The following is a 60733-nucleotide window of genomic DNA, read 5'->3' as shown; positions in this document are numbered from 1 at the left end:
CTTCAATGACAGGCAAAAGAGTCGGTTATCATATGACCATAAATCTCCGAAGTGACAGTCGTTCTATCTTCGTTTTCGAAGTAGTAAGGTTTGAAGAGGGCACCAGTGTCAGTGACTTTTTCTAGATGTAGTAGCTTCTATTCAATAAACCCCAGACGTTCCATCGTCGTTTTCGAAGTTGTAAGGTCCAAAGAGGGCACCATTGACTTTTTCTGGTTGAAATGGTCTCTTTTTAATTAGTTGAGGATTCTCAGAACCCCAACAATTGTTATACCCTCCATCATAGTATGGAGGGTGCCCCTGACTGTTGTTCAAGCACTTGAGCTAAATTTTATGCAGGTAAATTCCATAATATGTCTTAAGAAATGTCTAACTCCTGAGAACGAACGAATCGACCCATTGATCTTGGGCAACACTTTCACTTACGATGATGCACAGTCCTTACAATATTTGTAACCACTCCATACTCTTCAAATTGTTTGCGTAGTTAGACGATTATATAAATCATCATATCCTCCTAAAGTGGCGGTGGTAGAATCACAATTTTTATACCCTTTGCCTTTTGGCTAATGAGGGAATATACGCTTTGATACGAAATATTGGTTTTAGACCCCATATTTTTTGGACCAAATCCCTTTCAGACAATTTGGAGTCAATTTACAAATGCCCGTCCTGTCTGTCTGATAACTCTCGAAGGATAATTCAACATTTTGATGAAAATAAATTATTATTAAATTAATAATTTTATAATATCATACGAACGGACTATCCGATTTGATCGAAACTTTGTACAACCTATTATCTTTACCAAGCCTATATCAAGTCCAAAGATCGGACCAACCTGTCTTCTCCTTTATAAATCCAATATCAGGTAAATGGATGTCCGACTTGAACCCTACAAAAGGTCACAATTTTCAATATTTATAAATCCAATATCTGATGAATGGGTGTCCGATTTGAACCAAAATTTGTTACAACCTATTATCTTTCCCGAAAATAGAATCTTTTGGCCTACCTCTTCTTAACCTCCCCCACAAAGGGTCCCAATTTTTTATATCCTCCACCATAGTATGGAGGGTATATTAATTTTGTTTTTCCGTTTGTAACTCATCGAAATAATCATTTCCGACCCTATAAAGTATATATATTCTTGATCGTATTTTTGATCGTATTTTTCCGCCGAATTAGCTGTAATTTAGTATTTTGAGTTCTTAATGAGTACCAAATCTCTCCACAAAAAAATTATTAATATAGGTCCATTTTTTTCCAATTTTCGGTATTTTGGGGTTCTTGAGCGCGTTTTTCTACCGAATTTTCTGCAATTTGGTATTTTGTAGTCGTATATGGTAACAAATCTACCTACCAAAAATTATTAATAACCCACGTTTTGAGTTTGGTTCTAAGACTCTGTTGTAATCATTTCATCTGCGGAGTATAGCGAGATAAAATATTAGAAGGTAAGGTTCGATAATGAACTATAACTCGCATTTAGGCTTAGTCCCTGTTTGAACTTGAATAATATGATGGGCAAAATTTGGATGAAATTACAATTTTCTGAAACAGAGTTGGTCGAAAGAAATATGGGGTCTAGAACCAATATTTCGATGATGCACATTTTCATCGTGTCAAAGTGTATACACCCTCATTAGCCATAAGGCTAAGGGTATCATTATCCATTAAAATTTTCTAAAATTTGTATTATGGTTACCAAATGGGTTTGTAGAAATGTCGATATAGGTCCACTTTTTGGTATTTTCCCTTTATTTTCATTTCAAGTACCTGTCAGTATATCTATGGGGGAGGGTATCCAAAGTTAGGCCCGACCGAACTAAGGCTTTTTCAGTTGTTATATTTGTAAATTCAATATAAGGCGATAGACATGTTCGATTTAAAACAAAACTTACACAACCTATTATCTTTACCAAGCCTAGATCAAGTCCAAAGTTGACATCCATTGGTTCACTCCTTCTGGTACCTCCCTTACAAAGGGTTAATATTTTGTAAACTTGAAAATTTGAAGAGAATTGAATGAACGATTTGTTCAATACTAAATCCATAGCCTCTTTCATAAAAATATATGACTCATATAAAGCGAATAGTAAAATCTGTGTGGAATTCTGAAATCATCTGCAGGTTCTGATTTTTTATACTTGTTGTGAAGTAGTTAAAATATCCTTTTTCGTCAATGTCAGACTATCAACTGAACAGAAAAAAAATTCTTTAACAACGTAGTTTCAAAGAAGTCGAATTATAGTCCCATATTTTTGAAAAAAAAAAAAAAAACGAAATGGATAACACTGTTAATTTTAGATAAGAATAAAATTCTATGTCAATTCACCCATGTCCATCTGCCTGTTCATATTACGATAGAGCTTGCAATATTTAAGATAGGCCATTCAAATTTTGTACATATATTGATTCTAATCCTCGCATGTTTGGCATTGAAATTTGATTGTCCACGCTTAGGTATAACCCCCAAATAACGATACCCCAACGAAATCGCTGCAATTTAATATTTTGAATTCTTATTGGATATCAAATCCTAAGGTAGCCCTCATATAATGAACTTTCCAGGACCTTCAGATTTTTGGGGGTCAAACATCAATGTTTCCAATGGAAATTTCAAATGTCGCCAAGTACGACTCAGGATTACTTATGCCACTCATATCAGCTATGACAAATTTTTGGTATGTGTTTGCATGCATGTTTGTCTCAGCAATATATGATAACGGAAAATCTCCCAAAGTGAGCTAATTATATTTGCATAAATGTATTAACCATAACTAAAGGTGCATACATATTAGCTTATTTTCTAAACGAGTTAATGCGAATGATGGCTTTAATAATTTATACGTTTAAGAGCATTTCACATTAACCCGCAATTAGTTAAAAGGGAGAAATCGTTTTATCTACGCTGGCCGGGGTAGCAGCAGAAGTGCTATTCTCTAGCAGCAGAAGTGCTATTCTCTGACATTTACATTAGCTCTCGGATGGCAGTTGTTCGCTCATGTGTTCATGGAGCAACAAAACTTTCCCTCCGACATTTCAGGAAAAATACTAAATGCTTGTAACTTCACTCAACCAAAGTTTTCATCAGGACCAGACTAGTTAAGGTGTGTGTATAGTTGATTGTTTACGACCAGTTGGTTGGTTGGGTGACTGGAGGACTGACTGATACTGAGTTAAGTTATGGTTGTGACTTCTATGTTAGAAGAATTAAGAGTTTTAAAGAAGCCGTGGCAATGGGAAAAACAGTGAATACGACAGTTTGTCGTTGCCTCTTAGCTAATTACATACATATTACTTTCTGTTTTTTGCAATACTCTAATTATGATACTAATATAATTATAACACATTCTTCACCGTAAATTAATTATTTATTTATTTGTGATTCTAATATAATTAATAGTTACAAAGAACTATTTTGCAGAACTTTAAAGATGTATGTTTTGGCTGTACGTATGTGTATGTATTTTGATTTTGAGTGCCAGACAAAGTATTATTGTCATACCCTCCGCCATAACCTTGAGGTTATATTGATTTTCTCTTATAGCCTTTGCCATCTTTCTGATTCCAACAGAAGAGCTCGTAGTACTTAAGATAGTGCCTTGAACATTTATACAAATATCGCTATTACATCTAGAATTTTTGGTATTGAAAAGTGAATACACCTACCTTCGTTTAACCCTACGGTCGATAACCCGGTACATTTGTACCTTTTTTTGAATAAAAATGCTGTAAAATTTTTAATAATGGAGATATTTGGATGAGGAATCATTCTTGAGGTATTTTCAAACATAATCGAAGAAAAAAATTATAAATATTTTCCATATATATAATTTTTACAATTGTTTAAAGTTATTACCTACGTAGATCAATAACCGTGGTACATTTGTACCCATGCAAAGATAGCTCTGTAACTCATTAAAAAATTGGACCATCGTGAGGTTTTTTTGTTTGAAATTAGTCTATACGGATCTGATCTAGATGTAGGAACTCAACATTATATACACATTAAAATAATATATACTTTAATCCATGCTTAAATGATAATATATCTAAAACAATCATAGTAAATTCGTTACAGCTTTCGAATGGGTTAAGCTTTTATAGTTATTTTTTTATTGGGATCTTATTTAGGTGTTCCTCAACCCCTCTGCAATTTTTTGTGGCCCAAGACAAACTGGAGCCATCAGGGCGACTCGTGGAAATCAGAAACTACCCCTGGTTTTCCCTTGGTATACAGGGACACTAACAATGATTATTGCCGTAATTTTCCAATTATTCTTCATATCGGGCCTGAAACTTTTTCTATAATCGAATTAGTCTGAATTATTACAATCCTATATTGGCGTACATATATTAACTATCATTAAATAACGTTTTAAAGTATTAAATAATGTTAAAACTGCGCCAATCACAATCTCTAAACTCATAAAATGTGAATAATTGGCAATAATAATTGTTTTAGTCCATGTATACCAAAGGAAAACTAGGGTAGTTTCTAACTTCCACGAGTCGCCCTGATGGCCCCATGTTGTCTAGGGCCACAAAAATTTGCAGAGCGGTTGAGGGACACCTAAATAAGATCCCAATAAAAAAAATAACTAAAAAAGCTTAATTTTTTAGACAGATTATCGTTTAAGCATGGATTTAAATATATATTATTTTAATGTATATATAATTTCGAGTTCCTACATCTAGATCAGATCCTTATAGACTAATTTCAAACAAAAAATGGGTACAAATGTACCACGGTTATTGATCTACGTATACTTTTTTGGTTATTGACCGTACGGTTAAGAATAGTTTCAGTACAACAGACCCGACCCAAAACTTTGTGTATTTTAAGGAGTTTCCATGACATTTCAGCCCTGGTGAATGACAATTCTTCCTGTACCTTCTCCACCAAAGGGTCAAGATTGGCAAGTACGGAAGACGTTAAGTTCGGAAAGGCTGAACTTCTCTTCTATCCTCCACCATTTATAACCTCCAACAGGGGGCTCCTAGCAGAAAACTCTTGTTATGATAGGAACATACAGAAAAATACGTGAGAAAAAGATGTCTAAAATTCTCAAAATATTGAAATAATATTGATATTTTTTGGTAGAGAGATCTGACAGCCAATGAGTATACGAAATACCAAATTACAGCCAGCTCGGTTGAAAATCGTTTCCAAAATTCTCAAAATACCGACTGGGGTCACTATTAATAATTTTTAGTGCGGAGTTGTTGAGATACTGTTACAAGAACCCAAATTACAGCCAATTTTATTGAAAAATGTGTCAAAATTCCCATATTGGTGGAAACCATATTATGGGGTTACCCTTAAACGTGAGTCAAAAGTTTTATACAATGAGAACCCAAAATACCAAATTACAACCAATTTAGCTGAACAATGTGTCCAAAATATCGAATACTGGTATATGGGGGCTACCCTGATACTTGGGTCAATATTAACAAATTTTGGTACGAATATTGGTAAAATACCAAATTACAGCCAATTTGTCCCCTGCAACTTGGGTCAATATGAATAATTTTTGACATGAACATGTGTTATACAATTAGAACCCAAAATACGAAATGATCGCCAATCCTGTAGGAAAACACCTTTATATGGGGATTAATCAGAAACTGGGATCAATATTAATAATTTTTGGTACGAACATATGCCAAACAACCAGGGTCTCCGGTGAATATTCCGAGGTGTTGCAAACGGAATGACAAATTTAATATACACTCCACCTTATGGTGGAGGATAAAACAAGTAAAACCAGTAAGGAAGGTAGTAAAGTCGGATTGGGCCGACTATATGATACCATTCACCACTTTGGGTATATTCTACATAAGTATCCTAAAAGACGTCGCCTTTTCGAAGGAACATTGACATGAAATTGAACGAACTTAAATATGTGATATTTATCTATATCTAAACCGAATAACACCAATCCCTACACATGTTATTCTGCAACCTCTGCTAAATTTTGTAAATCGATTTAAAGCAAACTTGACACACGCTATTCGGTATGCTACACTGTTTATAATTTAATCTCAATCAAACACCCATTGATTATTTTGTTTACAATAAATATGAATAATCGAAATTATATATGGAAGCTATGCTATATCTATATCTGAACCGATTTCAAGGAAACTTACCAGAGATTAATTTATATTAAATTTAGTACGTGGTGTTAATCGCCCTACCTAGGGGTCTTTAATGCACCATTTACTTAAAATCGGACGAAAATATATATAGAAGGTTTTTGTAAATCTGATCCGATTTTCTCGAAACTTTGCACACATCATTCAAGTACGCTATACAAAAATAGAAGGATATAGGGGGCTTTGGTGCAGCATTTACGTAAAATGGGACGAAAATATATATGGGAGCTATATCTAAATCTGAACTGATTTTAACGAAACTTAGAACACGTCATTCTAGACTTAATTGTGTACGCTAGGCCGAAATTCGTGCAAATCAAAAAACTTGCAGGGACTTTAATGGAACATTTACTTAAAATAGGGCGAAACTATATATGGGAACTATATCTAAATCTGAACCGATTTGTCATTATACTCTTAATTCAGTACGCTATGCCAAAATCCGTGCCAATCTAATGATTTTCAGGGACTGCTGCACCATTTACTTCAAATTGGACGAAACTATATATGGGAGCTATATCTAAATCTGAACCGATTTTCTCGAAATTTAGCACACATCATTGTCGACTTAATCCAGTACGCTATGCCAAAAATTGTGCACATCTATTGATTTTCAGGGACTTTGGTGCACCATTTACCTAAAATCGGGCGAAACTATATATGGGAGCTATATTTAAATCTGAACCGATTTTCCCGAAATTTCGCACACATCATTGTCGACTTAATCTAGTACGCTATGCCAAAATTCGTGCAAATCTAATGACTTTCAGGGACTTTGGTGCACCATTTACATTAAATCGGACGAAAATATATATGGGAGCTATATCTAAATCTGAACCGATATTCTCCAATTTCAATAGGGTTCGTTTTTGGGCCAAACCAATGGGCTGCGACAAATTTCATCCAATTCGGATCATAAATGCGACCTGTACTTTGCTCACAAAAATACATGGACGGACGGACAGACGGACATGCGTAAATCTACTCAGAAAGTGATTCTATGCATATTCTCAAAAGGAACCATGTGTCTATCTCGTTTCCTTTTGCCTGTTACAAACATATGCACAAAGACATAATACGCTGTACCACAGTGTGATGAAGGGAATAAAAAGTGGTCGGCCGTACCGAGCTTAATATGCCCACCCCCATGAGGTGGATAATCAAAATACCTAAGTTGGTACTTCCAAGAGAAAACGAAATAGCAAATTACAAACACCCACGTTACGAAAATTACGCACGACGTTTACAAAAGGTCAGAAATCCTAAAATTCAAAAGAGGTGGCCGATATTGACAGTTTTTAGTATGATGATTTTCCTTCTTTTGGCTATTTCAATGTAAACCGATATTTGCCTGAACTAAATTTTTTTCTCAGAATTCTTCACATTTTGGAGAAAAATTCATCAAAGAGAAACGCTAACAAACATTTCATTTCAGCGATGTGTTTGAAATAATTTGTATTATTATTGAAAATACCAACATACACATACACAAATAGTTCACTGACTTGGCATACTTTTAAAATTATAATTAAAAATCTCTCTCTGATTGAGTAGGTGTGTTCATGAATGTAAAAGTATTCGTGGCTTATTTACCATTACATCTCTTTATACATTACGATATGAATATCTGAAAATAACAAAAACAACAACAACATAATGTTCAATATTGAAATGGAATGTTTTTTTCTCTTCTATTTTACTTTGTGAAAAGTAAAACAAAACTCGTACTTTTTAAGAAATGTTGATTGGAAAATGGCACCCCTTTGGCAAATATTTTCCCATCCCATTCGATTTTGCCCATTCATTAAAGAAAAGTATAACAAAACTTCATGTCAACAAACAGCCAATGTTAAATATTAATTGAAAAACGAAAAATGACACTTTCGCTGAGAAATTGTTTCGCAAGAAAAACCCCAGTAAGAAAAGTATAGGCATGCTAAATTCTCGTTAACACGACAATATTTTAAATAAGTAATTAAATATCATATTTGATTAAAATGTTCATTATATGTCTATGTTTATACCCTTCACCACACTGTGGTACAGGGTATTATGTTTGTAACAGGCAAAAGGAAACGAGACAAACACATGGTTCCTTTCGATTATGCATGTCCGTCCGTCAGTTTGTAGATGTTAAATTGTAAAAAAAGTACAGGTCGCATTTATTATCCGATATAGCTCCCATATATATTTTCGTCCGATTTTAGGTAAATAGTGTACCAAAGTCCCTATATATCCTTCGATTTGCACGAAATTTGGCATAGCATTCTGAATTAATATCGGTTCAGAGTTAAATATAGCTCCCATATATATTTTCGTCTCTATATCTTTCCATTGCATGCAAATTGGCATAGAGTACTGAATTAGGTGCAGAACGATGTGTGCCAAGTTTCGAGAAAATCGGTTCAGATTTAGATATAGCTCCCATATATAGGTTAGTCCGATTTAAGGTAAATGGGGCACCAAACTCCCTCTCTATTCTTCGATTTGCATAAAATTGGGCATAGAGTACTGCATTAGGTGCAGAAATATGTGTGCCAAGTTTCGAGAAAATCGGTTCAGACTTAGATAGAGCTCCCATATATAGTTTCGTCCAATTTAAGGTAAATGGTGCACCAAAGTCCCTATATACTATTCGATTTGCACGAAATTTGACATAGAATATTGAATTATGTCCAGAATGATGTATGCCAAGTTTCGAGAAAATCGGTTCAGATTTAGATATAGCACCAATATATAGTTTCGTCCGATTTAAGGTAAATGGCGCACCAAAGTCCCTATATAACATTCGATTTGCATGAAATTTGGCATAGAGTACTGAATTAGGTCCAGAATTATGTGTGCCGAGTTTCGAGAAAATCGGTTCAGATTAAGATATAGCTCCCATATATAGTTTCGTCCGATTTAAGATAAATGGTGTACCAAAGTCCCTATATATCATTCGATTTGCACGAAATTTGGCATAGAGTACTGAATTAGGTTTAGAATGAAGTGTGCTAAGTTTCGTGAAAATCGGTTCAGATTTAGATATAGCTCCCATATATATTTTCGTCCGATGTTATGTAAATGGTGCACCGAAGTCCCTAAATATCTTTCGATTAGTAAGAAATTTGACATAGCGTACTGACTTGGGCCTAGAATGACGTACGCGAAGTTTCATAAAAATCGGTTCAGTTTTAGATATAGCTCCCAAATATATTATCGTCCGATTTAAGGTAAGTGTTGCGCCGAAGTCCCTAAATATGTTTCGTTCAATTTCATTTCAATGTTCTTTCGAAAAGACGACGTCTGTTAGGAGACTATGTAGAATATACCCAAAGTGGTGAAGGGTGTCATATAGTCGGCCCAGTCCGACTTTACTACTTTACTTACTGGTTTGTTTCTATGTTTCTTCAACCAATCAACTTCCTTTTAAATAGCCCTGTGGATTCTCCCATTACAAGGGGTTGGGATTTCAAAGACTCCCAATACTCCACAGAACTTCAGGCTCCATAGCTATCAGTACCAAACAAAAAGCCAACGGATAAACACACACAAAACGTGTTTCAGAATACCAACTTGGGTCAATATAATAAGTTTTTGGAGAGAACCCAAAGTACAAAATTACAGTCAATTTGATACTCCCCATATTGGGGAGTATCAAGTTATGAGGGTAGTCCTTGGGTCAATATTAAAAATGTTTAGTACAGAAATGAAGTATACAATGCGAACCTAAAATATCAAATTACAGCCAATTTTGTTGAAACACGTGTCCAAAATCCCTAAAATCCAGAATATTAGGGTTAACGTTATGTGATGACTACCCTGAAACTTGGACCATTATCCTAGGTATACTAAAAAAATTTTGTGCAAAATTTCTATCTTAAATATTGCGATCTCTATCGTGATTTCTAGAGACGAACATGCGTAAATCTGCATAGAATTTTATTCTTATCAAGAATATGCATGCTTTGTGAGGTCTTTGGTGAATATTTCGAGGTGTTGCAAATGGAATGACAAATTTAATACAGACTACATCCTATGATGGAGGTCATAAAAAGTGGGCATATATTACGCCCACAGTTTTATTTATACAAATGCAAGTTATATGAATTCGCATGACATCAAAGCATTTTGCCGATCAAAGAAAAACTGAGTGACATGAATACACCAACAAGACGTTCTTTCTTTCATTAACAGACAATTCCGGCTAAAAATCTCGTCAGTGAACGTCGGAATGTGAACTGCAGCAGCAACAGCATAAAATATCTAATATTTTAAACTAAAGAATTTAGAAATGGCATAAACACATGAAAACGGAAGTTAGTAAAAGCTGAGGATAGAAGAAAAATCCAAATCCCTTGCCAGCCGTTATACAGAAACGAAAAAAAAAAAAACAAAAAGACCCGGGAGACAACTTGACTTTAGTTTTCATTCTCACTCCAACTTTGATACGACGTCTCTATCTCTCCCTCGATATTTCTTTTTTAACAGGGTATATTTGTTTCTGCATACCCACATCGAAATTGTCAAACATTGAACGGAAGAGGAAGTCACTTGATGAACATATGACTCTGTGTCGGTAGTATTTCATTTCGTTCGTTTGCCTTTAAAAGTGTTTACCAAGAACAAACACATAGTCATTGATTTAAATACATACGAATGTTGTGTGTTTAAAAACAAATATGTGTGTGTATATGTGATAAGAAAAGCAATTCAAATATCATTGTAAGGATACTATTTTTGTGAGAAAAATATACAATTTCATTTCAAATAAATCCGCAAAATAGATTGGAAAACTGTGAAAGAAACTTCAAACGTACAGAAAATTATATGGGGTATTTACATGGCCTAAACTATATTGCATAATTTCTAGAAAAAATGTTTTTATTCGCCAAATTATACAAAAATCGGTTAAAATCGGATGGTTTATATACATTACTAGCTGACCCGGCAAACGTTGTTTTGCCTTATCAATATTGCATAAATATATGGTTGGTAAAAAACATTTGCCACTAAGTTTATGTCAATAAAAAGTATTAACTGGTATCCCAATGCAGGCCCAAGCACATAACAGTTTATAATTTGGTAGAACTTATTTCACCAAATGTTTTTTTAATAAAAGATCATGTTTTGTTATTGTTTTTTCATTATCTTATTTGTCCATTCTTGAAGGATTCTTAATTACAATATCATTTTGTTCATGTCCAACTCTCATTTTGATTTTTATGTTTGGCATAGACATTTAGTGGTTTCCGCTCAGTTATAGGTGTTGGCGTGATACCGATGAGGGGAGAAAAACCAATAAAGAGAGAAAAACAAAATAAAACAATTTGGTATTAGAATATATTTTCAAACTTTATTTGGTAAGTTAAGGAGTTTCGAATGAAACAAACTTTACCTTAATGCGTGCGTGCGAGATCGAAAGCTAGATTGCAAGTGTTAGCAACGAAAGTTAGAAAGCAAGTGAGTCGCGGTGAGCAAATGTAGCGTAAACAAGGTCGAGATCACATCGACGACCGTAGCACTGGAAAGTCCTCTCTGCATCCGAACTGAGCGAATGTGACTTCTAGGAGAGAGCGTAGGAAAGAGCGGATACTCTCTCCTACAATCCGAACCAGGCGAATGTGACTCCTAGAAGAGAGCGCAGAGAAGATTCCCCCATTGACTCAAATGAGTGGCCAATTAATGTGAATAATAATTGGTATGCTACGGAAGGGGTGAACAACATATCGAACATATACATTGTCGTAAACAATGTATCGAACCTAAACATTGCCGCCCACCTTGCAGCGCTACAATGCAATGCAACATGAATTAGACTAAATCGCGACTTATTCTAGGTTAGTATTTGCATTGTGAATAAAATGCATCGACAGGTATAGTAGTTCAGTTTTATTGAGCAGGTGCGGATATAAGTCAATTTAAATTATTTATTTTTCGACTATTTTGACAAAAAGAATACACGATGAAGTTATTCTTTACTATTTACAACTAATTTTGTATCTGGTCGACGAACAATTCCTTGTTGGACCTAGTATGATTGCTCATGATGGAGCACAACGAATTAATAAAACTGAATAGGAGCTAAGTATGATTCCATTTTTTTTCTTTTGATTGATTCCTCGAGTGAGTTTGTAATTGGAGTAACTATTAGAAATGTTAACCAGTGAAGTCTATTGATAAGACTTAGAGGGGAATCGACTATTATTTGTTAATGTGGCGAACGAGGAAGAGCGACTAGATTGATGGCCCGATGCAAGTTGAACAGTATCGAAAGGGATATAGAATTAAGCAAGCCTCTGTGCGAACTAAGAACAAATTCTGTCATATGACAAACGCGACAACGCAAAAACGAGAATGAGATGCCAAAAGGAAGCAGAACACAAAGGAGGAGTGACTTCTAAGAAACTACTTTAATTTAAAAGCAGACGAAGACATATACAAAACCTTTGACGATATGACACGCTGAATTCGTAAACAACTTCATATCGAATGGCTCGAGTAACTTTTTTCAAAAAAGAGCAACTATGAAGTCTCAAGAAGATTAAACGATTGATAACAATACGCATAATTTTAGAGAACCAAATGTGGATAAGAAGGCTACGAGGCTGATTTCCACCATGAATGGAAATCACGTGAACGAATTCTGCAAGAATACAAACAATTGGCAAGAATACGATAATGTAATTGGTTGACGTTCAATCGATGACAGCGATAGAGAATGAGAGCTTTGGGGAGGAGTGAACTGTTCGAAAGCAAAGAAAGTTTGGTCAGCAACGAAAATCTAAGTAAGCGAGATTGGCATTAGGAGAAAAAGCTAAATTTTCACCGGACACAACGACGATAATTCCTCTCACAGAACATGTCCGACGGCGAAGGATGCTTCAATTTGGGAACATATGGAAGTCCCCAAAGTCGGAGTAGTGTTCTGTGGCGAGATTCATCCTCAGCAAAATCCAACGCAGTCCTAAAGACCTGGACTGAGGACGAAGGCATAGGACCAGTCAGAATCCAGCCGAATATCGTGTTTTGGGCTAAGAGGGAACCCAAAACATTTCGTTGCGTCCCTTCCTTCAAGATTTGTGGATACAAATCTGCCCCTATTAACAAATCGACAGGTCTAGAATTGAAGAGGTGAGCATCGGCTAAAGGAAGATTGGGCAAGCAAGAAGTGAGATTAGAACTAAGGGGCACTGAAGGAAGATTTCCAGATATTTTTGGTAGAACGAAAGCATTTGCATCGACAAATAAAGAAGAATCTAAGCGAGAAGCGATGCGAATTGAACAATTTTTATTGGAAGAGGCATAAGTTGAACTATTTACACCGGAAATGCTGGCAGAAATTGACTGAGTAGGTAGTTGAAGACGAGTTTGCAAGTGTTCAGATATGAAAGAAGCCTCTGAACCAGGGTCGATCAGAGCGCGAACAGGGTACGAAACTCCTAAATGAACTATGTTGACCATAGCAGTACCCAACAAGACATTGCGATTTTGGGATGCGTGGAACACTTGACTATTTAATACTCTAGGACTAGCGACAGTCGATGTTGATGCCACATTGCCATCTACTTGTGGAGTATTGACAAGATTTGTCGCGATAGGATTCGAAGGCCTAGATGATAGAGGAGAACCAATCCTAGACGAGGGGGTAGAACCATTCCGAGACGATTGAGGAGAAGCAGTAGGCCTATGCAACAGAGTATGATGGCGAATTTTGCAAATATTACAGTTATGGATACTGGCACAATTTTTGACGGAATGTCCTACAGAGAGACAATTTAAACAACAACCCTGTTTTTTAGCAACATCAAATCTTTTTTCAAACGAAAGTGTTTTGAATTTTGGACATGAACGTAAAGAATGTGATTCATTTCGACAAAGAATGCAGGTGAACTTTGATTTAGTATTAACAACAGAAGTAGCTACATGGGTTTTGACTTTACTTTTCGAAATCGGACTAGAAGGAGAACCTCTCATGTCTCGTAAACAAGCTAAAGTTTGAATCCTTTCAGTAAGGAATTTGTTTAAGTCTTCCCACGACGATAGCGAAGATTTGTCTTTTATACTCTGCTCCCACAAAGCTAGAGTTAATTTTGGTAAACGCTGTTGACAAATATATACTAAAATTGGATCCCAGTGATCCGTAACTACATCATAGACTGACATAGCAGAAATGCAGCCGTTGATACCACGCTGTAGAATTTTCAAGTTAGAACTAGATTCAGAATCTAAGACGGGAAGGTCAAAAAGGAGCTTGAGATGGTTATGCACTAGGATACGTTTATTATCGTACGTATCCTTCAACGACTGCCAAGCCATAGCGAAACTTTTATGGGTGAGTGGAAACTTAGACACAATTTCCCTAGCTTCACCTTTTGTTTTCTGAACTAAGTGACAAAGCCTCTCAATGTCACTTAGGCGAGAGTTATTAATAAATATTGCTGAGAACAAGTCCCGGAATGTGGGCCACGACAAGAAATCTCCATGAAATTCATCAATCTCACACGGTGGTAAGTTGAGATTATGCATGGTATTTGAAACTATTGGAGGCAAACTCCAATTAGAAATGGAAACTTCTGCAGGATTTGGAAATTCTGTTTGAACAATATTTGATGAATTTTGGATATTCATATTCAAACTATTACTAGAACTATTAATTTGAGCAGGAGGTTGATTAGATTCAATACCGATTTGTGGAAGATTCGGAGCTAAAGTAGTTTGCGGTGTGCTAGCATTAACGACGACAGGAGTTGCAGTAGGAGATTTCACCGACTTAAAATTATGTATCTTTTCATTGATCTCCGACAAACAATCAGTGAAACTTTTATTAGATGATTGATATTTTGAATCGACAGAAGAGATCTGCTCTGAAGTTGTACCCTCTATTGTCAACAAATAGTCAATACACTTGTCGTAAGTGTCCTTGACTTTAGACCATAACTCTTGAAGTTCCGAACTTTGAATTTCAAGGCTGAAAATTGTATGAGTCTCTGGCTTAAGTATATGGTATGAGGCAATAAATTTGACCACATTATCTGAAGCGCGAATAAATTGTGTCAATGGAGTGACCGACATGATTCTATAGAAAAACAAACGATAGCGAAGCAAAAAAGTCCAAAAAAATCTATATTTTTACTGTTTGAGGTCGACTAGAACCGAATGTAGGGTACACACAGTCGAATTTGCAATAGTATCGGTGAAAAAAGAGGAAATATAGTCGATAGGAACAACTAAAAACAACAAATTTTGTGAAATTTCCAAAAAAAGGAACAAAAATTAGGAAAATAATTTGAAAATCGCAATTACCGACAGTAGGGTACACGAAATTTCAAATTATGCTATAATTTTACAGACAAATAATTTTTGTTGTAAAAGTAAATATCTATTTTTTCGCAAAAAATTTCAATAAAAATTGCCCAAAAAGAGTTTTTAATTAACAACAAATTAATGCTTTGAATGTGCTTGTGAAATGCCGAAAGTAGGGTATTTTTTGGTAAAAGTCCAAAAATCTACAATAGACCAACAAATATAACAACAATTTTTTATTAAATATTTTTTAAAAAATTATTTATAAAAATCCACTATTTTTCATACGGACCCACTGTGCAGTGGTGAACAACGAATACCGCACAAAAGGGAATAAAACACAAGCAGTGTTGAGTGAGCGGCTAACGCACAACAAACAGACCAACGACAACGAACCAACAGAGATGTGTGGGGAGAGCAAGATCTTGTTGGTACGTTTGTTTGTTAGTCGGCTCACACTAAACAAGGCGGCTGGAATGCGAGAATGATATTTGTTGTTGATATCACACGATCAACAAAACAACGAGAACGATCCAACAGTGAGAGTTGGTGAGATGGATATGTTGTTGGTATGATTGAGTGTTAACCAACAGACGCTATAAAAAGGCGCGTGGAATATTATGGTTATATTTATGCAAACAAACGAGAAGAGTGGATGCGATATTAGAATTGTTGGTAGGTTTGAGAATAACAAGGAAAAGTAGAAAAAGGGCAAGAGTAGTATTCGGATTGTTTTTAGTGCTTTTTCTCACTAGTGGCTAGCGGAGTTAACGAGAATGCGGGGGTGTATATGTAGCAATTAGTGAGAAATAACAAATAAGCACTACACAACCGATCACTGGCAAACAAATTATGGCAAGAGTATGAGACAATGTGTGGACTGTATATTTAGGGAAACACGCGTTAAGGCAATTGTAGGGCGACCAGTACGTGACGTAGCGAAATAAGTAGCAACAAATGGAATATTTATTTTTTTTGTAAAGCGAAATGTAAAAACGAAAACATTCGCGGTATGCTCAATATTAAGAAACTGAACTACGTACCTTTGAGTTTATGATGTTGTTTGTGTATGATGATTTTGGTGACTTATGCTGATGATGAGATGTTGTGTATGGTGAGGGGTGATGATATTTTTCTCCTTAGCAAATAGGAAAAAGGTCGATATTAGCAACAACGTCACAATTTATTGGTAGACGATCCGACAACGAAAATGCTAATTTGTATCCGGCTCGAACGGATCAAAATGCAACAACAATGCTTATTTTATCCGGCTCGAACGGATCAAAATGTTGGCGTGATACCGAGGAGGGTGAGAAAAACCAAAAAAGAGAAAAACAAAATAAAACAAGGTTTGGGTTAAGTGTATTTTCAAACTTTATTTGGCAAGTTAATGAGTTTCGAATGAAACAAAACTTTACCTTAATTCATGCGTGTTCGATCGAAAGCGAGATTGCAAGTTAGAAAGCAAGTTTAAACAACGAAAGTTAGAATGCAAGTAAGTCGCGGTGAGCAAATGTAGCGTAAACAAGGTCGAGATCACATCGACGACCGTAGCACTGGAAAGTCCTCTCTGCATCCGAACTGAGCGAAGGGGTGAACAACATATCGAACATATACATTGTCGTAAACAATGTATCGAACCTAAACAGATGTTTTTATTGAATGTTCAATATTTATTTGATATGTCCTTTTTTCCTTCACTGTTCTAGAACTTTTTTTGTACAGGTGATAATGTGCCATCATTTCCGTTTTTATTTTATGACCAAAATTATGATGGTCGGGATTTTCAATTGTTTGCAATATAAACGATATACTCGTACAATAAAAAACGATATTGTTTTAGAAAAATATAGAAGAAAATAAATAGAAAATATATCTATTAATATATTCAAACCGCCGTGACATTTCAATTGAAAACCAGTGAGGAAAGTAGTAAAGTTGAACGGCGCCGACTATATGATACCCTTCACCACTATGGGTATATTAACAGGACTATTAACATGAATTTGCATGAAATAAAATATGTGATATTTATCCAAATGTGAATCGACTGAGATCAATCGACTTCAAACAAATATCAATAAGTCATCCGTTGGGCTATGCCTGAACTTCTAGAAAACGCAACTACGTAATTCTATGCTCAATTTTGTACGTTGTGCAAAATTTGATGTCAATCTGACTAACATGAGGAGTTTGATGTCCAATTTACTTAAAATCGGGCGAATATAAATATGGAAGTTATATCCAAATATGAACCGATTTCAACGAAACTTGTCATAGGTTAGGTTATACTAATTTCAGCACGTTTTGTTCCTATCAGCCATATATTGGATCCATGGTACGCCAAATCAATCTATAATAATGCACCATTTACATGAAATCGGACAGAACTATATATGGGAGTTATATTTAAATCTGGACCGATTTTCAGGAAACATGACAGACATTACTCTACGCTCAATTCAGTACGTTATGCCAAATTTCGTGCAAATCGAAGAAGATATAGGGACTTTGGTGCACCATTTACATGAAATCGGACGAAACTATATATGGGAGCTATATCTGGACCGATTTTCACGAAACTTTGCAGACATCATTCTAGGCTCAGTTCAGTACGTTGTACCAAATTTCGTGCAAGTCGGCAGATACCATTAATTTAAATCGGACGAAACTATATATGGGAGCTTTATCTAAATCTGGACCGATTTTCTCGAAACTTGGCAGACATCCCTCTGCGCTCAATTCAGTACGATATGCTAAATTTCGTGCAAATCGAAAGATATACTGTATACTGATAGTTATACTTCCACGTGGAACAATTCTACATCGTTTGGGAATAGTTCCAAAATTCTTAATACCCTGAAACGTGGACCGATATTGATAACCTATTGTAGGTTGGGAAACGAGTCTGAAATCTTTAAAAGAACCCGCAATTTTGAAAGCAAAATTATAGGAGGTTATAAATGAAAGGGCACAATTATTGATTACCTCCGGTTTGAAATACAAATTTCGAAGTACCATTATATGGGGCCTATTATTTGCACCGAAATAGCTAATTTTCCCACCCGATATTTTAGTTCACCTCATTGATCATAACTATCTTAATATATAAAAGAGCTAAGAGATAAGTGAGTGACTGACTGACAGATCATCACCCAGACGAAACGGCTGATGATAACAGCTTGAAGTGTTGAGGGTTGGTTGTTGATGTGTAGGCGTGAGATAACTCTGGGTTTTTGGAAATTCGAACTAGAAGGACATGAAAACACTAAAAGAATTATAAAATTTTGAAATGTGGTCACTGATGGAAAGTTAGAAAAATGTTCAAAGGGTTTTTTTTTTAATTCGACTAAACTAAATTTAGTTCTACTTGTATATTGAACATATATAGCTATAATCTTGAAATTTTATATGGAGTACAGTTTGGAATGTGGTGTTGATGTATGAAAATGATTTTAGAAATTCCTATGAAAAGTACTAAATGGTACTATTCGCATCTAGTACAATTGATTTTGTGTGAACGCATAGAACTGGACACAAAAATTTTAGAATTAAACTTAATGTTGGAGTGTAGGATTTAAAAACTGAAATTTGAAATTAAAACTAATGTTGGAATATATTGGGACATGGGGACATGGAGAGATTTCGGAAATTAGTGCTTATTAGTATTCATGAACAATAAACTTGATATTAGATGTAGGTAAAGAAGTATAATACGGAATTATTATACAACAAATAATATAGTATTAACGATTTCCATATAAAATATTATTTATTTATTTATTTTGTATTCTCTTTCTGCATAGGAAGTAACGGGCACTTCGTTAGTATACATATATGTAAATAAGTAAGCCTTTTATAGGAAAATACAGCAACAACGGTGGGAAATGCGGCATATGTCTTCTTAATTTGAAACATCAAATTAGAATGAATTCGGTCGAAAAAACATGTCCAAACCCCCCAAAATACCGCAAACATGAGCCAATGTTTATTATTTTATTATAAAAATATTAAATTGCTCCCAAATTAGTTAAAGCTCCCAAAACCAATATTGAAAAAATTTCCCTAAAAGCTGGACGAATATTGAAGAATTTTAGTAGGAAGATTTACCATTTACCATACCACAACCCAAAATAACAAATTACAACCCATCAATTTACTGAATATTTGAGGGTATCGTTGTATGTGGGCTACTCTGAAGCATGGGTCAATATTGATAATTTTTCGTAGGCATATCTGATAACCAAGTGAATCCAAAATACCAATTTACAGCAGATTTTGCTGAAAAACGTGTCTAAAACACCCAAAAGACCGGATAATTGGGTTACTTTTTATGTGATAGGAAGATTTGATAACCAATGAGAGCCAAACTTAGGAAATTATAGCTAATTCGATTAAAAAACGTTCAAAAAACTCCATAATACCGATTATTTGGGCCCCATTTGCAATACAATCTATCCTAAGGTTTGTATTGCAAAGTCAACCCCAAATCAAATCCCAAAATAGAACATTGTAGCCATTTGGGTTGAAAACGTGTTCAAACTGCACAAAATACTGAAATTTCGAGTGATATTTCTGTGTGCACCATTATTAAAGATTGAGAAAAGCATTTCAGGTTATAATGGCGTTTTCCTCAATTTTATGAGTATTTGGGATAATTTGCTATTAGCTTAATTTTATTTAACAACCCTAGTTAATTTACATATAATTTCCAAATGATATTGTAACCAATATTTACTTCTTTTGACTCACGAACATTGATATTATATTAACCAGTAAGGAAAGTAGTATAATCGGACTGGGCCGACTATATGATACCCTTCACCACTTTGGGTAAATTCTACATATGTAGAATATATCTGAACCGATTTCAGGGAAACTTGCCAGAGACTAATTTATATTACATCAGTACGTTGTGTAAATCGGGCTATGGATCTTTTCACGAAGCTTAGCAACATCATTCTACACTTAATTCAGTACCCTATATCAAAATTCGTACAAATCAAAAGATATATAGGGACTTTGGTGCACCAATTACATAAAATCGGACGAAAATATATATGGGAGCTATATCTAAATCTGAACCAATTTTCACGAAACTTAGCACACGTCATTATAGCCTTAATTCAGTACGCTATGACAAATTTCGTAAAAATCGAATGATTTTCAGAGATTTTGGTGCACCAATTACCTAAAATCGGATGAAAATATATATGAGAGCTATATCTAAATCTGAACCGATTATCACGAAACTGTGAACACGTCATTCTAGTATCAATTCAGTACGCTATGTCAAATTTCGTGCAAATCGAAGGATATATAGAGACTTTGGTGCACCATTTACATAAAATCGGACGATAATATATATGGGAGATATATCTAAATCTGAACCGATTTTCAATAAATTTTACACACATCGTTCTAGACTTGATTCAGTACGCTATGCCAAATTTTGTGCAAATCGAAACATATATAGGTACTTTGGAGCACCATTTAGCTATATCTAAATCTGGATCGATTTCCAGGAAACTTAACACACGTCATTCTAGACATAATTCATTACGCTATGCCAAATTTCGTGCAAATCGAAAGATATGTAGTGACATTGGCACACCATTTACATTAAATCGGACGAAAATATATATGGGAGCTAAATCTGGACCGATTTTTCCCAATTTCAATTGGGTTCGTCCTTGGGCCAAATAAGTGACCTATATCATAAATACGACCTGTACTTTGTTCACAAAAATACATGGACAGACAGACATATAGACGGACGGACGGACATGTATAAATCGACATAAAAAGTGATTCTATACATATTCTTAAAAGGAACCATGTGTCTATCTCGTTTCCTTTTGCCTGTTACAAACATATGCACAAAGACATAATTCCCTGTACCACAGTGTGGTGAAGGGTATAATGATACGAGTATAAATATATTGTAATGGGAATACATTTAGATCTCAAGCATCCCCATTCCTTATATATAAATTAAAGAATTTCCAATTAAATATTGAAATAAATCTCAAATGAAAGGTGTAAAATGCTTAAAATTTACAAATAATCTGCATATTTTAATCCTGGTTGTTTTTATTATTTTCGCCATAAGTATATATGCATTATACGACTTTATAAACATATTTTCATTTAGGTTCTATATGTTTATATTTATATTAAACTTACATACATTTATATTTTGTTAATGGCATTTATTATTCCAACACTTGGTTTGGCTTGGTGTGTTGTTTATGTCTAAATATATGCCATACGGCCACTCCCACCATACCAAGTAAATATTTACTCATTCTCTGGGAAAACACAAGCAAGCAAATACACACACACATGCACACGTGTAAACATAACAGGAATCTCATTTAAACAATATAATTTCACCTACTTATATTACAGTTGACATTAGGCCAATAACAAATACTCACACTCGGCATTTTCTTTTTGTTTGGTTATGCATATTTAACATTGTCATTCTTTCATTGTTCTTTTACGATCATCATCACCTTCTACCCATCCTTGTCTTCGGCAACAACAGTTGTTGACAATTATATTTGTATTTGTTTGGGTTATTAGTGTTGTTGTTCGCCTTCTTCTTCGTCGTCTCTGTTCCAATGCTATTTGTGCATGAATGTGAATTTGATTAGGCTCTAGCTCTTAGTTCAATATACAATACAATATCAACAACACCACCAACACACCAACAGCATGTGTTGTGCACAGCTATGTCCATGTGTTGCATAGGTGCCCAAAATTAAAATGCGTTAGTGTGTGTGAGAGAAACACAATGCACTGGACAAAATTGTGGGTAAATTTGTGTGGCAATATATGGTTGGAAAAAATACAGATTATTTGCTTTTTTGAATTAAATTCAACGCATAAAAATCTACGAAAATTAACTACAATATTAAATATGATTTCATTTGGTTTGGAAAAGGTATATGTTGTGAAAATAAAATAAATTTTATATAAAAACATATACAAAAATAAAAAAAAATAATAATAAAATAGTTAATTAAATTTTTCAAATTAATTAATTATTCTCAAATATTATATTATTAATAAACATTTAAATAATATATTAATTATAATTCAAATTAATTAAAAAAAACTTAAAAAATCCATTCTAATTAAAAATCAAAGTAATAAAATAAATTTAAAAAAAAATTTAAATCCATTTTAATTAAAAATAAAAAATTAAAATAATAAAAGAAAATAAAAAAATTTTAATTGAGAATACAAAAAACAATTTTAATTAAAATTTAAAATAATAAAATAAATTAAAAAATCCATTTTAATTAAAAATAAAAACTTTAAATTATAAAAAATATAAAAAATCCATTTTAATTAAAAATTAAAATAATAAAATAAATGAAAAGCAATTAAAAAATCCATTTTAATTAAAAATAAGAAATTAAAATAATAAAATAATTTTAAAAATCCATTTTAATTAAAAATAAATAATTCTTTGCAAACTTAAAATAAAATGAATTTGAAATTCAAGACTTAGTTGTTCTTATGATTTAAAAAAATTAAAATAATAAAAAATGCATAAAAGATTCAATATTTAAATGTTATTATAAGTAAATAACATTAGAATTTAAAATTAAAAATTATTTTCCCAAAAAATAATATTGCTATAATTTGTTACAATCGGAAGACAAGATCATTGCCACTTTTGAAAGGAACTTACGTATTAATAACAAAATAAAGGAAGAAACAAAACAAAATAAAGGAAAATACAGCCAATGATGGACATTTAGAACACACAAAATTTTGAAAATGCATAGATTTTTGAATTATATATAATTCTCGATGACTACTTTACTATTTGAATTTCTAACGAGCATAATACTATTTAAGTGTGAGGAGGTCAATTTATTTCTTTTCTTTGAATGAAGGTATTGTAAATCTGAAAAGACCTGCTCACACAAATATGTAGATGGAAAAAAAGACTCGAATTTATAGGATAAATTCTTTAGACACGGGTAATCTAGCTTATCTATGCTTTTCCAAAATTTGATGGGTTCAACTTCCGTTTGTTCATCTATTTCACTCCTCAAAATTATTAATTCTGTTTGAATGTCCAACTCATATTTTGAAACGTCGCACAGAAATGGATTTTGGAAAATGTCCAACATTGGCTGTATAAGCTCAAAATCTTTGAATCTATTTTGCATATTATTTAGAATATTTTCCAAAATGGAAATATGTTCCATTTTTTTTGTGCAATAACTTTCCGTATATGTCAATGCAGTTTTTGGGAAGTTAACAAAAATCTCTGACTCCAAATCTTGAATTAGAGAGCACAGATTTTTTTTAAAAGAAAGAATTATTGTCCACAATTTATTTAAACTAGAGTTTTTCCCTTGAAGTTCTAAATTTACATAACTTAATATTTGCGAAATATCCGCTAAAAAGGCCAGATCTGTAATAAAATCACTATCTTCCAATATATGATATTCCTCCATATTTTCGCTTTCTAGGAACTCCTTTACATAACTTTTTAAATTAAAGAGTCGGTTTAGACACTCGCCTCGACTTAACCACCTCACGTCTGTAAACATTTTTAAGTCCGTATGCATGGCACCCTTATCTTTCAAAAATGTCACAAATTTGCGGTGGGTCAGTGAGTTATGTCCTCCGCGAATCATTTTTATTATTCTTTCTGCAGTTTTCATTGCAGAATGATTTGATATGAATTTTGTTGCCAAGGCCATCTGATGAATTATGCAATGGAAATTTGAAATTTCGTAACCGTGTTTGATAATTTGCCCAATAAACCCATCATGTTTGCCGCACATAACATTAGCACCATCTGTGCAAATGCCAGCTAATTTTTTGCATTCAACCTTGGAAAGAAGCTTTTCATTTACGGCATCATATATAGCCTTTCCAGTTACATGACCGTAGAATGGCACGATTGAAAGCATACTTTCAAATACGTTGTATTCGTTGTCAACGCATCGAATGCAAATAAGAAGCTGGCAATTGTCATTGATATCTGTGCTTTCATCAATTGCGAAAGAAAAGAATTCGCAACTCCTTACTTTGTCGATTACTGCCTTTTCAACAATTGCACCCAATTCGAGACAATTTCGAGTAACCGTATTGCGTGACAGTGGTAGAGATTTTATCAATTCTTTGTTAAGGCCAAGTTTTTCCATAGTATTTAACAGAATATTTTTTATAAAAGTGCCATCTTTAAAGGGCCTTCCCTGCCTAACTATATCCAAACATATGCTTTTGGATATAGTATGCTTTAATTTTGTGTCTACATTATTCTCTTTTCCTAAATTATTTATCCAATTCTTTATATTATTTATAAAACAATTTTTCTTCTTTTTATAAAGATATTCTTTTTGTTCTACATTTAATTTATTTATGTCGCTATGAATATTGCAGAAATGATTTTTTAAAATATCATTCCTAATTTTTTTAAATGTTTTAAAACATACAATGCATTGCGCATTCCCAAACGCATTTTGAATCATGAAATTTGATTCCATCATATTTAACCTGAAAAAAAAAACTTATTTCTTTCAGTGCTTTTACGACAATTTCTAATCAGTGTTGACACGAAATCGTGCGCGCACCCCAGCATGTGTTCATTCGTTGACTGTCAAACAACGACTGACTGAAAGAGCATAACAATGCGTGTGAGTAGGCAGCTACTTTAAAGTATTCTGATGGGCACCTATGATGTGTTGTCACATGAATATCCAGCCTTAACGTATGCAATACATGACTTTCAATCCATAATAATAATATTTGTTTCTACATATATCTGTATGTATGTTTGTCCATCTGGCATTTATTGTTCACATGATTAGGCTTTATTGTTATTTTAGTTTTCGTTGTTATTTATATGTATATTTCAATTTAATATTATTAGTTTAATAAAAATTATTATTTTGATTTCATTAGATTTTGTGTTATGTTTTAAATTTAATTAAAAATTAGTTGGTAAATACAAAAACGAAATGGAAAAAACATTATTTTTATTTAAATGACAATATTATATAGAGATTTTTCTAATTTATTGAAATCACAATATTTTATAATTTTTTCCACATATGTATATACATATGTACATATATAAACTCAATGTCAATTAAAATTATGATATTTACATAATGAAATTATGATATTTACATATTTCATAATGAATACATATGTAAAAACATGTATTACATCGCATTGAATAATTGTGATAGTGGAATTGGTTCGTATGAGTCCTCTTATTACTTAAGACCACTTTTCGTAAAAGATGTCGCTAGAATCGGGTAAAAGCTCGATAGGCTCGACATTTCTGACCCTACGGGGATATGCTTCAGAAGATGTACGCTGACAATCACCGTCTTCGAATTGTTAACAAGTAAAAACGATGTTAACCATGATTACGACAATGAAAATCTCTAAAATTAATGGGAGCTCCTAGTTATGAAAGGACCTTAAATATATCGAAAAATACGTGAGAAAAACAGGATTGCAATTCTATATATATATATATATATATATCTAATAGTAGGGCTACCGTTATATGGGCATATAGTAAAACAGAGATCAATATTGATATTTTTTGATAGTGAAATTTGACAGCCAATGAGAATACAAAATACCAAATTACAGCTAATTCGGTTGAATTTTTATAATAATATTTAGTGGGGAGATGTGATACTGTTATGAGAATCCAAAATACTAAATTAATGTCAATTTGTTTAAATAAACGTGTCAAAAATCCCCATATTTGGGGAACCATATTATGTGGGCTACATTTAAACGTGAGTCAATATTACAATTTTTGAGTAAGAAATGTGCTATACAAGAATAACCCAACATACTAATTTACAGCCAGTTCGGTTGAAAAACGTGTACAAAATCCCCAAAATATAACGAGAGAAATCACAAAATTTGAGGTAAAGCTTTAAATTTTTGCACTATCTTATAACGGTAACTCCAAATATTCGGTATTATGAGGGTTTTTGACACATTTGACACATTTTTCAACGGAACTGCCTACAATTTGCTTCGTTTGGTTACAATTGGTTATCAAATATTCATACAGAAAATGATCAATATTGGTCGAATTTTTAGGGTAGCCCCCATATAACGGTACATCCATTATTCGTTATTTTGGAGTTTTTATACACGTTTTTCAACCGAATCAGCTGTAATTTGGTATTTTTGATTCACATTGGCTATCTGACCTGCCTACGAAAAATTATCTATGTTGGCTTATGTTTCGGGGTAGCCCTCATATAATTTGATTTTTAAGGGTTCTCACAGGGTGTCAAATCTTCCTACAACACTTGATCAATATTGGTTCACTTATTAGGGAATTTCTCAACTATTACATAACACCAGAACATAGTCCAGTCTTGACGAATTTTTTATGCACTTCACGAGGTAGAAGGTATAAAAAGTTCGGCCCGGCCGAACCTAACGACGTTTTTACTCGTTTGAATTTTATGTTGATATTTTTGCGAATAAAAATTATTTAAACAAAAATTTTCAAACTATTCTCGGATATAATTTTAATATTTATGACAAAATATACATCAAGGAAATTGATAGTCACCGTATAAAGATCCCGACTTTTTAAAGAAATTTTTAATACATATTGTGTTCGGCAATGTTCGGCCAGGCAGAACTTTATATATTATTCCAAATACCATTTCGCATTGATATTCAGCTATTTGTATACCCTCCACCAAAGTATGGAGGGTATATTAAGTTGGTTTTCCGCTTATTTTTTCATCGAAATAATAATTTCCGGCCCTATAAAGCATATATATTCTTGATAAGCGTAAAATTCTATGAAGATTTAGACATGTATATCTGTCAGTAGCCTCTAAACGAATTGAGATAGATCGCATAGAGTTTTATTTTGTATGGCAGGTCAAGTTCGAAGTTGGGCTATATATGTCCATGTTTAGGCATAGATCCCATATAAGATTAACCCAACAGTTCTCGATATTTTGGGGTTCTTATTCGCGTTTTCAACCAAATTCGCTGAAATTTAATAAAACTGGATCTTATTGGGTACCAAATTTTTCCATTAAAAATTATAAATAAATGTCCACTTGTTCTGGTAGCCACCATATAACGGTACCCCCAATTGTCAGTATTTTGGGGTTTTGCTCGAATTTTTCTTCCGAATTAGATTTGTTACTTAGAGTTTTTATTGGGTAAAAAATCTCTCCCATAAACATTATATGTATAGGTTTCGGGTAGCCTTCATATAGGGACACTTCCCAATTTATATTATTATTTTTGGGAATTTTGGTGTTTCAACTGAATTTTCTGTAATTTGGTTTTTTATAGTCGTATATGGTAACAAATCTCCCTCCCTTAATATCTAGCTCGAATAAAATTAGCACCTTTTTTATTTATTTATATACTCAATTTGGTAACTCTGAATCGAACAAACGGTGGGTATTTAGTGCACAAATTGCATGAAATTGGTCGAAAGTATAAATGGGAGCTATATCTAAATCCCATTCGATTTCATCATATTTCGATAAATTTCGTCTGAACCGAACAAACATGCGTTGCTTGTTTTCAAAACTACATGGACAGATTGGCGGACGAATATGCATAAATCGACTTAGAAAGTGATTCTATGTTTGCCCACAAATGTAATTATGGGTCTATCTCATTTTCTTTTGTTTGTTACAAATGATATTCACAAAGTACGCTGTACCACAATGTGGTGTAGGATATAAATATATGCTGGGAGGGCATTAAGTCCACATCCCTTCCCAACTTGCATCCCAATTCTTTCTGTGGTTAACTGTGAAAATAAATTTCATTATTTTAATAATAATGAAACAACCATTAATATTCTTACTGCCACAAACAAAGCGATTAATATGGCATATTGTCAAGCATATCCACACACAAACACACATTTGCACATTTAATTTATTCAAATTCCAACAGCAACAACAACGCCAACAAATCCTTGTGCACACATCTAATATTAATTATATTTTACAAATGTGTAAACAATAAGCAAAAATGTATAGAATCTGCAATGATATATTCCTAGCACTACATTATTATTATTATTTATGTTTTGCATATATCATCATTGTGCAACTGAAGTTGTGAGAATGTGGATGTGTGTGTGTGCGTCTGTGTGTTTTGTGGAGGGGATATGAATTTTGGTCATAATTAAAAATCATAAAGTTGCACATGAACACTCGTAATTATAAGGATATGAAACTGCTGCTTATGTTTATGTCTTCTAACTAACACCGTATGAATGTATGCGAGTGAGCAAGTAAGTGGGTTTATGTGTGTGCTGTATTTTTACATATTATAATTTCATATTATAAACTTTATAGTCTAGTTTAGATTACAAAATGACAGTGGAAAATAATTATTTTGTATATACGATATGCAGAAAGGGGGGGAAGAGAATTGAGCGGGAACACAATTGTAGATTTTGAAAAGTTTCAAATTCATATGCAATGTGATAAGTAAAATTTGCGTATGTAAATTATGGCATTTACACTGACTGTGGTTGACGTAATGACAGAATTACTTTAAAATAAATTTAATACACAAACACACACGCACACAAACGAATACAATTTTAGATTAATTTTCTTGCTGATTTTCGTCTTTAATATTTTGAATTATTTTCAATGACATTAATTACAGAATGTATTCAATCTAAGTAGTGATTATATCTCAATATAAACAATAAATTCTTCTTTGCTTAGTGATTTATGAAGGAGAATTATTGCATCGAAAATATTGCCCCTCCTGCACAAATAGTGTCAACATCTGGCACACCATATTCAACATAATTTAGTTATGTAAATCATTGACAATGTGATGCGTCAGCAAATTTAACGATAGTGTGTTTCCTTAACAACGTCAACATCATCATCAGCATCACCGACAGCAACATCAGGAATGGCAACAACAACATCATCGACCATCATTACACACATTTTTGTGTAGTTAAATGAGTTACTACTACTATTGCTGGCAAACTTTGATTTACCACTGAGCGATTTAAAATGAGGGATGTACATTGGGTCGTATTGTCATCATAGTAGTGCTGATAAATTATTGATGATTAAAGTATACTAAAGTACGGGTTTTTTGTTCTTTTTTTATCTTTTAAATATCATTACCAGAAACTATAAATATCGTCCTTGACAATAACCGGAATTTTATGCCGATCAGCGCGACATTTACGCCATCTATTGTGAAAATGAGAATCTCGTTTTCTATTTAGTACCTTTAGTACTAATTTCCAAAATTGTTCGGACATTCTGATTTGTTTATCATTTGCAAAGCAGCGTACCAAAATTTCAGAGTTGTAGTTCCAACTGTTCCGGCGTAATACAGTTTTTAGTACTATTTAGTACCATTTTAGTTCTAGTTTCCAAAATTTGTTCACACATTCTGATTTGCTTATCACAGACAAGCGTTCCGGTGTAATACAGTTGTAGTACTTTTTAGTTCCATTTTAGTATTAATTTCCAAAAAATGTTTTTGCAAATCACATTTTGTAATTGATTCGTTGTTGTTTTTTTGTAATTAAAGATAAGTCCTTATTTTTGATGGCGGGCATGATAACTCCTCACTGGAACATCGGAATCCGCAAATTCCAACGGTGTTAGAAAGAGTACATGTCTGGCTCTCGTATGAACTAGGATTATTGACTTCGCTCTAAAATTAACAAAATGGCAGACATTTGAAAAAATATTTATCGAAAATCGCCGATTTTTGACCAAAAACCAAGCTAAAAAATAAGGAAGATATTCACCGATTGACTTTATCCTAGTTCATATGATAGCTATACACTCACAGAGAAACGTTATTAGTTTTTGTACGAATTTTTTTAGTACGAATTTCCAATAATCTTATCCGTTTCGTCTGGGCGTTGATGATCAGTCAGTCACTTATAACACAACTCTTTTATATATATAGATATAACTATAAATGTCTGTCCGTCCGTTGGCCGTCTGTCTGCTTGGCTGGCTGGTGCGCACGATAACTCTCGAAGGGAATATTCGATTTCATCCAAAATTTGCACATCTTATTATTTCTTCCAAACTTATTTCAAGTCCTTCCACACAAAATTATCAAAATTGTGCAAAATATTAATTTTATAATATCATGCGAACGTACAATCCTATTTGAACCAAACTTTGTATAAGCTATTATCTTAACAAAGCCAAAATAAAGTCCGAAAATGGAATCCATTAGTCCACTCTTCCTTGTACCACCAATATCAGACACAACCTATTATCTTTACCAAGCCTAGATCTAGCCGGAAGAGGGAGCCCATTGGACCACTCCTTCTGTTATCCCCCCACAAAAGAGTTAACATTTTCAATATCCCCTCCATGTAATGGTAATCCCATTATTCGATAATCTTGAGATTTTGTACACCCCATTATTATAAAATTTTGAGATTTTGGACACGTTTTTCAATTAAATTTGCTGTAATTTTGTACTTTAGGTTTGGGCATTATTCTACAGCATATCCTTGTACTACAAATATTTATATTGAACCAAGATAAAGAGTATCTCGGTACTAAAATTTATTAATATTAATCCAAGTCAGTATTTTGGGAATTTTGGAGACGTTGTTCAATCGAATTGGCTGTATTTTGCATTCTCATTGGCTGTCTAATTTCAGTACCCAAAATTATAAATATTGAACCCCGTTTGGTATAGCCCCATAAAACGCTAGAGGTATTTTGAGAATCATCTTTTTCTCACTTTTTTCCGGTATATTCAATGTCCTATCATGCGTTTTCTCTTAGGATCCCTCAATTAACTTCATATATTTTAAACGAATCCTCCGGGCGGAGGGTATGAAACATTTTTTATTTTCGACCGATTTCATATAAACTGTGAACCGTAGACCATAAGTTTATCTGATATCACATATATTTTAACAAATAACTATATGTCGGATAGTCCATTAAATTTCCATTAAAATTCGAGATGTTGCAAAATTATCTATATAATTCAGCCTATTGTTCTATTTTACAAATATAGGATATAATGTGCGTAGCGGAAAATAATGTACCAACACATAAGTATGTGTGCATGTGTTGTGTCGACAAATATGTGTCTGTTATTTGATGATTATTGTTGCTGTTGATGTAGCTGCTACCCCTGTAATGTGTTAGTTTAGAAAATAACGATGACTGCTGTTATCATGCGTGTTTTATGCTGATGTCAGAAAAATAGGGGGAAACCGGATGTTGCTGATTCTCCGTTGTAAATGATTTCGGTGGAAGCGTACACGAATCAGTCAAGGCCAACACGCATATGGAAGATTGATTACCATGCACATAGATTTTATGACTTTACATACTTACCGCTTGGGTAATAAAAATCTCGGGGAAGTGTCGTTTTTTTGACTTATGTTATAATTATCTTATTTTATTAAATATTATATATAAATGTAATTATAAAATATTTTTTGTTTGGTCTTATCTTTTTTATAATTTACAAAAAAATTATTGTCACTCCACTTAAATGCTATGATAAATTATTTAATTAAATTTTTAGTTTAAACATTAATAACAATTGTACTTAAAAAACATGAAAACAAAATACATATCTATATCAAAACTATATTAAAAATCAATATCCCAGCCACTGGTCTCTGGTGGTGGATCTGCTTCATTTTCCACGCCCGGAGGTCCAAAGTGTTGTAAATCAGTTAAATGATTAATGGGTCGTTTAATTGGTGAGGGTAATTGTTTATTCCGCAACTTTTGCCAATCCAGGCCATCAAACCAACTGGAAAAAATTAACATAGGGTTAAATATTTTGAAATCCAAATTATTTATTTCCCTCCTTACCTATGTCGTTTAATATCCAAAATACCCTTACGCTGATAACCCAACCGTTCGGCTGGCAACTGTTTACACAATGCACGAATTAGATTTTGTGCTGATTTGGGTATTTTCGATGGCATTTGTACAACATCAATACCACCCAATATCTGTTGATAGATTTTTATTTGATTTTGTCCACGGAATGGAGTCTTGCCCACCAACAGCTCAAATATCAATATTCCCAAGGCCCAATAGTCCACAGAACGATCATGACCTCTATCGAGTATAATTTCTGGTGCCACATATTCGGGGGTGCCGGCAAATGTGTGTGTTTTCTGATTAGCTGGTATATGTTTGGCGAAACCAAAATCGACCTGAAAAGGTAAAAATTGTAAAAGTACTAATATTTCAAATTACTTTGAATTTAAATAAATTCTTTGATACGATAAAAAGTGTGTATCATTGAAATGTCGTTGGTAGTTGATTGAGAAACCGGTCGACGACATTTAAAGGTATGCATCTAATTGGATTTGATTCAGAAGGCCATAAATGCATAATCTAAGATGAGCTCTTCATACTGTCCTACTTTTGTCTTTCTGACGAAAAAAACATTTCTCCGTCTTATCTGTCCGGATCCACATTAAGGCCTCTCTTAGAATTCTTTCCCCTTATGGTTGACCGAACTATTATTGTCTGGTCAACTTAAAAGGCTTATCGGGACTGGAAAGGCTCCCTCAATATCAATGCATACAGCCAAAATATACATTTTCTTCCTGAAGATGACCTTAATATGGTGTACTACCTTGTGATGATTTCATCTATGAAACGTCATTCAGGCTATGTACCTGCTCACTGAAAATGTCATTTGTTTCGAGTCTCCCGAATTTTACGCTGTTAGTTTTGTACTTGTTACGGAAGTATATTGATTTCGGCAATTTTATGTTTGAGATCTGAGAATGAGAACACTTGTAATACTCTCCACACAGTGGTGAATAGCAAAACTATAGCAAACCGTCAAAAGTTGGGATTCTGAACTCCAACCTCAAAGGTACTTAAATACATTAGTCATGGAACTAATATCTCGATCTAATTTGTTTCTTAATAATTCCATTACATACCAGCTTACAATATCCATCGGTGGTTAACATTAAATTCTCCGGTTTCAAATCTCTATAGATAATATTATGTGAGTGTAGGAAATCAAAAGCTTCCACAACACAGCCGGCTATAAAACGAGCCGTTTTTTCATCGAAGAAACGACGCTGGGACATCACAGTCCAAACATCGCCACCCATACATGCTTCCATAAGGAAATATACGAATTTATCATTTCTAAATGTTTTATAGAGTCTGAAAAGAAATTAAATTTTTTGATTATAACAATAAATATATTATTTTCTATTCACCAGACTCACTCAATAATAAATGGTGAACTGCGGCATTTCATCATAACATGTTTTTCACTGTATATATGTTCGATTTGATCTTGTTTAACAATATCAATTTTCTTAACTATCTTCAGAGCGAATATGGTTTTTTGATCGTACGATACCAAATCGACTTTGCCAAAGGCTCCAGCACCCAGTGTTGCAATTTTCTTTAGATCTGTTAACTCAATATTTGCATATTCATTATCGAATTCAGATTTACGATTGCTGTCACGGCCCTCGGGATCAGAACGTTCCACAGGCAGTTCTCGCAGTTGAGGTATGGTACCCAAATAACTGATAAATGCTCTAGAAAGATAAATGGTATTAATTAACTGTTACTTATACGATTAAATATATATAATATAAATTTGAAGACTTTTTGATTATGTTTTCCTGATTTAGAACATAAAATTTATCTACTACTGAGAAAGTTCAGTTGTAAATCAGTAGTCGTACTTCAACTTTCGTATTATGTCTGCATGTGTTCCACTCCATTCATGTTCTTTTAATATTTTTGTTTTACACTTACTCTCTATCCAACTTCAAAACCTCTGTTCCCGGAGCATCGGCATACACACTAGCCTGTCTGCAGTCAGCATTAAGCAAGGCTTGTTCACCAAAGTAGTCACCTCTCTTGCGATTATCCACTACGCGTTCTTCGCCATTTTCGTTTAATTTCTTAATGGTAACAGTGCCACCGCGAATAATAAAGAATTCATTACCAATATCACCTTCTCGCACGATGCAAGTATTTGTGGCATAGAATTTCTAAAATAAAAATGTTTCAACAATATTTTATTGAAATTCAAATATCAAAATTTTAAAACACTCACCCTTTGCAACAAATCCACAACTTTATTGAGTACTTCTTCGGATAGATCATTAAGGAACGGTGCGGATCTTAAGAAATTCAAATTTTCCTCCCTTTCTTTTGATCCAGATATTACCATAATATTACGGAATTTATCACGATCAATTTTCCATACTTTAGCATTTGTTACCGCTCGTATCGATGCAAATCGTTTGGCATTATACAATATCGCCAATTCACCAAAGACTGTCTCACCACCAAATTGTCCAATAACATTACCCTGTTTAATGACATCAAATGTACCATCTTCCGAAACATATATTTCGGAACCCTCATCATTTTCATTGATAATGTAGTCGTCGGCTTTGAAATGTAACATTTCCATGGCATCGATGACCATCTCTTTGCGTTCCTTATCCATGTAATTGTTGAGAAAATCATTTTTCTCAATTGCATTGCGTATGAGATTACGTGTTCTGGAAGAGAAGAAAATGAGAGAGAATTAAAGTGATTACATTATACATAATTAAAAAAAATACTAAGCCTAAAAAGAGGAACGATATTTATAAATAGAAATATATAAAGCGACTCAAACCTTAAAATAATTTTAGCAAACAAATTGAAGAAGAACCCAAAATTTGCCAAAGTCAAACATCCATCATAAATTAAATAAATAAGGAGAATTAGTTCTACCATAATATATTAAAATAATCGGCCGCTGAAAATCAAATTTTAATATATTTCTAGAACAAACCTCTATTCTCTTGTGAGAAGAAACAAATATACATAGAAATATATATTTCACTTCAATATACGGAGATACGTCAACAATCTTAATATTTATAATACAGCTCTAGTGTCATCAGTTATTACTAGAACATATTTAAACCCCCTAGTGGTGAAGAGCAAAACTGAAGCAAGCCGTAAAAATTGAATTAAGCGGCATCGTGATTTCCACAAAGTATCGATGGCGTATATAAAATTTCACGTTAACACTCCATAGGTGAAGTTGGTATTCTAAATCCCAACCTCAAAGGTACTTCAATATATTAATAAATAAACTAAAATATTGATCTTAATTCAATTTATAACTTAAATTACGGTTTTTATTAAAACATATTTTAACATATGTATTACAAAACACAAACAATATTTTCCATGCAGATGATCTTCTCAAAGGAATATATGAGAACAAAGGTAGTAGTTATCAGTGGTTACTGCAGAAAAAAATTTCTTTGTACTGTAAGAATTAATTGCTTGAGTCTAAGATTAGGCCAAGTTATATTAGTTTCAAAATAACTTAAGGAAAATATTTTTCTTCTTGGATTTGTTTCGACTTTAGGTTTAATAATATACCGTTATTTTCTTCATTGAATGTAATAGCAGAGAGCGAACTGTGCGTACAAACATTGAACAGCAAAGATGATCGAGAATCGCGAGAAAAAAAAACTAGTCTCTCTTATTGACGACCACTTACAACGCAATTGACACAGTGGGTAAAACAAAACAAATTTGGAATCAAAATATAGAAATTCTAATATTAAACCCGGATAAAGACTGTTGCAAGGTACAAAAATGACTATGAAGCAAAAATTAAGAATATTTTACGATATATGTGCATATAAAGAAGACTAAAACCAGATTCAACCTCTAACCTACAAAACAAATGCAACAAATTGACGGAGAAATTATACAATATGAATATCATAAATTTGCAAGATAAGAACAAGATGATAACTCATACAGCAATTGCGGCAAGAATTTACGGCTTGCCAAAACAACACAAAGAAGGCATACCTCTCTGATCCATATGTTCATCCATTAATTCCCCAACATATGAATTGTCAACATCCATTGTCGACATTTTAAAGAACTTCAGAATTCCTTATTTCTTATAAAATTAAAGACATTGTGGAAATGAGAAGGAGGAATGATGAATGGAAGACGAGATTTTACTATTCCCCAGCACACATATTAATTTAGCTTTGAAAACGATTACCGAAAAATGAGACATAATAAAAGAATATAGAAATATATAAAAGGACCACTTCATCGAAATATTGACTCCTTATAAAAAATAAAGCAATATATTTCATGTATGATAACAATACGGAAAAATACTTCCGATGGGTTCTCCAGCGTCATCGACTATTGCAGACATAGTAATGGAGGATTTATTGGATACTTCATTGGAGAAATTTTCCCACAAACCAAAATAACTTTCCAAATACATTGACGACATATTCTGCATTGTAAAAAGAACAGACCAATTTACACACGAAATAGAAAATAGATTGGTACCAAGAACCCAACGCATATGGACAATAAATTAATTTCTACTCTAAAATAAATATGGCCACAAATTTTATAAACAGAGTACTTAAGATAAGCGATGGACAATTCCACCAAGCAAATGGAGAAACTCTACGGAACACATTAATGAAAAATGACTGCTCATTGAAAACAACTGATGGTCTACTAAAAGCCTGCAAATCGAAAATTAAAACCAAAAGCTCTCATTTTTTAAAACCTGCAATAAAAGTGGCAGCGTTTCAGTCTGGGTAAAGTGTCTTTTAGTTCCATACTCCCTTTGTGATGGCGGAAGCAGCAGGCTTGTCTCCGGGCACGGATACTGATATAGTCAATGTACATTTTGTTGTAATTTACTAATAAATAGTTGTTTTTTTATAAAAACATCAAACTGGGATTTAGCCTGACTATTTTGCAATAACAAAATACAAATGGTATCCCAAAAAACTCGCCAACTTTACTGTAATTTACTGAATATTTCGTGTATTATATCAATGTGAATTCCCACAACCAATGAATTTGTTTCAAGTATCGTATTCCCTACTATGTTGATCCATAAGGTTGTTGGCGACGTTGACATCGGTGCTATAAAAAGGCTAACAAGATATTCTGCTAGGACAGTCTGTAGAGAAGAACGAACATCTCAAGGCTTAGAAGGAAAATCATCGCTGAATCACCACTAAAACCTCACCAGGTGTGTAAATTAACCTCATCGACACCGACGTCTACTTTCTGACTACGCTTCCCGTGGCCACTGAGAATACCGACCTCCACCGAAACAACAGGTGAGTTTCGATTACCACCTGCCACGATCGCAAAGAAGTGAGTTGGGAAAAGCCATTTCCAGTACGTCCTGGCCCCAGCGCAAAAGGTGCCGATACACTTTTCCAATATACGTTCGACGAATAACAATAAAGTTAAACTGCCCACTAGTTCCACATGACGCACCAGCACTCCAGCCATCCAAGAGGTTATTTCAGGCGGTTTGCCCTAGTGAGTTGTCCCATGTCTGTAGTTGTACAAAACGCACCAGCACTCCAGACATCCACGAGGCTATTCCCTTTGGTTTCCCTGGCGAAATTGTTATTTTCATTTTTCCGTGAATCGTTTCCGCTCTTAACCCCAGTACCAACGGTGCCGATGCATAATTCCCAGTGCCCGTTCGTCGAATAACAATAAAGTTAAACTGCCTCACAAATAAATAAATTCCGTGTTTCCTTACTCACTTCCCTGATAGAAATTAATTTTTGTTATAAACTCTGTCTGATGGGATCTTATCCCAGAAATCGGAGGAAATTGAGTCGGCTCGGTTTGTTAATGTTTCAAATGTCGATTTCTGTTTCAATTATATGATTAAATTATATTTGGTATCAGCTGTTGGCTTGATTCAATCGTAAAGTTGTGTCTTCATTGTAAGTCGGACGATTTACAATCGCTCTTATTGTTTCGTATAACTTTATTAGGGGGCCACGACATTTTGCTAGAGATTTAGCTCTACCGAAGTTGAATGTCCGACCCATCCGGCTAATATTTAGAAATTCTTCTATACACTTACTTTTCATCCTTTTCGATGTACTCAATTTTGATGTCCTTTTGTGTGGGCAAATGAGGACGTGCAAATATTAGACCACCATCTACACGTTGGTATTTGGGACCATCATCACTGCTGTCACTTTCCTTGGGTGAGGGAGTGGATTCCTATTTAGGATACACGAAATACTAAATATTAATATCATTGTATAAGAAATGTTATTTTTGAAAAATGGAATACATGAACGATGTGAATTGGCAAAATAACCCTCCTAAAATTATCATAAATTCAATGTGTAAAAAATTCATAATTACAAGTTTTAGCTTTATTTATTTGCTCATAAATTTACCTCAATTTGTACACCAGAATCTCGAATGTCACTGGTTGTTAAATTAGTGCCAGTATCCAAATTGTCATCATGTGCATCGTCATCAACATCACTATCGTCATATTGACTTTGTAATGCTTCGTGCAGAGTCATTTTCTTATCTGCTAAATCTACATTTAACTGGAAAATATATGGGTACCATAAATTCCAAGTAAGGATGGTAAAAAATATTTTTTCTCTGTTTTCGGTTTTTTGTTATTAGTATTCAAGGTAAGGCATAGGGAGTAAGAAGTCGAGTGGTGACAAAGAGAGAGGTGAAGGTAGAGAAAGGTTGATGCTAGGCCATAGACAAAAAGTTTTAGTTGGTATTTGCAGTAATTGTCATAGATCTTTCAACAAAAAAGGGGTTATATACACGCAAATGTGTTAGTACAGCACTGAGTCTTAGTTGTTCTTATAGTGTTGTGGTAGCTGCTACACACAAAGGTTAGGCCATGATTCTCTTGTGGTTTAGTAAAGTTTGCTGCATGACAATAGGAAATTAATTAACACATAACGACGCTGGTTGTTGGCACCGGAAAAGGAAAATGACAAAAGACTTCCCTTCCGACATTAGACTACTGCTACGGGGTTAACATTGTAAGGTTTAAGGTTAAGGGTAAATATTTTCTTAATACCATTGTTGTATTCATATGTTAGTTGGAGAAAGGGAAGAGAGGGTGGTAAAGGAAAATAACCTCTACGGTTATATTCCTGTATATATAAATTTATACGTATGCAATATTTTCCCTTAGAATAGCATTAGTAATTAGAATGAAAATTGAAATAACAATGTATATCATGGGGATTTTTCCATAATTTCTGAATGACTAACTTCTGTTGTGTGGAAAACTTGTTGGTAATGCGTGGATGTGTGTTTAGTTTATTGTTGGTCGGGTGTGTGTGTGTGGGCGTTTGACATTAAATTCATATTTTTGCTGACATCTTTAGCATTACAATATACCATGATTTGATTTGGGATTGTTTCCATAATTTCTGAATTTAATGTAATAGCTCATTTACGAAGCTGACCTTTTTTGCATATTTATACCCTCCAAAGGTAGTATGATAACAAAAGATAGACAGACGAGCGGAAATGACAAAATATTCGAATCCTACTTCGAGTTCAAATATACTATGTTAAAATAGGCTTATCTGGCGACAACGCGCAACATGCAAAACAATAGTTCGCTATATTTACACCCTCTTGCACTGCTACTCTTACCCTGCACATTTTCGGAATAATTTTCCCGGTGTGAACAATTACTTCATAAGATGCGAATTTTGTCATTTTACATATAGTGAATATAGTGTGAACAAAACAGCCTTTCTAATTAGTTGGTCATATTCCCTCCCTCATGTGATGAGTTATGATGTTAGGCTTATTAATGTGGCCTATAGAGCGACTTGAAAACACACACACAAATTTGAGGCATTTCATCCCCGATCACCTCCGAAAATCATAGAAGTCGTCCTTGGCCATAACCGGAACTTCGTGTAAAATTTCAAATCGATCAGCGCGAAATATATGTCCATGTCACCCCCTAAATATAAGGTTGGGGGGAAAATCCATTTTTATACCCTTCACCACATTGTGGTACAGGGTATTATGTCTTTGTGCATATATTTGTAACAGGCAAAAGGAAACGAGATAGACACATGGTTCCTTTTGAGAATAAGCATAGAATCACTTTTTAGTCGATTTATGAATGTTCGTCCGTCTGTCTGTCTATGTTAATTTGTAAACAATGTACAGGTCGCATTTTTGGTTCGAATTAGATGAAATTTGGCACAGCTCATTTATTTGACCCAATGACGAACCCTATTGAAATTGGGAAATATCGGTTCAGATTTAGATATAGCTCCCATTTAATTTTCGTCCGAATGGTTAACCAAAGCGCAAGTCTAGCATGATATGTGTTAATCTTTGTTGAAATCGGTTTAGAATTAGATATGGCTATAGTGTAGTCCGATTGTCTGTAAATGTTGCAGAAAACTCCGCAAGTTTGTATGGATAAGACCAAATTTCCAATACGTTTCTTTTGTTGGAATCGGTTTAGATTTCCTATGTATATTGTGTACTTGTACTTACCTTTCAGTAACTGCAGGAATTAATTCCATACAAAGTAGCTATTCTCTAACTTTAAAAATGTCACGATTTTAACCCCATAATCTAAAAAATTCTACAACTAACCACTCTTATAATATCCCTAAATCTGTGTAAATAATTGCCCTGAGATGTGCCTATGTGTATAATATGTGATCCTCTTCACATACCCCACATACATACATGCTGTTGGTCTCTTAGAAATATGATTTTTGGTTGTATAATGTGATGTGGTGAGTATTTTAGTTGTTATGTATGTGTGTGTGTGTGCTGAATTGTTTGTTTTTAGGTCGAGCAAACAGAAGAAGAAGACGAAACAGAAAATAAAGAGTTAACTCACTCTTGTCTTAGCATATCCGTTTTGATGCGTAGATGTCCTTGCTGTGGCTGTTGCTGCTGCTGATGATGAAGAATCTTGTGTTTTCACATCCGTTTCCGTTAAACTTGTAAATGTTGAATCCAATGTTGTTGTTGTCTCATTGCCGCCACTGGCTGACGACCGAGCCTGTGATTCAGGGAAATTTGAATTACGTTTGCTTTTCGATATCAACGACAGTGAGGGTGATGCGGCCGGCTGGCAAAGCGGCTGCGGTGGCAAGGGTGGCGGTGGTGGTATATGCACTTTCTCTTCTTCTTCACGATGGGACGATGTCAGCGAGCAGGTCGTGTCGGAACGTACAAATTTTCTTAGTTTATTGCTGGTTGTGCTGGGAAGTTTAGTGCGTAACTTCGATGTGGTTGTGGTTGAAGCTGAGCTTGTAAGTGAATTTGCCAAAGCCGAGGAGGATCTGCCATTTGATGTTGACGATAAAGATACCAACGATGTTTGTTTTCCGGCAACATCAACAACATTTGCAGACGGCTGTTGTTTATGGTTCAATGATGGAGCATTTTCGTTTACCACCACAACATCTGCATTATCTACATCGTCATCATCATCGTCAACACAGCCAACCTCATCCACTTCATTGCCATAGTCATAGTCCTCATCATCTTCCTTGCCGTTTCCTATGAAAAATTTAGCTGGTTGTCCTACACCAGCCATCCTGGTGCCCAGCTGCTGGCTATCATTATTCTTTGCCCCCTCATCGTCAGCATCTGCAATTTTCGGTTGTTGGGTGGGCAAAGCCGTTGGCCTTCTCTCTTTAACTGGTTTCAATTTAGATGCAACCTGAGGATGTTGCTGATGCAGATGATGTTTAGCCTGAATGTTGCCATTCACTTTATTTGTGGTGGCATTGCCATTTGTCGCTGTTCCAGCTCCAACTCCAACCCCTGTTCCAATTCCAGCTGCGGCTGTGGTTCCATTTCGTACTTTATTGGAGGTTATGAATTTTTTATTGCTCCTATTGACAATGGCATTTTGACTGGATGTTGTCCCATTACTTGCGGTTGTTGTGGCAACTTTTGGTGCAAAACTATTTTGATTATTTGCCACATTAGCTGGCTGTGTTGCAGGATGGTTAAGGATACTTTGCCTTTGACGAGGTGGTCTAAAACTCTTTTGTTTTAAGGACATGGAAACACACACACAAAGAGAGAAATGTTTTTGGTTGTTGTTGGTGGTTTTTGTTTTTTGTTGTGTGTGTTTGTGTGGGTTATGTTAAAGTGTGCATGTGTGTGGCAAGCCATTGGATTCAGAAGAGTGCAAAAGTTTGGTTAAGGTTTTTAGTTACATTTAAGGAAGAGAAAAAGAAAGGAATTGAAGTTATAGAGAAAATTTAAAACAAGAAATATTTTTTGGAATGTTGAAAACAGTGAGAATATGTGTTTTTTTCTTACTTACCTCTGTCGATTTGGGGGTAAAAAATGTTGATTCATCTCTTCGTATATAGCGGCCAATTTGCTGCAAGAAGAAACATAAAATTAAAACATAATTACAAAGGGATATTCAAACTTAAATAGAGAAAAATTATAGGATTACATTCAATTATTATATGATATTGATAAATTAATTGTTTTATAAATATAACTATTTTTAGTGGGGACAGTATGGCATTGGGGAAAGTATGGCATTGGGGAAAGTATGGCATTGGTAAGGCAGGGAAGACTATAGTTTCGGGCCATCATCACTTCCCTTGGTTTTTTGTTGAGAACTAATAAAGTAGTGGTCAATAGACAGTTTACAATTCGCATAAGAAGAATACGATATGTTTTTTAGGATTTTAATTAGGGATGTAACTTGTTGAATATCGGATAAATATTAAGCAGTTAGATTCGCTTAAAAATCGTATTTTAATTAATACACAAATAGTGGCGCCCAATGTTTATAACATGACAAAGTTCAACATTTACCAAATTTGATCCCGGTGGATTAATGCGAAAATCAATAAAATTAAGTGAGATAAAAGAGCAAGTACAAAAAAAAACTTAAATGAAAACAAGTAAAAACGTCATTAAGTTCGGTCGGGTCAATTTTTTAATCGTACCATCACGTGAGATGCTTTCAAAATTCCTCAAGTCGTTCTGGACATTTATATGGGAATAAAAATAGCGCTCCAAATTACAGACACTCTAGTTGTAGAAAATAAACGGCGCTTTTTATACACTTCATAACTATGTTGTCAGGGTGTTATTGCTTTGTGTGGCCCCAGAAGTTTGTAACGGCGCCTTTAGGTTCTAGGCCGTCTGTCCATTATATTTTGTAAATTTTGCATGTAGGACAGGTTGTGGCAAAAAAAGACCGCTAATCTTTAGGTAATGTTCGGTAAATGGTTAGGTGATGATGTCAAATGGACCCATACTTTTGTGTGAAAAATTACAACATTTGAATAATATGGCGTATATATTTACTCCTGAAGGACATAGACTCGCGATGTAGATGGTATATCCGGGATAGTGGTTGATCGTTATGAAATTTTATATTTAGTTCCGGTTCCGTCCTTGACCGAAACTTAAATGTTCGGTGATGATCAGAAGATATTTAGCATTTTTCTTGTCTCTTTTTTCTGGTCGCTCTAAGCCCACAATTATAAGTGAGAAATTACAACACAACACACGGGGAAAGGAATTTGGCCAACTAATTAAGAGGGCTTTTTCATAATCAGTAATATTTGGAAAACTTGACATGGTAAGAAAAATTAGCGGATGACCTCTAATTTCTCATATCGCGCTCGGAAAATGTGGGGATAAATATATTTTGATTATGTTTTATTGGAAGACTAGCATAGTGTCCGGCCTGACAATATTAATACAAATTGGTTAATTGATATACCACAAAAATTGTTTACTCAAACATTTATTTTTTTTAGCTATTTCCGTAATGAGAGTGATTTGTTTGGCCGCCGAGGGGTAAGGCAGGGAAGACTATAGTTTCAGATGTCGCCACTGATCCTCATCACCACCACGAAATTCAGTACCAGTTAATTCCAAAAACTTCTTTCTAACTCTCCGTCAGTAAACCATATTTCAAATTTATTGCATTTGGAGCGCTATATTTATTACATAAAAATCCGAGTTTTTAAATTTGTCTCCATAGCTCAATACTACACTTCAACAGTAATCTTAATTCGAAATATCAGTATTCAACCAACTCCAAATTGTTTCACATTTGGAACTTTTCATGCTCATAAGTAAACATTTCTAAAAGTTTAACAACAATCTTAATTCCACCAAAGTCCAAATTGTACCAAATTTGGTATTGTACCATTTAGCACTTTTTCCCCAACTACTTCAATTCTACACTGCAACAGTAATTTTAATTCCAAAATTCTAAAGTCCAGCTCCATCCGTTCACTCATAATCAAGAGGTACAAAATAAAGTACCATCTAGTACATATAAGTACTATGCTTCCATATCTTAATTCTATACTCCAACAGCAACCATTATTCCAAATTTTAGGTTTCCAGCTCTCTCCGTTCACCCAAATTCAAATTGTACCTAATATAGTGCCGTTTAGTACTTTTCGTACACATAAATACGAATTTCCAAAGATGTATGAACGTTTTCAGCTCTATCCGTTCAAGCAAAGTCCAAATTGTACTAAATTTTGTACCATTTAGTACTTTTCGTACCTATAAGTACGAATTTTCAAAACTACCTAAATCATACAATGCAATTCCCAATTTCAAGACTCCAGCTCTATCTGTGAACCGAAATCCAACATGCACCAACTTTAGTATCATTAAGTATTTTTCGTACACAAAAGTGTAATTTTTTAAATCAACCTCAATCCTGTACTCCAATAGTAGTGCTAATTCCGATTTTCAGGATTCTATCTCTATACACTTAACTAAATTGAAATAGTACCAAATTTAGTACCATTTTGTGCTTTTTATACAATAAGTACGAATTTCTTACAACATTTCCTTACATCAACACAACTTTCCAACCTTTATTCCATATAAAATTTCAAGATTCTATCTATATATGTTCAGTATATATACACTTAGAACTAAATTTATTAAAGTTTAGTACTTTTAGTACACTTATAGGTCAAAACCTTTTGTACAGCTTTCTTACTTTCCATCAGCGACCCACATTCCAAATTTAAGAATTCTAGCTCTTCGCGTTCGCCTAACACAAAGGGTACCATATTTGGTACATTTTAGTACCCTACTACTCCGAAACATGGCAATGTTAATATGGGGATTTTTTACTCAATGATAATCAACAATATTAAATTGCTCTAAAATTTCAAAGATGTGTCTCAAATATTGCCATCTCTATCGTGATTTCAACAGATAGACGGACTCGCATAAATCGACATAAAATGTTATTCTGATCTAGAATTTATATACTTAAGGTGTCTCCGTAGCATATTTCGATGTGCTCCAAACCGACACCACATTGAGTATATGCAAGAGATGCTATTAACATTATTATTGTAACAGACGTAGTAATTTTGACGGACCTTTGAAGGACCATGAAAGCGCTCAAAATTAAATATGTGATCTGTATCTATATGATAAACAAATGTTATTTTGGAATCTTTGAAAAATTTCGTTTCAATCTTATATGAATCGGACATTCCATTTATATGAATCGGACAAATTTATCAACATCTGGACCAACTTAAAGCAAGTCATGACACGTGCCTAGTCTACACCTCACTTTTCACTGTGCCCCAATTCCGTTAATACTCTACAGAGAATCATAAAGTAAATGTTTATCCGATTCTCCGAATACAATGTGTGATAATATGAATTCCTCATACTTCGAAATTACATATGTGTTTAATACGCAATATTTTTTTTACTTTATCCGTTGGGACTTTTTACCTCCTATTTGTTTCTTTTCTTACAAAATTTGTCACAGAAAAACTGCGTATTTACAATTAAAACAGATGCAAGTAATTATTATTTGCATAACATTGAGTGTGTGCGACACCTGTTCTCGGATGGTGTAAATACCCCCGCCACCTTTATCCCAGAACAATTGACTATACAAACAAAACAAAAAACAGTGAAAAACAGCGGCAGAACCAACATCACCCATATAAGGTAAATAGTAACAGAGAACACACAAACACATTAAATATTATATGTAATTACAACAACAATATGAAGCGAACGAGGAAGAACATTTTACAACAAAAGTAAATGCACTCACAATAGGTGTAGGCTCCCCTTTTTGTTAAGATAACATTATGGCAAGGGCCAGTTGAAAAAAAATATTTATTTTATAAGAGTTGTAATTGTGCGTGTTAAAATAAAGTGAGAAAGATATGGAAATTCCAGAAAATATATGTGTAATGTAGTGACGACATACCAGTGGGTTTTGCTAAGAGGTGAATCTTATTTTGTTGACACATGTGTATAAATAAAACCGAGTTCTTGATATTTTCAGTTTTCATTTCATCGAGTTCATATTCTTTTGCTGATTTAATATTTGCATGTTGCGGTCAGAGAGCCGCACATTGGGACATTCTTTATACCCTACACCAGCAACTCGAACTTTTCGTCGGAGCTATATTTTGGCATGCCGGGTTTTTAGAGGTAGATACACATTTGTTCAATATGTTTTTCAATAAGGGTACGTGCTCTTATATGGTCCACATATAAAGGTCCAGCCAATTTTAATTATTTGACTTTTCTATGTATATATTTTTCCAAACCAAACACCATTTGTAATGTTGCATATTACGCGGATGATACCGCGTTAATATCGAGTAGCAAATTAACAAGCGCTCTTCTAAAGAAAATGGAACGAAGTCTAAATGCATGTTACAAATATTTGTATCAGTGGAAAATAAAAATAAATGAAGATAAGACACAAGCAATTATTTTCCCCTTCAATAAATCTCCGAAACGAAGCCCACACCGACAACTTCTGTTTAATGGCTCATTAATTCAAGTACAAAAAGATGTAAATTATCTCGGAGTAACTTTAGATCATAAATTATTATTTAATAAACACATATCTAATGTATGCGATAAAGCAATTAAAGTATTTCGGTCTCTTTGGCCTTTTCTAAACAGACGATCCTCGCTTAACTTTAAAAATAAAAATTTAATATTCAAATGTGTAATAAGGCCTATATTATCATATGCATCTCCAGTTTGGCACAATGCTGCCAGATGTCATATAAAAAAGATGCAAGTTGTACAAAATAAATGTTTAAAAATGATAAATAACAAGCACTGGCGGCATCCCACGAATGCGTTGCACAGCGAAACGGGCTATGAATTCTTTTCAGATTTCATAAATAGACAAAATTCAAACTTCTTCCACAAAGTCAGAGTATCTTACTATGATATATTAAGAGAATGTATAGAATTTATATAAGTAATTATTTTATTAACTAGAAATTACCTACAGGAAAACGATGTTTATATTAGATTATCATGAATAATTTACATATATACATATATATTTTCCAAATTGTATGAATTTTAATACTTATGCAATTATATAAGGGTTTTTATCCCAAAATTTCCCTTAAAAAATATTCTTAAAGAAAACGCAAAAACGTCGTATATATTATAAAATAGAATTAATTGCTGTAATACATATATGTTGTAAATCTCAAAATAAGTATACATTAATATTGTTAATTGTCAAATTGTTACGGATGAATAAAATGAAATGAATGAAAAAAAAAAAAATATTTTCCAAAATAAGTGAATTAATATTGACATTCCAAAAAATTTATCGGTACCCCAAAAATGCGGATATTGACTTTGAACAAGTTTTTCGATCGAATTGACTTTAATTTGGTATTTTGGGTTTAAATTAGGTGCTAAATATTTGTGGTAAAAACGATCAATAGTGGTCGACTTTTTTTGGGTACCCTCATATAACAGTACCCTTAAATTTTCGGTGTTTCCGATCTGTGGTAAGAAATTCGGTAAGAAATCTCAATATCAAACATTATTAATATTCGGCATCTTTTATAACCCCTTTCTTAAACCGTTTACCACACTGTTGTACACGGTATTACGTCTTTGTGCATATGTTTGTAACAAGCAAAAGGAAACGAGATAGACACATGGTTCCTTTTGAGAATATGCATAGAATCACTTTCTGAGTCGAATTTTGCATGTCCATGTTACCCCAAAGTGTCCATGTATATTTTGAATTGCACAAAACTTGACACAGCGTACTGAATTGAGGCTAGAATGATGTGTGCTAAGTTTCGTGAAAATCGGTGCAGATTTAAATATAGCTCCCATATATATTTTCTTTCGATTTTATGTTAATGGAGTGCCAAATCCCCTACATTTCATTCGATTTCTACGAAATTGTGCACATCGTATGGCATTTGTTAAGATTCATGGAATGGCATTTGTTAAGATTCATTGAAATCGGTTCGGATTTATATATAGCTCCTACTTATATGTTCGTCCGTTTTTATGTATCTTATTCAAATTGAATCAGATTTACATAATGCTTTTGTACATAATATTGTTCAATTTCATACAAATGGTACACCAATTTTAATTTTGTCAGATTTCCGGTCAGAGTTCCCCTGAATATATACGGTAAAAATTATTAGGGGAATACGTATGTTGAACTTTGGATTATTGCTTGTATTTACCCAAAGTGGTGAATGGTATCATATAGTCGGCCCGCCCGATTTTTGAATAACCTTACTGATTATAATTGAGCCGACCAAATGATGCTCCACATAACTACCACTGAGCTCTTCTTACCATATCAATTTCTTTTGGATGTTCTGCCAACTTCTACGGTCTCCTTTTTGAAACCCTCGTATTTAAATGAAACAGTTGTTGTAAATCCTCAATTCCGGTACCTGACCTACCACAATAATCTTGCATTGCATCTTTTGTATTGTAAGGATTTCCAGAGATTTTCCCGATTTGTTTTTATTGTTTAATATTCGTATAATGTAAAGTTGTTACCAATAAATCCTTATCCCACGCATTCAACAATAATACCCGCACAATCCTTATGAGAATATAAAATTATTTATGTGGTGGTTCCACATCTAAAAATTTAATGGAAGTTAAACCAATAAACATCAGTGTTTGACAAGACACTGAATGATTTCTTCTTTTTTCTTAATAATAGTACCTGATGTCTCTTGAAAAAAAAAAAAAAAAAAAAAAAAAAAAACAATTTTCACAATACATACATATGTATTAATATATGTAAACATTTAAAGAGGGTTTAAAAAAGACTAACATGGCTGTAACAGAAAAACATCGATCAAAGAATCCCGGCACGTATTTGTTGTTCCTTAGAAAATTGCCTGGAGGTTTATGTCTTATTCTATTGATAGATGGCTGGTATGTATGTATACGGAAGACAGTATCAAGGAAGATGCGTAAAATCGCACTGGCGTATTTTTCTTTATACGCCATCCTTTCAAATTAGGTAACTTAATCAATGTCAATACCACATTTATTGGTTACGAACGAAGAGGGTGTAGTATGGAAAGGAGAGGAATTAAGCCATAGACGTGGATTTTTAAAATAATTTTTTCAACCACCTACAGACTTTTAGGCTTGGATTTTTAAAAAGATTTTTTTAACCATCTACAGACCTTTATGCTTGGATTTTTTTAAAAGAATTTTTTCAACCATCTACAGACCCTTAGGCTTGGATTTAAAAAAAAATCAATAATCTACAGATTCTTAAGCTTGGTTTTTTTAAACCATCTACAGAGCCTTAGGCGTGGATTTAAAAAAAAAAAATTTCAACAATCTACAGACCCTTAGGCTTGGATTTTTTAAAATAATTTTTTCAACCATCTACGGACCCTTAGGCTTGGATTTTTTAAATAATTTTTTAACCCTCTATTCTGTTTTCATCTAATTGCATATTTTCTTCAAACCTATTATTTTAAAGTAACTTATTTTTCCCGCTCCTCCATTGTGTTTATTAGCAATTTTCCGCATCAATTTCTTTTCAAATTGCGTTCGACGTCGTATCTGATAAAATACAAAATTAATGTGATCGAATGATTTCAGTCAGGCGCACGCCTTTTTCTACGTGCGGGTTTTTTTCTGTAGAGCCTAAACACTTCAAGGAAAAGGAAATGAAGTCTGTTATTTTTCCTTTCTTTAGGCAATGCCTAATGCTTCCTCTTTACGTTTGTGTAAAATACCTCAGGGAGTTGGCGGAATCCTGATGGTGTAAATGTGAAAAAAGAAATGAATACAAATGCCAAAACGAAAAGCCATTCAAAGGCAATTGTATTAATCAAGCCTCCAGGGAGGAAAATTCGAAATTTGAAAAAACCGACTATTGACAATATTTAAGATTGTGGTTTTGTTAGTGACAATATTGTGTCACCTTTGAGCTGTTTTCAATGAAAAATGAAACGTGATCATATTGGGTGGCAAAACACGCCAACATATACACGTACATCTGTTTTTCTTATTGTATTTTGCAAAAGATAAAGGTAAGAATAATTTATTGAAGGCTATATATCAGTGTCTGTTGGGGGACTTTTCAATAAAAAAACGAAGTGGCAATACAACATAAATGTCAGTGATAAAAAAGGCGAACTATAAAGAATTTATCTTTCTTTCCTACATTTTTTGATCGAGGGTGTTTTGCTTTAGATTTAGTGTTTTGCCTTATTTTTTAAATAATTGATGTGTACATCATCATAAGTGTACAATAATCGATAAGTGTCATGTGGTAATTGCAGGGGGTTTCAATTTTATGGAGGAAGTTGGGTTTCATAATAGTTTAATGAAAATACTACCAATGTTGAATTTTTTTTTTAAATATCCACGCATAGGAGTCTATGGATGCCTGAAAATTTTATTTTAAAAATATCCACGCCTGAAAATTTTCTTTTAAAAAAATCCACGCATAGGAGTCTATGGATGCCTGAAAATTTTCTTTTAAAAATATCCATGCTTGAAAATTTTCTTTTAAAAATATCCACGCTTGAAAATTTTCTTTTTAAAAAATCCTCGCTTAGGAGTCTGTGGATGCCTGAAAATTTTCTTTTAAAAAAACCACGCTAAGGAGTCTATGGATGCCTGAAAATTTTCATTTAAAAAATCCACGCTTATGAGTCTATGGATGCCTGAAATTTTTCTTTCAAAAACTCCACGCTTAGGAGTCTATTAAAGACTGAAAATTTTTCTTTTAAAAAATCCTCGCTTAGGAGTCTATGGATGCCTGAAATTTTTCTTTTAAAAATTCACGCTTAGCAGTCTATGGATGCCTGAAAAATTTCTTTTAAAAAATCCACGCTTAGGAGTCTATGGATCCCAGAAAATTTTCTTTTAAAAATTCACGCTTAGCAGTCTATGGATGCCTGAAATTTTTCTTTTAAAAAATCCACGCTTAGGAGTCTATGGATCCCTGAAAATTTTCTTTTAAAAAATCCACGCTTAGGAGTATATGGATGTATGAAAAATTTATTTTAAAAAATCCACGCTTAGCAGTATATGGATGTATGAAAAAATTATTTTAAAAAATCCACGCTTAGAAGTCTATAGATGCCTGACAAAAATTCTTTTAAAAAATCCACGCTTAGAAGTCTATGGATGCCTGACAAAAATTCTTTTAAAAATCCACGCTTAGGAGTTTATGTATGGCTGAAATTCTGATGAAAATCTTTAAAAAATCCATGATTATGGGTCAATAGAAAGTTGAAAATGTCTTTAAAAAATCCATGCTTATGGGTCAATAGAAGGTTGATAAATTTCTTTTAAAAAATGCACGCATAAGGGTATATAGATGGTTGAAAAATTCTTTAAAGAAAATCCACGCCTAAGGGTCTATAGATGGATGAACAAATTCTTTAAAGAAAATCCACGCCTATAGGTCTACAGATGGTTGAAAAAAATTATTAAAAAATCCACACCTAAGGGTCTATAGATGGTTAAAAAAATTCTTTAAAGAAAATTCACGCCTAAGGGTCTATAGGTGGTTGAAAAAATTCTTTAAAGTCGACGAATAGGTGATTGTGTCGATGTGTTTTTCGTGGATCTTTTCCAGGATTTGGCACAAAGTGAAAATCTGGTCTATGGTGGATTTGCAAGGTTTGTAGCAGCATTAGTATGGTCGAATTATGTCATTGACTTCAGTCGTTCTCGCAGCACGCGGGATAGCACTTTATATGCGATGGCAAGGAGACTTATTCCTCTATAGTTGGACCATATCGTTTTTGGGCATGTATTCCTCTAGGCAATTTTTACCTTGAACAGTTCGGCTGGTAACCCATCGGCACCTGCTGCTGTATTGTTCTTTAGCCGATTAAATGCTATTCTAACCTCATCCTGGCTAGGTGGGATACAATCTATATCAGCATCTCTAATTGATTCAGGGTGAATCTTCTTCACTATTTGATACTTGAAACTTTTCAAAAATCTCCTTCCAGAGCTTTATAGTAGCAAGTGAGTAAGTTGGGCGGAGTAGGCTTCTGCTACCTGTTGTGTTTGCAGCTTTTCGAAGTAGTTTCCTTGTTGTGCTAGTTCGCACCTTTACTACTACATAAGGACGAATGCGAAACTTGGCTGCTACAAAGTAATGGTCCGAATCGACATTTGCTCCTCGGATCGTGTCCTCGAATATCTAAAACATTGGATGAATGCCTTCCGTCGATCACAGCACGATCAATTTGATTTCTCGTTTTTTGATCGGGAGATAGATAGTGTATAACGAGATTCTTGAGTCTGGTGCTGCTAACATGATCAAAGTTGCAATGAAAAAGAAAGTCAGAGAGATACTGCGTTCCCATCATTATGCGACGCGTTACGGCGTTTGTTAAGCGGTTCATCAGACATAATTGGCAATGTGGCTTACTTTTTTGTTGCTGCGAAGTCAATCAGCCTCCCTTTTCGGATGTTTCTTCATGGAGGCTGAGTTTCCGTCGCTGGGGACCAACATGATTTCATTTCCGATTTTTGCTAAGAAAATTCCCAGCACAATTTCAATGTCATGGCCAGGGCAGCGGTCATATGCTGTTTGTAGGCGCTCGTAAAATATAACTTTGGTCTGCCCATCTTTGTCTTCCTTTGGAGCATGAGCGTAAGTAAGACTGATGTAGAAGAACTTCGCTTTTATAGGGATTACAGCAATTCGCTCATCTACCGGAGTGAATCTGGAGACGATGTCTTTTATTCTCCAAATTCATGTTTCGTTTCATGACGGCTATAATACATTGGTTGCATAGTTGAAAAATATATTTGCAAATATTCGCGATTCTGACAAAAATTCTATGCCTTGCTCTAGGAAGTGATGCAAATGTGGTATACCCATTTGTTTTTAGATTGCCAAATTTTTATTTTTTATCCGATTAAATTGAAATTTTGCACATAACATGCTACATGTGTTGTCTTTCCATGTATCAATTTGAAAATAAAAATATTCTAACAATTTAAGAGATATTTGAGAAAATATTTGAAATTCCATTAAAAGTGATTTTAAAAAAAGTGAAGGTAATGTGGTATACCACATGATGTTAATGTGGTATAGTATAATTTTCACTTACAATTGATATCTTATATAATTTATTGTTTTTACTGAATGCGAATTAGCTCGAGATTTATGTCTATAAAGATTTTGAACGGATAGGTTGAGTGGAACTTTAATTTTTAATATGTAATAATGTCTATATATGGTTGTATTTAATTTTTGTATGGAGAAGTCGTTAAAACTCATAGTCTTTGTTTTTCATTCTTGTGGTTCGTGGTAGACTCTCGTAGAGTACAAATGTTTCAAATAGTAATGAGATTTTGTCTAGTGCTGGCTTTTTTCATGCAGACTCAAGGTATTACCTGCACTTGTGTTTACTGAAGAAATGTTTTGTTTTTTTTCCTAAATTTGTGATTATGTGGTGCAATCGCGCATATTATTTGATTTTTAGTTCATACTAATTATTTTAATGCTTTGGTACTAACGATTAAATTACATCCGTAAAACAAAACAAATATTTTTAAACTTGAACTGAAAACAAGTAATTTTCATGAAAAAATTTAATTGTTGCTACTGATTCTCAACGTGATTTAAATAAATTAAGCAGATCATTGCTATCTTATTTCTTTGAGAACAGCAAACTATAGAACATGTTTCAGTTATTCTAAAATTTTCAGTTTACAAAAAAAGTGACTATACCACATTACCAACCTATACCACATTTGCATCACCTCCTCTATTTTTTTTATATTACTATCCTTTGTATTCTTTTTAATTCAAACATTTCGTATTTGTTTGTGTATGTTTCGAAAACTTTCCGATCAATAATTCAGTTATATTGGTAAAATATATAATTAAATTTGAATAATATTGCCAATAATTGTAAATAAATTATTTGAAAATACAAAAGACCCAAAACAAATTGTGGCCAATGGAAATGAAAGGCCTATAATAATGGACACGATAAAACAACAATCAGACAATTAATAAAAAATACAGATTTTTTTGTTTTGATATAAAAACAATAATTTAATAATAATCACTATTAAAACAGTCATAATAATGGGTGGATTATTTATGAGCGGGGCAAGTGTGGCGGCCATCAAGTGGAGTAGTGCGACTGCGACGAGGACATAAACTTGACTCGAGTAGAGTTGGCCAGTGGTACAAGCACTTGTGTTTTAATTTGTTTCCTCTTATTTATTGTGTTTTATATATAAATATGTGCGCTGCTTGTTTATTAATTTATCAATAAATAAAATATTTTTTTTATTTGATAAAATACTACAAAAAAGTAAACTGATAAATAGTGGGGAGAGAGAAAAAAATAAAACTTAAAAAAATAGCGCCATTGTGCTGAACCTTTGAAGTGGGATACAATTGAAGGGTAGTAGTTGACTTTTTTCTTCTGTCGAATTTTATCGGAATTTCCAGCGATAATTATTCATGAAATTATTAATATTATTAATTGTTTTGTGGCCAGCAGCAATCAAATGAAACTGATAACAGACCACGAGTCCCAAAACCCAAACAAAAACCGCAATGTATAGTTGAAAATGTGAATGTTTATGCCTATTTTACAGTAAAAAGTAATTTGAGATTTGTTGTGTATACGAGCATAGAGTTATTTTAAATGAAGTGATAATATGTATGAACTTAAAATGTTAAGTTTTGAAATTAAAATTAATCATCTTAAAAATTTCCGTCAGGTCATGACGCTTATTATACGAAAAAGTATGCTAAATATTCAAAATAACAACACCCATAATCTGATTTATTTTTTTGCAATTCCCTAGACTGCAGTTTAAAAGTTAGTCTTCAATTGATAGGAAACAAATAACATTTATTTTTGCAATTGACTTTCGATTTGGAATCATATATAGCGATTTTCCTATCATAATTGTGATTTGAGTATATGCGACCTATATAACAAACTGATTAAAATAATTTATTTAGTTAATAATAAACAATTTTAAATGCGATTACTATCATCTATTGACAACAATATGCATTAAATAAATTTAAATTCTATTTGATAATTTTGATGATTATACAGTTTTTGTGTAGTCCAATTTATGTTAATAGGTAATAGTCGGGAATCGGAAAAATATATTAAACAAATGTTTGAAATTTTGAAATAAAAATACATATTGTTATTGCATCCATATTATGCATTTTAGAGGTTTTTGGCACGTTTTTCAATCGAATTGACTGACTGTAATTTGGTGTTTTACGTTCTAATTTTATGAATATTGTTCTATACAGAAAAAAATCAATGAATATTTTTCATATTGTACATGTACCTCGATTCGAAACAAGTAAAAATTCTTATAATCATGAGTATGCCACGAACAAAGAACAAGAAAATGTAAACATTTCATTAATATCAAACCAATGTTCCCACTTCTGCTCTACTTTACCACTATTTGCGCTCATGTTTCCTCTCTTAATTTTGACAAAAACAAATGTATTGCTCCCAAGAAAAAACACACACACCACACCATTCATTGTTCGGTTGTGTTTTGTTTTGGTATTGTGTCTGTCTCTCTCCTCACTTAAGTGGACCACACACGTCAAACATGTGCGTTCGATCGGTGTGAAGCTCCTAGCCACACACGTCAAACGGATCCACAAAACTTCATTTCGTATTTATTTTTGAAGCGTGAAGATGGACAGCGATTGTGATGACGGAGAAAGATCAAATATTTTTATTTAATATAAATTTATTAAATACTTATATATTATTACGGGAAAAGTATTTTTAAAAAAACATCAAAAGAATTCTTCCAAAATATTTTTTGCATATTTTTGACATTGTCCGCTGATCCGCACTCCACGAAATTTCACAAAAAATGAGAAAATATCCACACACCAGGCCACAGACGTCAAACATGTGCGCGTCGCACAACGAAAAATTAAAAATTTTTAATTTCTTTCCATCGGTGTGCGCACCGCCAAATATATGTACAGCTATATCTAAATCTGAACCGTTTTTCTCGAAACTTGGCAGACATCATTCTGGGCTCAATTCAGTACGTTATGCCAAAGATATATAGGGAGTTTGGTGCACCATTTACATGAAATCGGACGAAACTATATATGGGAGCTATATCTAAATCTGGACCGATTTTCACGAAACTTGCCAGACATCATTCTAGACTTAATTCAGTACGCTGTGCCAAATTTCAAGCAAATCGAAAGATATAGAGGGACTTTGGAGCACCATTTACCTTAAATCGGACGAAAATATATATGGAAGCTATATCTAAATCTGAACCGATTTTCTCGAAACTTGGCACACATCATTCTGGACCTAATACAGTACTCTATGCCAAATTTCATGCAAATCGAAAGATATATAGGGACTTTGGTGCCCCATTTACCTTAAATCGGACGAAACTATATATGGGAGCTATATCTAAATCTGAACCGATTTTCTCGAAACTTCACACACACGTCATTCTGGACCTAATTTAGTACTCTGTGCCAAATTTCATGCAAATCGAAAGATATAGAGGGACTTTGGTGCCCCATTTACCTTAAATCGGACGAAACTATATATGGGAGCTATATCTAAATCTGAATTGATTTTCTCGGAACTTGGCACACATCATTCTGGACTTAATTTAGTACTCTGTGCCAAATTTCATGCGAATCGAAAGATATAGAGGGACTTTGGTGCCCCATTTACCTTAAATCGGACGAAACTATATATGGGAGCTATATCTAAATCTGAACCGTTTTTTCCCAATTTCCATAGGGTTCGTCCTTTGGCCAAGTAAGTGACTTGTGCCAAATTTTATCCAAATCGTATTATAAATGCGACCTGTACTTTGTTTACAATTTAACATCTACAGACGGACAGACGGACGGACATGGATAAATCGACTCAGAAAGTGATTCTATGCATATTCTCAAAAGAAACCATGAGTCTTTCTCGTTTCCTTTCGCTTGTTACAAACATATGCACAAAGACATAATACCCTGTACCACAGTGTGGTGAAGGGTATAAAAATGTAAACATTTCATTAATATCAAACCAATGTTCTAATTTTTTTCTCTTTAAATTTTGACAAAAACAAATGTATTGCTCCCAAGAAAAAAAAAACACACACACACCACACCATTCAATATTTAAGCCATGTCTGAGTTCGGCATTCCTGCAAAATTAATACGACTATGCAGGATAACTTGCACAAAGTCAGCAGCTAAAGTCGGAAAGGATCTCTCGGAGCCCTTCAATACCGAACGAGAATTCAGACAAGGTGACAATATGTCCTGTGATCTTTTTAACATCATGCTGGAAAAGGTCATACGAGAGACAAATTTGAACAGAAATGACACTCCAAACAGCATATGTTACTCACCTACGCTGATGACATCGACATAATGGCTCAAACATTATGATCGGTAACAGCCACCTTTAAACCAATTGCGAAGGAGCCTGCCAAAGTCGGACCAGAAATAAATGGCGAGAAAACCGCCGAAGACGTCCACTAGACTCGAACAAACTGTGAAGCATGAAAACTACATCTCGATCTCAACGATTTTATATACATCGATAATAAAATTAATGACATCAGGATTGAAATTCAGAGATTGACCAACAGATGCTACTATAGACTGAGTAAGAAAGAACAAGGCCACCTCACGCCAGACCAAACTCACACTCTACAAGACAATGATACTACCCGTGCTAGTGTATGATCTGAATCTACATGGGTACTTTCGAAAGCAGATGAGTCAGCTCTTGGAGTTTTTGAGAGAAAAATTCTCCGCAAGATCTATGGGTCGATCTGCCTCTACGGTGAATATCGCCGTCGATTGAACCACGAGTTGTACCATCTATAATTGGACGTCGACATAGTCAGACGTATAAAAAAGTTATATATTTTTATACCCTTCAACACACTGTGGTACAGGGTATAATGTATTTGTGCATATGTTTGTAACAGGCAAAAGGAAACGAGATACACACATGCTTCCTTTTGAGAATATGCATAGAATTACTTTCCGTCCATCTATGTATTTTTGTGAACAAAGTACAGGTCGCATTTATGATCCGATTTGGATAAAATTTAGCATAGGTCACTTATTTGGCCCAAGGACGAACCCTATTGAAATTGGGAAAAATCGGTTCAGATTTAGATATAGCCCCCATATATATTTTTGTCCGAATGTAAATGGTGCACCAAAGACCCTATATATATTTCGATTTGCACGAAATTTGGCACAGAGTACTGAATTAGGTGTTGAATGATATGTGTTCTTTTTCATGAAAATCGGTTCAGATTTAGATATAGCTCCCATATATATTTTCGTTCGATTAAATGTAAATGGTCCACCAAAGTCCCTATATATCCTTCGATTTGCACGAAATTTGGCACATCGTCATGAATAAGGTATAAAATGATGTGTAAAGTTTTCTGAAAATCGGTTCAGATTTAGATATAGCTCCCATATATATTTTCGTCCGATTGAATGTAAATGGTCCATCAAAGTCCCTATATATCATTCGATTTGCACGTAATTTGGCACAGCATAAGGAATTTGGCCTAGAATGATGTGTGTTGAGTTTCTTGAAAATCGGTTCAGATTTTTATATAGCTCACATATATATTTTCGTCATTTTAAATGTAAATGGTGCACCAAAGTCTCTATATATCTTTCGATTTGCACGAAATGTGGCACAACGTAATGAATTAGGTCTAGAATGATGTGTGTTAAGTTTCTTGAAAATCGGTTCAGATTAAGATATAGCTTCTATATCTGACCAAATGAAAAATTTAGTATCGGTTGCAGAATGACATGGTTATGGATCCAATTTCAATTTACTAGTCCTTTAAAAATGCGAAATGAATATACCCAAAGTGGTGAATGGTATCATATAGTCGGCCCCGTCCGACTTTACTACTTTCCTTACTGGTTCAAACTTAAATCAAGCCAGAGGGTGGAACTCATTGGTCCACGCCTACTGGGACCACTTGAAATGTTAGATTTTGTAGTTCGTAATACTTTTACCGAACTTAGATCTTCCCACAAATGATCAACATTTTAAATACTTGTAATTTCAATTGTAATTTTTACGTAACCTAAATGGAGTCTATAGGGCAATTCTTCCGGTACCTATCCACAAATGGCTTTGATAAAAAACATACCTTAATACGACTATTTATGACAAATATAGATGTAGGTAATAATCGACTATAACTTTGTTCAAATGCATTAAAAAAATCGACGAAAAAGAACCGGGTTTTGAAATTTAAATTTTTGAACCGGATATTTGGATAATAAAACCGATAATAGCCCGGTTCAAAAAATTTTTTATGTTTTTTTTTTCTAGCATTCTAATGTTATGCATATAAAGCATTGACACAGGTTCTTTTTTCCTCGATTTTTTTAAATGTATTTGAACAAAGTTATCTAGATATAGATAGATATTAGATATGGGGTGGGAAATTTCACTGTCAATATACCTTTGGAGTAGGATAGAAACATTTCGGACCAGCCGAACTTAATGCATATTTCACTGCGTAAAATTTATTAAATCTCTGTCTCTACTTACCACTGTACTTTCTCTGGTATTCAAAATCGTATCCTTGTTTTCATCTTTATCTGGGGTGAAACTTTGTTTCTGACGTGATGGAAAGAAACGTGTAAAACAAGCCATGTTTGTTGTTGTTGTTGCTGTTTTCGATATCCTTTTGCTCCGCTGTTGTTGTAACTATTGTTGGTGATGTGGATCGGTCACATGTATTATCCTCAATTTTATTATTATGATTTTATTTGGTTTTGCTTTAATAACTTAATTTATTGGATTTGTGTCGAAGATTATCTCTTTGATTTGGCCATAAATTTTATTTTTTCTGATTTCGTTGCTGGTGTTGGTGTTGTTGTTATTTCGTGTTTTCTCATTCATCACTAATCGTGTTTATCATTTGGCTTTGTTTGTGTTTTTTGGAATTAGACGCCATTGTTGTTGTTGGTGTATTTTTTATTTTATGGGTTATATTCACAATGTTTGGAGTACATATCAGGAACACAATGTTAGTGGAACTGGAGAGGGAAAAAAATTGGTAAATTGAGTTACACGCTCAGA

The 60733-nt window shown here is 33.8% G+C and overlaps 1 protein-coding gene across 1 annotated transcript; it reads right to left on the bottom strand.

Moving 5' to 3' along the window:
- Positions 1 to 32084: 32084 nt before the first annotated feature.
- On the bottom strand, positions 32085 to 60304 carry LOC133338842 (cGMP-dependent protein kinase, isozyme 1). Its single transcript, XM_061546950.1, has 10 exons — positions 60200 to 60304; positions 42634 to 42693; positions 41188 to 42348; positions 38398 to 38540; positions 34555 to 35008; positions 34251 to 34489; positions 33707 to 34027; positions 33410 to 33641; positions 32316 to 32665; positions 32085 to 32253 (listed from the first exon to the last, which is right to left on the bottom strand). The coding sequence occupies exons 1-10, from the start codon at positions 60302 to 60304 to the stop codon at positions 32088 to 32090; spliced, it is 3231 nt and encodes a 1076-aa protein (XP_061402934.1). The 3' UTR covers positions 32085 to 32087.
- Between the last annotated feature and the right edge of the window lie 429 nt (positions 60305 to 60733).

This window comes from Musca vetustissima, unplaced genomic scaffold (genome assembly GCF_032173495.1).
Source record: "Musca vetustissima isolate MV318-11 ecotype Yass unplaced genomic scaffold, APGP_CSIRO_Mvet_v1 utg5083, whole genome shotgun sequence".
Lineage (NCBI taxonomy): Eukaryota > Metazoa > Arthropoda > Insecta > Diptera > Muscidae > Musca > Musca vetustissima.
The sequence above is the reverse complement of the archived record's forward strand: the minus strand, read 5'-3'. Positions and strand labels throughout refer to the sequence as shown.

Excerpts from the sequence above, each read along its gene's own strand:
- LOC133338842 (XM_061546950.1), bottom strand. The coding sequence starts at position 60,304 with ATGGCTTGTTTTACACGTTTCTTTCCATCACGTCAGAAACAAAGTTTC. Across the intron at positions 42,694-60,199 it reads ATACCAGAGAAAGTACAGTG|CAAATTGGCCGCTATATACG; the intron begins GTAAGTAGAGAC and ends TTCTTCTTGCAG. Across the intron at positions 33,642-33,706 it reads AGTTCACCATTTATTATTGA|ACTCTATAAAACATTTAGAA; the intron begins GTGAGTCTGGTG and ends ATTTCTTTTCAG.